The sequence below is a fragment of the Mus musculus genome, chromosome X (assembly GCF_000001635.26).
Source record: "Mus musculus strain C57BL/6J chromosome X, GRCm38.p6 C57BL/6J".
In the NCBI taxonomy this organism is placed as follows: Eukaryota; Metazoa; Chordata; class Mammalia; order Rodentia; family Muridae; genus Mus; species Mus musculus.
The window spans coordinates 48,153,754-48,225,400 of record NC_000086.7 but is presented as its reverse complement, the minus strand read 5'-3'; the positions used below and the strand labels follow the sequence as shown (position 1 = coordinate 48,225,400).

General features: G+C 43.3%; 2 protein-coding genes across 4 annotated transcripts in view; one reads left to right on the top strand and one right to left on the bottom strand.

The window, feature by feature from the left end:
- Positions 1-16,698: 16,698 nt before the first annotated feature.
- Positions 16,699-53,434, top strand: Zdhhc9 (zinc finger, DHHC domain containing 9). Of its 2 annotated transcripts, none has more exons than NM_172465.4 (10): positions 16,699-16,921; positions 18,444-18,733; positions 30,681-30,841; positions 34,022-34,180; positions 42,243-42,380; positions 43,254-43,302; positions 44,052-44,154; positions 46,789-46,892; positions 47,265-47,361; positions 51,760-53,430. In NM_172465.4, exons 2-10 carry the CDS (start codon positions 18,567-18,569, stop codon positions 51,874-51,876), a joined length of 1,095 nt encoding a protein of 364 aa, NP_766053.1. In that variant the 5' UTR covers positions 16,699-16,921; positions 18,444-18,566; the 3' UTR covers positions 51,877-53,430. The 2 variants fall into 2 exon arrangements, with proteins under 2 accessions (NP_766053.1, XP_006541517.1); XM_006541454.4 differs by lacking the exon at positions 16,699-16,921 and adding an exon at positions 16,945-17,278 and having other exon boundaries at positions 51,760-53,434.
- Positions 53,435-63,835: 10,401 nt separating this feature from the next.
- Sash3 (SAM and SH3 domain containing 3) overlaps positions 63,836-71,647 on the bottom strand; it is a 15,130-nt gene continuing 7,318 nt past the window's right edge. Inside the window, exons 2-8 of one of the 2 annotated variants that reach the window (NM_001313749.1) lie at positions 70,780-70,875; positions 70,279-70,425; positions 67,841-67,982; positions 66,520-66,668; positions 66,150-66,359; positions 65,847-65,997; positions 63,836-65,338 (exon numbers count right to left, since the gene is read on the bottom strand). In NM_001313749.1, the coding sequence (NP_001300678.1) occupies positions 65,145-65,338; positions 65,847-65,997; positions 66,150-66,359; positions 66,520-66,668; positions 67,841-67,982; positions 70,279-70,425; positions 70,780-70,875 (1,089 nt within the window). In that variant the 3' untranslated portion in view covers positions 63,836-65,144. The remainder of the gene's footprint in view (positions 65,339-65,846; positions 65,998-66,149; positions 66,360-66,519; positions 66,669-67,840; positions 67,983-70,278; positions 70,426-70,779; positions 70,876-71,647) is intronic. The other variant, NM_028773.4, reaches the window with a different exon arrangement.

Genomic DNA, 71,647 nt, shown 5'->3' with positions numbered 1-71,647 from the left:
AATTCAGTTGTTGTCAGATAGGAATACTTTGTATAGGTAAAAAGATAGCTTTTGGATTTTAAAATCCTAGTGATTAAATTTCTATAAGTAATTGTAATCCTGTAAAGACCATAATCTCATTACCAATAATAATTACTCTTCAGCTTGGGTTCTGTTCAAATGGATTCAAGGTTAGAAGTAAGATGTGATGGGAGGAGCTTGTTAGAGTGCTCAGTAGGCAAAGGAGCTTGCTGCACAGGCCTGACGACCTGAGTTTGATTCCTGGAACCCTCCTGAATGTGGAGGAAGAAATGACTGTACAAATTGCCCTCTGACATCTGTACCTTGGTATGTACATGCGTGCGTGCTTGCGCGCACACGCACACACACACACACACACACACACACGCACACACACACACACACACACACACACACACACACACTAATTGAAAAAGAAAAAGATTTGATAGGAAATGACAGCAGGGCGAGCTTATCATTGGAAGGTCAATGAAAGTCAACATCCTAAATTTGCTTAGAGAAAGTACATCAAAATGAGTATCATTTCCTTCAAATGGCCAGAGGTTTGCCCTGGAGGTCAGATGAAATGTGGTGTCGTATTACATGCTCCAGTTGGAAAGGGGACAGACAGTTCCATTTTTAAAAAAATGATATTCAATATTATAGTTACTAGAGAGAGTAACTGTAGCAGAAAAAAATAAAATTTTAAAGATTACATTATTCATTTGTGTGTGTGTGTGTGTACATGTTTGTGTGTGTGTGTGTGTGTGTGTGTGTGTGTGAGAGAGAGAGAGAGAGAGAGAGAGAGAGAGAGAGAGAGAGAGGAGAGTTGGTTCTGCCTTTCTGCCATGTGGATCCCAAGGATGGAGCTCAAACCATTAGGCTTGATGGCAGGTGCTTTTACCTGCTAAGTTATCTCATCAACTCAAAGCTATTTTCTTTAAAAACTAAATCTCTAGAGATGGCCAGATGGCCCAATGAGTGAGGGTGCTTCCCATCAAACCAGATGAGCTGAGTTCAATACCTGGTACCAGGAAAGAACGTACTCCTGTACATTGTACTTTGACTTCCATACATGTGCTGTGTCATGTATGTGCATAAATAAATAAATAAATAAATAAATAAATGCACTTTTTGTTTGTTTTTCAAGATAGGGTTTCTCTGTATACCCTTGGCTGTTCTAGAAGCCACTCTGTAGACCAGGCTAGCCTTGAACTCAGAGATCCACCTGCCTTTGCCACTGGAGTGCTGGGATTAAAGGTGTGTACCTCCACACCTCAATAATGAATATGATTTTAAAGATTTAATATTTCTATGCTACCATGTAATGGCTCCCAATATACATTATGTTTAAAAAAATAAGTATAGAGCTTCCCACTGGAGCATGTGGATACAAGTGGTCACATCCCCAAAGAAAAATGTCACTCCTTTCCTGAATAACCATCTACTGTTAATAGCTCCTTAGCTATTGGGGACTTGAATACTCTTTCTTTATTCACGTTGGAATTTGATCAGCTTGGCCTTGTTTAGGTTTTGTGCAGGTAAGCACAGGAGAGAATTAACTACAGAAAGTTGTCCTCTGGCCTCCACCTATGTGCTGTGTGATGAGCGTATCCACATTGAAGCACACGTATCATACGTATATGCATGCATGCACACAAATAATAACAGTAATAATAATAACACTTGAAATACATTTAAAATTAGAAACAAACAAAATGAAAAAAGCTGAAAGGTAACTGAGGCAAGGCCTCAGAGGAGGTTGTGTTACTGGAACTGCAAAGAAATCATGGCACAGTCTCTGGCTTTATACTGAGAAATATTTACACAATCAAAATAAACTAAGTGCTATTCTATTGGTTTTCAATCATTTGAAATCCAAGCTAAAGAAAAGAAATCACAGAAAACTTAGCTTTTGTTGCGAACAAATTTTGTAATTGGAGTTTAATAAACTCTATTAGTTACTAATTAATATGACTTGGCCAGCTTTCCAATAGTCAAGGCAGAGTTCTTTGTATTTTTAAAATAAGCTCTAGCACAATTACTGGGGAATTAGCCCTAAGTCTATTTTTCTAATCACTAGCCTGTCTACTTCCCAGCTATATGACCCAAGTACTTGCTCTTTGAATCTTGCCTGGGTTATTTCTGCTCCAGCAGTCTGTCCTGGGTTGGGTGCATTTAACTCAGGCATGTGTTCCTGGTCCATCATGTCTAAGAGACCTCCTCCTCTCCCTTCTTCTTCTACGCTTCTTCTCTCTCCCTCTCCTTTCTCCTTCTTCTCCTGGTTGGTGCCTACCTGCATCTCCCAGTCAAGCAAGTGAAACCCCGCTTACCTCTATTCCAGTATGGGCTGTAGCCACCTTTATTTAACTAATAGTTTTAAATTAGGGAATAAGGTTTGCATAACAAAAGCTGGAGTACATGGGAATTTGCTCATCTCCGAGCAACCAGATCTTAGGGTACAGAATTTAGCATTTGAATACATAGCAACAGCAGAATAACAACCAACATTAAATGTAAAAGCCTCTAGAAAGTAGAATTACAGGTGAAAGAAAAAGTATAAAGACACCAACATTCTAATTTTAAGAAGTGTGAAAGCTGGGCGTGGTGGCGCACGCCTTTAATCCCAACACTTGGGAGGCAGAGGCAGGCGCTTTCTGAGTTCGAGGCCAACCTGCTCTACAAAGTGAGTTCCAGGACAGCCAGGCCGATACAGAGAAACCCTGACTTGAAAAACCAAAAAAAGTGTGAAATCTCGAGATATTACCTATAGGTTTATAAAGGCGCAAAACAACAACAACAAAACAAAAGACAAAAAGATGCACATTATTATCTGTTTTCTGTTGTGGAGGGAACTAAAGAGAAGAATTTTAGAAATAATAATATATTAGGGAAAGAGAAAGTGGTGCTGTGATGTAAGTGAGCTTTTAGCCCCCCCATCTATCACAGTGGGAAGAAATAGATGCTGAAAACAGTTGGCAAACTAAGAAATGATTAAGAGAAAATGGATTCTTGTAATATTCTGGTCACTGGTTTCTCTGCTTCTACCTTTGCCCCCTTTTAGTCTATTGTTAACACAGCAGCTGCAAAGATTCTATTAAGACTTAAAACTTAAACTCTGTCATCACGGCTCATCAGAACAAAAGACCGTGTCTTTACAATGGCTACCTAAGCTTCACACAATAGTCTGCCTCACCGGTCCCACCCCTGCCACTCTTGCTGGTCCTCTTGCTAGTTTCTCAACAGTCCAATGGCCCTTTTGCTGTTTCTTGATGAGCTATGCTTTTCCTCTTTAGGACATTGTCATCAGCTATGCTTTCTGCAAGAATTCTCTTTCTCCGGATATCCTTGTACTCACTCTATCACCTCCTCAGGTGCTTATTAAAATGCCTGCTTCTCAGGGTTTTTCCTGACCACTGTATTTGAAATTGCAGCCCGTTGCCTGTATACTCTATCTCCTCCCTCTGATTTTTTTCTCCATAGCATAACATTTACTGTTTTTGAAAAATATTTTAAATTTTCTCTCTCTCTCTGTCTCTCCCTCTCTCCCTCCCTCTCTTCCTTTCTCTCTCTCTCTCTCTCTCTCTCTCTGTGAGAGAGAGAGTGTGTGTGTGTGTCTGTGTCCACAGACGCCAGAAGAGGTGCTTGCATCCTCTAGAGCTGGAGTTACACTCAGTTGTGAATTGCTGGTGATGAGATTCGAACTTGGAACCTCTAGAAGAGCAGCACGCTGAGCCCTCGTCTCATTTACTCTACTTTGATGCGTCGCATATGTTTTTTGTATTACATATTTGTGGTGGTTTGAATACGAATAGCCCCCATTGGATGATATAGTTGACCACTTAACGATCAGAGTTTGGAGCTCTTTAATAGGCTTAGAAAGATTAGGAGGAGCAGCTTGCTGTGGGAACTGTGTCACTGGAGGCAGGCTTTGAGTTCTCTCCAAAACACAAAGCTCAGGTTCTCTCTCTACCTGTGCATCAGGATGTAAGGGTCTCAGGCACTGGTCCACTGCCTGTCCACATACTGCCATGCTCCTTGCCATGATAGAAGTGAGCTAAGTCTCTGACACTGTAAACAAGTCTCCAGTTAAAAGCTTCCTTTTATAAGAGTTGCCTTGGCCCTGGTACCTCTTCACAGCAATTGAACAGTGCCTGAGACACTACACAGCTATCTACTTTTCTTACTGCTTTGTTTTCTCACTAGATCTGTATTGGGCCAAGATTTTCATGTTTTGTTCAGTAGTCCATTCACAGTGCATAGAACTATGACTATTACTCAGTAGGTGCTTGTTTTGAGCGAACTTGTATCTCCCCAAATGCATAAGTTGAACCTCTAGTACCTTAAGATGTAAGTAAAGATTCCTTTTCTGAAGTGAGTGAATGAAGATGGAGCCATTGATATACATTTAGTTTAATGTAGCTGCTGTCCTCAAAAGAAGAGAAAGATACCTAGGAGTGGTGGCACTTGAGAACGTCAAGCAGAAGGATTTCCATGAGTTTGAGGCCAGCCTGAGTTAGGTTACATAGTGAGGCCTTATCTGAGAATGAACATACTTACATACATACATACATACATACATACATACATACATACATAGAGGTGGATAAATACCAAAGAAGTCCAAACTTCCTAGGACAAACATGTGAATAGATGGGAAGAGAACAGCCATGTACAAGCCAAGGACAGACGTCAGGACAGTTTTGATCCTTTGAACTGAGAAAAGCCAACCCTGCTAACCCTTCAATTTTGGACTGCAGCTTCTTACACTGAAAAAACAAAATTGTGATATTTAAATCTGTGGTATTTTGTTATGGTAGCCTTAGCAAAGAAACCCAGTGCTTAAAACTGCTTAGTTAGTTAAATTAATGAAAAATGGGATGTATTAGTCCCCATTGCTATAACTCAACACCAGAGGCTGTGTGTGTTCTTTATACAGAAATGAATTGGATTTGGCTCCGGAGAATCAGGATCATGGTGTCAGTATCTGCCGGGTTCTGTTGAGCACCTTCTAGCTGTATCATAATGTACCACGTGGAGCACAGTGGGAGTGTTAAGTGAGAGGCAAAAAATGGAAAGATAGGAAGCCAGAGAGATTCAGGGACCAGCCTCACTCTTCATAACCGACTGCTCTCATAGGAACTAACTAGAGTCCTCTGAGAACTACATTAATCTCTCCCAAGGGGTATGGCGCAAATGACTTAATCACCTCTTAAAGGCTCTACAACATCAGCTCCAACACCAGCACACCGAGGACAAAGCTTCCAATACATGAAAGTTAAGGTGGGGTGGGGGGAAGCCATATTCATATTATAGCACAACGTAATGGCTATGGCAGGAACCATTAGAAAAACCCAAGTAGAAACACTTAAGAATGGTGACGCAGGGCTGAGGGTAAAACTCAGTTGCTAGAGAGCCTGTCTTCTGAGCAAAAGTCCCTGGACTCAATCTCCTGTACTGCAGAAATCCTGCTGAGATGGCCGAGGCCTAGTCACCACTCCAGAGGTAGAGGGAGGAGGATCAGGAATTCAGGGTTCTCCTCAAGTACATGGCCACCCTGGGCTACATTAAGCCCTGTATTAAAAACAGTTGTGGTGACCCTTAAAGAGACTACATTTATGGAGGAACAGAGCGGGAGATAGTGCTTTTTTTTTTTTTTTTTTCTATCCTGATTTCTACATAACAGAAGTGACTTACAGAGGTGAGGGCTGGGGTGTCACCCTGAAGCTGGCAGCAGGAGGTGCTAAAACAGCCTCTTGATTCTTTTTTTTTTTTTTTTTTTCTTTTCCAGTTTTTCGAGACAGGGTTTCTCTGTATAGCCCTGGCTGTCCTGGAACTCACTTTGTAGACCACGGTTGGCCTCAAACTCAGAAATCTGCCTGCCTCTGCCTCACAAGTGCTGGGATTAAAGGCGTGGGCCACCACACCTGGCGAGATAGTGCTTTTTATTCAAAATCTTTTGGCACTATTTCATCTTTCTGTATACTAATGCAGTGTTTTGATAATTTTTTTGTTTTTTTTCTTTTTTTTTGGTTTTTTTATTTCTTTTTTTTTCATTTGATAATTTTTAAATTTTTTCACAGAAGGATATTTATTGTATTATCTACATTTTCTGTAATCTAGAAATATTTTCTTGTCTGCAATTTTTAAAATATAGAATTATGTCATCTCTCCCTTAGTCTTCCTACATGTTCCCATATCATCCCGACTTGGGCATCCCCTTTCAAATTTATGACTACTTTTTCTTTAATCATTGTTTCCTATGGGCATAAATCTGTAAATACAACCTGCTGAGTCCAGTTAGTGTTGTTTGTATGTGTGGGATTTCGGGGCTGACCACTTGATGTTGGATAGCCAATTAGAGGCTTCATCCCTGGGGAAGACTAATCCTTCCTCTCTTGCCAGTCCTTAGCTGCTTACAGTTTGCCTTTTGTTTGTTTGTTTGTTTGTTTGTTTGTTTTTGTTTCTTAGTTAGTTAGTTAGTCAGTTTGTTTTTTGTCTAGGAATGAGCCGCTGTGAGATTCCCCCCTTTACTGTTAATGTATCTGTTATGCTGTTGTTCATGTCTTGTTTAGGCAGCCATATTGTTAAGGTATCGTACCATGGGTGAAACTTCCCAGTCATTTTTAGGAGATAGAATGTCACAGGAGATTTCCCGGCTCTCTGGCTCTTACAATGTTCCTTGAGCCTTAGGTATGGGAACTGTGTTATGGACAGAAACTCCAGAGTCAGTTGTTCTCTGCATTTTGACCAGTTGTGGTTTCCTGTAAAGCTTTCTCTGTGCTTCAGTGAGATGCTTCCTTGATGGGAAGCGAGAGCTACACTTATCTCTGGGTATCAGAATAAGTATCTGGGATGCAGTTAGAACTGCAGCTGTTTAGTTAAGTGGCACTAGCAGATTGTCCTCTAAAACCCAGGACCTCACTAGTGCTGGGCAGTTGGCTAAATTTTCTGTAGTAGGCATGGTATTCCTCTTGTTGATTGGGCTTTAAGTCCAATTACACAGCTGGTTTGGTTAGTACATTGTATGAATGCCATGATTGCACCTTTAGGGGTATATTTTGATAAACATTTAAAATACCAATTTAAAAAGCTTCTATGGAAGGATACGCCTGTAATCCCAGTACTGAGGAAACTGAGGGAGGATTGTAAATTGGAGGGAGGTCTTGATAGAGCAAGACCCTGTCTCAGAAGACCAGGGAAAACAACAAGAAGGGCTTATAAATAGGGTCAACCCGTGAGATGGATATAATGTAGAAAACTTGCTATTGTTCCCCATAATTCATCCTTTAGTGCCTCTGTTTGAGAGGAACTCAGACGTGAATGATAGTTCCCATGACAGGGCTAGGAATGTAGGAGGCATAGTAAATGTAGGGAGGTTGACCTCTCTCCACAGAGGTTTACATACGGCCTCATTATCCACAAATGCAACGGGTGGTTCAGCCCATATTGACACACACTCCCAGCACGGCTGAGCACTGCCACTCTAATTTTATCCTTCTGCTCTTCATAAATAAACATTGGATAATACTGCCTTCTTTCTTTTATCCCAGATCTCCAGTCCAGGATTTCCCCTGGTCCACGAATCTTGTTGGAATGCCTTCGGAGCATCACTGATCCAGGAGCTGACCTTCTGTCATTTACATGGCGTCTCCTTGATGAAATATTCTCCAGCTGCTTAAGAACATAGTGAACAGTTTCTCACGGATTCCAACTTGAACAAAAATCACACCTCCATCCTTGTTCAACAGACCCCCAAAGCATCTACTTTTCCAAGTACACAGTAAGTACATACTCAACTCTGGATCTGTGAGGTGTACTGGCCACTATATATTCATGATAAGTCTGTCCATTAATTAGTGTTTTGTCCAGCTAGAAGTGGTTAAGACAAATATCTTGGGACCTATTCTGAGAATATGTTTTCTGGAGATGAAGCTAGAAAAATCAAAGGCAGACACTATTCTATTCCAATACCTAGAACATAAGATTTGCCTTGAAAAGCTACTTTTTTTTTTTTTTTGCATTGCCAGGTACTAAGAGCTTGCTAGGGAATAGGCAATAACCTTGTTGCCTAACAAAAGCGATATGGAATTACCCATCCCAAACAAACAAACAACCATGAGACTGCCAACAGTAGTTTCTTTCAGAGGGAGAAAGTGGAGACTTTGACAATGAGGTAAAAAAAAAAAAAAAGGAGGCCTGATTTTCAGTGTATATCCTTATATAACTTTAAGATTTTGTTCTATGTGCATATATTAGATATGCAAAAATATTATTTTTATATCAGTATGCTATACAGAACCGCAGGATTTGGATTTTAAACCAAATTTGTACCCAGCTACAATTGGAAATAATATAATCATGTTTCTGATGCAGTGAGGTGTTCACATCTGTAGTTCTAGCTTTCAGGAGGCTAAGGCAGGAGAGCTGCAAGTTTGAGTTTAGGTTCACCAGTATAGAAAGACTGTGATTGCTTAAAAAGTTGATTTTTTAAAAAAGATGTATGTGTTTATTATATATGAGTACACCATAGCTGTCTCCAGACACACCAGAAGAGGGCATCCAATCTCATTACAGATGGTTATGAGCCACCATGTGGTTGCTGGGATTTGAATTCAGAACCTTCGGAAGAGCAGTCAGTGCTCTTAACCTCTAAGCCATCTCTCCAGCCCTTAAAAAGTTAAAGAGTATAATTATCATACTTCTTATGAGATAATAGACATATATTTTGTCAATTTGTCAGACTCTGAATCCCACACTGACAAAAACAGAAAAGAAATTATTGTCTGCAATAATGTCCCTTGTTGATGACTTCTCATAAATTACAAGAAAATATGCAGAAGACAATTGATCTACACAGAAATTTTCACATCTATCACCAAAGCAGCAACTGTAAGTTTAATTGGAGGTCTGAAAAATGCAGTGACAAATTTTTAATTATATTTTAATACATGACATAATTAATTGACCAGGAGTTTTAAGTACTGTGTGTTATAGCAGACAAGAAAAAAACAATCTATCCATGAGTAAATAATCTCATGCTTTGTTTTAATTTGGATAAATAACAATAAGGTTCAAATATGTTCATGTAAAACTATGCTTTATTAAGGAGTAATGGTGTCTTTAATCCAAGCACTCAGGAGGCAGAGCCAAGTGGACCTTTTGAGTTCAAGCCCAACGTGGTCTACAAAGCAAGTTTCAGGACAGCCAGGGCTTCATAAATAGATCTTGTCTCAAATAAAAAAGAAGAAGAAGAAGAGGAAGAGGAAGAGGAAGAGGAAGAGGAAGAGGAAGAGGAAGAGGAAGAAGAAGAAGAAGAAGAAGAAGAAGAAGAAGAAGAAGAAGAAGAAGAAGAAGAAAAGAAAAAGAGGAGGATGAGGATGAAGAGAATAGAAGGGATAATGATGGTCCACAAGGTAGCTCAGGTGGCTGAAGTGTCTCTCACCAAGTTTGAGGAACTGACTGCAAGTCTTGGACCCACACTTTGGAAGCAGAGAATCAACTTTTGAAACTTGTCCTTTTACCTCCACACATGTGCTACAATTCACAGATATGCCTCTCAATAAAAAATGTAATTAATAAGTAGAAATAAACAAATAAGCCAAGCAAGATGCTCAGCAGATTCAGACCACACAGACCTGATAACCTACAAGGAGAAAACCACCTCATGTGACCTTCCATGTCCTCATGTGACCTTCCATGTGCAGTGGCAGTCCATGGACAAAAGAAGAAACAAGGAACTGTGTATTTCTAAAGGTGGAAGAAAATATTTTGAAAAAAAATACCATATGTTTGAGGAAAATTTTAATTTTTTTTATATCATGTATATATGTATTGTGATACTGCATGTTACTTCATTAAAATCTATAACTATTTTGTTTTAATGTCATCTTAGTTAGGATTTTACTGCTGTGAACAGACACCATGACCAAGGCAACTCTTATAAAGGACAACATTTAATTGGGGCTGGCTTACAGGTTCAGAGGTTCAGCCCATCATCATCAAGGTGGGAGCATGACAGCATCCAGGCAGGCATGATGCAGGAGGAGATGAGAGTTCTACATCTTCGTCAGAAGGCTGCTAACAGAATACTGGCTCCTAGGCAGCTCGGACAAGCCACACCCACTCCAGCCAGGCCACACCTTCCAACAGTGCCACTTCCTGGGCCAAGCATATAAAAACCATCACAAATGTATCACTTAAAAAATCAGTTTAAGGGGGCTGGTGAGATGGCTCATGGGGAAGGAGTACTTGCCATCAAAGCTGGAATCCTATGTTTCATACTTGGGACTCACTTGATTAAAGGAGAGAGCTGATGCCTGCAAATTATCCTCTAACCTTGATGTGTGCCAACTCTGACCTACGTGCATGTGTATGCATGTGCACATACACGGATACACATACAATATTATAACACAATTATAATAAAAATTAAGTGTAATTTTCTTTCTGCTGTAGAATTTCAACTCTATTCAATAACTTTAACACTGATTATCTTTTTTTTTTTCAAAAGAAAGGGGAAAAATGCTATTGACTGTCCTGTACATGGGATATGTTCTTTTAGCTGGACTGCCTTTTCTGACTTCAGTGGGAGAGGATGTGCCTAGTCTTGCAGAGACTTGATGTGTGTGGGAGGGGGGTAGATACCCTCTCAGAGTAGAAGGGGAGGGGGAGAAGGTTTGTGGGTGGGTGTGACCTGGAAGCAGGGGCAGGGGGAGCAATGAGCTGGATGTAAACTGCATAAAGGAAGAAAGAAAGACAGAAAGAAAGAGAAGAAAAGAAGCAAAAAGAAAAAAAGAAAGAAAGAAAGAAAGAAAGAAAGAAAGAAAGAAAGAAAGAAAGAAAGAGGAAAGGAAAGGAAAGGAAAGGAAAGGAAAGGAAAGGAAAGAAAGAAGGAAGAGGCTCACCATGTAAACCAATCTGGCCTTCAACTTACAGAGTATGTGTAAACTCATGCATAAGTCTAGGTGTGGGAATGTAGTGGCCCAGGATTATGGAGGAAGGGTCAAGAAGAGCTTCTAGCATAGATACTTCAGATGAGGACGGCAGGAACTGGCTGCTCCACTGTCAACCACAGTAAGAATTCATTAGACTGACAATTATCAGGCTTCACACCTTGTTTGACCTTATAAGGTTCCCCCCTTCCCAACCTACAGCCCCTGAGTATGCAGATGGAGCAACTGCCAACACTCTTGTCCTGGCCAATTGTAACCTTGCCCCAAGACCCTGGCCACATCCCCATGACTATAAGTACCCAGTCCTTCCCTCCATTAAGCTGAAACTGTTCTCTTTGCCCACGTACTCACTAAGATCTTGAACTGCACCTACTAGCTACCAGCTAAGCTTCTCTCCCTCCAGTCCAGTTGATGCTCAACTTGATGAGTCTGGCTACTCTGAGTGGGAGAAGCAGACACGGCCTGGTATGTAGGTGCCTGTGGAGGTTAAGGGCATTGGACCCCCCACCCCCCCAAGATGACGTTATAGACAGTTGTGAACTTGGGTGCTGAAATCCAAACTTGGGTTCTCTACAAAAACAATATGCATTCTTAACTGCTAAGCCATCTCTCCAACCCCCAAACTTTCTTTTTTAGTGCTGTGGATGGAACCCAGGCCCACATGACTGGTAGGCAAGTGCTCTATTCCTCGAGCTATACTCCAATGCTCAGAGTAGCGTCTTTTGAATCCAGCTTTCATTAATTGGAGGCTCAGCAATGGGTAGTTGAGAACTTGACTCTGCACTCTTTAGTATTTATCTTTAATGACTGCTCAGATGCTAGTCTTTTCTCCCTTAGAATATTTTAAGTTTCCTGGAGGCTGGGATCATGCCATACACTTCTTTGGCATTTTCCATAGAGCTCAATACAAGCCGGGCAAACTGTTGGTGATCAATACATACCCAGTGAATGACTAGTAAACCAGTTTATATTTGTGGGCTACATAATGTTTTGAGGTCAGCTCCAGGAATGAGAGGGCTGGACAGAGTCAGAGACCAGGGATGTGCCAAGTCAGTATCAATTGCTCTCACTTGGACAAGTTTAGAGCCTAATCTGGGAACCTTATCTGTATCAAAGGCCTAGAACAATTCCTGGCTCAGAGAAGCTCCGAAACAAACGACCTCTATTTTGCTGTTGTGATTCCTGTTTAATGCTACTAGGGGGAGTTGAAAGTTCCAGGATGGTACCTAAAACTGTCCCAGGGAAAGTCAGGAAGCCACCGTCCAGAGATGGAAACAAATTGGGAACCAGCATGAGCAACCAGGGACAGAGGTGAAACACGGGTTTGAAGGATGGGCATGGTAGGGTAGTCCTATAATCCTGGTATTTGAGGGGCTAAGGCAGCAAGAGAATCCAAAGTTCAAGTATAGCCTGGATCACACAGAAAGAGCCTGTGACAAAAAGAAAAAATACCAACAGAAGCAAAGGAGAAACACAGGGTGAGGTTCAGTTTCTGAAATGGGCGTTCAATTGCATTATGATGAACACTTTCTTGCACACCCTAGGCAGTTTTTATTGGCTGTTTTGTATGTTTGGCTTTCATGTGTGGACATCTTTAATGGTGCTGCTTACACTCAGAGAAGAGCCAACAAGCTAAGTATAGTGCTGTGAATCTGCAGGATGCTTAATGAAAGCAGTTTCCATTTCTCTTTCACCTGCTAAAATAGAGACTATGACAGCAGTGCTCAGGAGTCATGGAGAAGATGGTGCTAAAGAACAATGTTTGACTAGACTAAGGTTATTGGGCAAACTTAACCCAGTTAGAGTGAAGTGAGGGACTTGGAAACCAAGCAGCCTGTCAGATAAGAATTAAATTCAGTGGTGAATGTAGAGAGTAAGAGAACATGGTAGCACATGGATGTCATGGAGACTAACAAGTAAAGAGTGAATCTCATTCTTTTATTTTCAATAGTATTTTTAGAGATTTTTTTATTTGTTGTTGTTCCATAATGCTTTGTCTGAACCTTTTTAAATTTTTAATTAATTAATTAATTAATTATTTTTTACTTATTCACTTTACATCTCGCTCATTAACCCCCTCCCAGTCACCCGCTCCTACAACCCTTCCCTCATCCCCCCTCCTTTTCTCCTTTGAGCAGATGAGGGGAGGGGTCCCCTGGGCATCCTCTGAGCCTGGCATTTCAAGTCTTTTCGAGGCTAGGTGCTTCCTCTCCAATTGAGGCCAGACAAGGCAGCCCAGCTAGAAGACCATGTTCCACGTACAGGTCTCATTCTTCAATCTCAATTTAGTCATTTTGCTTCTATTCAGCAAAATGACTAAAAGAAGAGGGTGAGGAGATGGCAGGTTGCATATACATGACCGTGACACTTGGAGATGGATTGTGTTTCTCCTATACGTTGAATATTTAGAACACATAACCTCTAATACCCTTTATAATTCTATGAAGTAGACACAGTTGTTCCTCATTATCCAAAGGTGATTTGGTCCTTAGGATGCCCATGAATCTGAAAGTGCAGGGATGCTCAAATATCTCGTGGAGAATGGAGTAGTGCTTGCATATAGCCTTTGCAGTACTCCCATGTATTTAAAATCCAGGTTACTTATGATACTGACTGCACTGTAGATGCATATAAATGATGTTATTCTGAACTGTCTGAGACTAGGACAAGAAAAAGTGTCCACATGTTCAGTAGAGGTATTATTTTTTTTCTGAAACTTTAAAAGTCTATTGTTGTGTGATATGGAGGGCTATCTGTAGTAGCTCTGTTTTACATATGAGAAAATAAGCACAGAATACATAAATTGCTTGCCAACAGTTACCTCAGATATTAAGTAGCCCAAATTTGAACCTGGTTCTGCCTGGTCATAAATAAGACTTATGTATTTTCTCTACAGAACCTCATCCTTCTTATCATTCCAGGTCCCACAGACTCAGATCTTGCTTAGGAGCTGTAGTTCATCTTGTGTGGGCAGGACATTCATGCTTTGTTTACTCTTATTTATTTATAGCCAGAGAGTAGGGAGGGGAATGTAAGTCAGGCAAGTGGGGTGAGAAGAGGCACGTGTGCATTGGGTTGGGTGTGAGTGTTAAGGGTAGAGAGAAAAATGGAGCCACCATGAGGTCAAATGTGACCTAGGGTCTAATTTGACATGTCTGTTCTTGGCTGTGATTCTGGAATGACATTGACAGGCAGTGTCCGATCCAGTAGTGGCATTTGGGATCTTAACCCATTCAATATTACCTTACACTTATACATGCATGCACAAACGCACACACATGCCATAAACATGAAGACAAATCCTTTAAAAAATAGCATGCCAGAACATACATCACTAAGCCATGAGCTGTCTTATAAAATGGAAGGCTGCCCCTAGATTCTAGTGGTGTTTCTAGTGCTCCTTGGATGCTAGTGGTGTTTCTAGTGCACCTTCCCTTCAAAAGACCTAACAAGGATTTGGATGCATAAAGTAGGGAAGTTTGTGGAAAATAGCAAAGGGAAGAAAAAGAAAAGAGGAAAGGAAAACCAACTCGCAGTCTATAGTTTTTTATTAAGAATTAAAGGATTTTTGTAAAATGATTTAATTGTGTAGGAAGATGTGCTATGAAATGCTTATCCATATAGAATTTCTTGAATTTTCTTTCAGTAGTGAGCAAGACTAGCAACAAATTGTAATAAAACAAGCCTGATTTACAAAACTACTTAATCCCAGAGGGAATGTGACCCAGGCCAGGGAAGGGCAGAGCTCAGGAATGCATTGCCCTGTTATGCTCATTCCAGAACTTCCTAGGCTTCACCTGCATCTGAGCGGTGATCAAAGCATGTTTTGCTTTGGTCACTTCATTTTGATTGCTCTACACTCACAAGAATGGCAGCCAGGCTGAGCATGCGATTCCTAAGGGCATCTCATGTGCACAGGCTTTGGAATTCAGAGAGCTGATAGGGCCATGAGAAATTCCTGTCCTTTCCATGCCAAGTGTGTACTAATACTGGTAGCCTCCAGGAATTGGAGGCAATAATGCTGGTCATAGGCTTCATAAGAAATAACCCGATGATTATAGTCAGCATGAGCACTCAGGAACAATGGGAGCTTTATGAAGACACACTTTCAACTACAAATTAGTTATAACACATTTCTCTTGTAAGACAATTGGGTCACGGTTTTTAATTCCTTTAAATTTTTTGGTGGAAAGATATCATAAATGTTTTAAGAATAATCATTATAAAGAATTTTGTTTTAATATTATATGGGAGCAAAATACTATAAAAGAATAATAATTCTTTTTTTTTTTTAAAGATTTATTTATTTATTATATGTAAGTACACTGTAGCTGTCTTCAGACACTCCAGAAGAGGGCGTCAGATCTCATTACGGATGGTTGTGAGCCACCATGTGGTTGCTGGGATTTGAACTTTGGACCTTCGGAAGAACAATCGGGTGCTCTTACCCACTGAGCCATCTCACCAGCCCAAGAATAATAATTCTTGACCATGTATGTGGTCTCTCATTAAAACTACCACAAAGCTGCCTTTGGGAGAGCATTGGCAGTCACTTCTGAACTAATTCCAACTATTATTGGAAACCCTAGGAAAACTTTGGTCAAGCTCTAGGAAACCTGGGTTGATAACATAGTGTGGTAGGTAAGGAGAGGTCACTTTTAAACATCCCTCATATTATTTGGAAGGTAAGAACCAGTCATACTGGTGGAAACAGATCTGGTGCCTTGTAACATCCACCCTATAATATAATATAATATAATATAATATAATATAATATAATAGTGTGATTCTCAACTGTTTTCCCCACTCCAGTCTCAATTTTCTAAATGGTGTTACTAGCCGTTGATAGCAGAGGCTCAGTAACAGTAACTAACTGCCAGGAGGCACCAGAAGGAAAGAATCAATCTGGTTGATGTATGAAAATTCTGCCTTGGATGCCCCTCCCTTTGTTATCATAATATCTCCAGTTCTTTTGTTTTGTGCATTTGAACCAGGATCTTTCTATGTAGCCCTGGCTGGCATGGAACTCAAATGTCAGACCAGGGTGGCTTCAAATCTTCTTGCCTTAGCTTCACCACACCCAACAAGATCTCAAATTCTAATAGAAAATAGAAATTAACTACCTTTTGGCAATCTTTGCATCATTATCTACCTGGAAATATTTATGTTGTCTCAGTGGAGTTCCTCCAACTTCCTTAATGTCAATGACTTGTTTTCAATATCACAAAATGACATTCTCAGATATGGTTATCTCTTTTCATATTCTTTTTCTGTTCTGAAAGCCCTCGAGATTGCGTGGGAGTCCGAGGCTTCTGAATGGGACTTAGGCGGCAGAGAATGTAACGTTAAGATGCCCACGAACAGACCTTGGTCAATTTAAAGGCAAACGGCAGTGGAGAGGCCCAGGGTAAGACGGAATTCAGGGTTAGAGTCCGGATTTGTGAGCTAGTGTTGCTTCAGTGTGTTTGTGGGGAGGCTGCTCTTGGCTCCTCCCTTGTCCGGTCCACACCACCTTACGCCTCCGCTTTTGCGTAACTATATTAATAGACGAGAACACTTCGCGTCCTGGTGCTCAGACCCCAGAGAGAAGCTGGCTGGAGCTTGGCAGGTGGGCTTGTAGCAAGGAGATGGGTGGGGGGAGTGGGCGGAGGGATTCTGGAGTGACGTTCGAAGTAGCCAATGGTAGTACGCGTTGGGGGCGGGATGGAGACATTGTGATCGTTTAGCCAATGGAGGACGAGCAACTACTGGAGCGACCTGGTGACGTGAGGAGCGTTCCATTCCGCCAGCGGTGGGCGGTTGCCACAGCTGGTTTAGGGCCCCGACTATTGGGGCCCCTTGTCAGGAGGAGGCACCCTCCCTGTCAGGGAGAAGTCGCTACCACCTCTGGCTGCTGACGAGATCCCCCGGGACAGTGTGCACTTTCTGCCCCCAGTTGCCGGCCGAGTTCAGTGTCCCTTGTTCAGGTAACAAGGGGTGGGGGTGGGGGTCTCCGGGGCTCGGCTCTCTGGAGGGCTGCATCCCCCTTCAGCTCCGCCGGGACCCAGGGACGTTGGCACCGCCCTGCTCAGCTCGCCAGCCACGGAGCCCCTGGCCGGGGGTGACTACACGTGGCGGGGCGTGTGTGAGTGTGTACGAGCGTGTGGACGCGTGTGCGTGTGGATGTGGCGCGCGTCCCAGCCAGCCTGGGGCGGTGGTCGGCTGCGTGGCGGAGGCAGGGCGGGCCTCCTGAGGACGAGCCCGCTGCACAGCCCTGGCTTCTGGCGCTAAGCTGCTGAACCAGGTCGCTGCTTTCTGACGGATTTTAATTTTCCTTCTCCCAGGTTGGGTCCCCCTTCCTAGTCTGTGTTCTTCTGCTGGGTCAGTTTATGGAGGCGGGGGGAGGGGGGAGATTGTTTTCCAGGTTAGTTTTACACAAAGGAAGTGATCTTTGCACCTCTGGGGCCCCCTCCCCTTTCCCAAGCCTTACACCTTTCCATCTTGTTGCTAGGCTCTTAGTCCCCTTTTGGACCTTTGCCCTCTCTAGCTCGGGAATGCTCTCTGGCTGGTTGTTTCTTGCTCATCGGGCTGCAGGCTTCCGCCTCATTCTTGCCAGCATGGGGCATGTGGTGCCAGTAAGTAGAGGACACAGCCCAGCACCTGAGAGAAGAGGAGGATGACAGTGGCTGGGAAAGGCGAGGCCCGGAAATCCAGGATGCTGAATGGAGCTATGATACTGGTGAAATGTCCTAGAAAGCCCCCAAGGGACTTTTCTTAGCTGCTGCCACCGCCCTCAGCCACCCCCAACCCCAGCATCAGTTGCCAACCATCCCAGGATCTCTCCTGTTTAAGGAAGCCTTTTTATCTACAATATGATGTGGGCTCACAAATGTTAAACTAGACCAGCCAGAAGATTTCATTTCGGACTCCAGAAGTTACAGAAGGTTTGATTAGGGGAAATCTGTTTTGTGGAAATACAATGTGTGTATGCTTCCAGAATGCCCTGAACAGCTTACCCCAGCCAGAGGGTTACTTGTTCCTTCCTGTGAGTAATATTTGAATATTGAAGAAAGAAGGAGAGGTAGAGGAGGTATGGGAAGGGCTACTTAGGGACAAAGGACAACAACAACAACAACAAACATTATTTTTATAGATATCTTTCTTTAGGTGACTAAAGAACATGGTGGTACAGTAGAAAGTACAAAGGGTGGCTACTTCCAGAATTCCTACTTATTTCCAAGACTCATATCATCATAGCTCATCAAAATCACCAGCATGGGTTTAGAAACAGGATTGATTAAGAAATATCAGTCCCCTCCCCCTCTGGAGAACTGGTTTGTTTGTTTGTTTGTTTGTTTTCCTCCTTAGAGACCAAACAGAGATCAGAAATAAAATTTTCAAACTTTCCTGCTCTTTCAAGCAGTGCTCATCTTTCTGTCTTTGGGAAATGAGGGTTCAGTTGTATTTTGTCACTCTTGTCTCAACACCTTACCCCTTTCTTTTTCTTAGGGCTCTTGATAATGTTTGACCCAGTGGCAACACTAGTAGACGACCTGATTTTAAAGCTGACCTCAGCCTCTGCATCTTCTCTCGAGTAGTCCCAAAGCCCATCTTGGACCAGGAACTGTAATCATGTCTGTGATGGTGGTAAGAAAGAAGGTGACACGGAAATGGGAGAAACTCCCAGGCAGGAACACCTTCTGCTGTGATGGCCGCGTCATGATGGCCCGGCAAAAGGGCATCTTCTACCTGACCCTCTTCCTCATCCTGGGGACATGTACACTCTTCTTTGCCTTCGAGTGAGTTTTCATTGAACACAATTGTCTCCTTATGGTTAATTTGGGTCCAAGGAATGACAGTACCTCCTGGGCATTTGTGGTGGTTCTTGCATGATTTTACTCTTCTGTTGAACGATATCTATAGGTTGTGTTTAATTGAATTCACTACTTTGTGGTTATAGTAGAATATGCACTTCCTAAAAAGGCCAAGAATTTTAATATCAATTTCATAGTCCTGATGTGGGGATATTCCTGACAAAGTTTGTCATAAAAATTCACGTCCTTTCACTGACAGTAACTTAATGATAAATGACTTCTTTTCAACCCTTCCCAACTCTGGGAGTAACCCTTGTTGTTATAACACCCCTCACCAATATCCACTTCATCTGCTATTCAGGGTACCATTTCTGTAAGCCCTAGTTCTTACCTAGCTGTTCATTTGAAAACCAAACTGAGTTGAGAACCTGAAGATTGGTCCCAGCATCAGCTGTACCACAAGGGAGCTGTGGGAACGCCATATAGGTGCTTTTGAAATGTGGGTTGTTCTTTCTTTCCAAAATCACTCAGCATCCCAAGGCTACATAGAGAAACTCTGTCTCAAAAAAAAAAAAACAAAACAAAACAAAAAACCACTGAGTATAAAAAAAATTATAAATGTTCTGTGTAAGCCTGATGCTAGCTTTGGGGTTACTTTTTTATGCAATGTTGTACCTAGTACTAGAGATACTGTTTGAAGCCTGTGTAGGTCACTGCTCCAGGGAGGTGGCCAGTTGGAGTCTAGTGTACTGTGTACTGTGGCATGATTACTGCATACGCAGAGAATGATTCCAGGCTCCAGGGATGGGAGCAGTGCTAATTGTTTTGGGATTACTGTATTAAGGAGGACCTTGAGGAAACAAGAGGTGTATGTGTGTCTACTGAGGCCACACCTGATGTGAGCCTGCCATGGGTGACCTGGAAACAGATTTCTCATCCTGGGGTGTGGTTGGCAGATGCCAGGGGGTGCTCCTCAACCAAATGGAGCTGCAGCCCCCTGGGACTCACTTTTGCCTTTCTCTAAGGGCTCCAGGCTTTCGCTGTGCATCTCAGTGTGATTTGGAGGCTACTTTGCCAGCCTTTCTATGGTTGCGGCTGGCTTGAGGAACAGCAGTGGGAACAGTGTTATAATGCTCTATAACAGCGCTGGTAAAATAAGATCAAATGAACTCTTAGCTAAAGGTCCTTTTGTTGTTATTGCCTCTGACTTTGTGGACGTTTTCTGTGAAGTTAGGCAGGTTGCTGAAGGCTTCTTACCTCTTTTCATTCTGAGTTTTATAGCTCAGTGTGTGTGTGTGTGTGTGTGTGTGTGTGCATGCACCATGTGCTTCCGTGTGGTACAAGTGAGCATGTGCAGCCAGCCAGGCAGGGTTATGCATAACACAAAACAGTTTGCTTTCCTTCAGCTCCCACTTTCCATGTTTCTCCTGCTTCGTTTCTGCTTTTCTTCTTGATGAGAGCACACATTGAATTCTGATGTCAGTTTCTGTCTTTTTTGTTCCTTTGGTTCCATCTATCTCTGCCATTAGATGCTTATGATTGGAATTTCTCATGACAGAGATGAGACTTGTTTCCAGGCTATGGCTGAGTTGGTAGTTCTGGGTCCAGAAAATCTCTGCTTTGGTCAGAGAAACATGGGGTATAGAGCTGTGGCTTTTTTGGCCTTTTTTTTTTTTTCCTGTACCTGGAAGGCTTAAAGAGACTGTGACTTGGATCTGTTCCACTTAGGCCCCTGAAGGCCTCTGAAGAAAACTGCCCATGGGATGAAGCGTCTAATTAGCTAAATTACTGTTCAACAGGGGCGTGATAAGTTTTCTTCTGAGATGATTCCCGTTTCGAAATTACTCCTTGGGTTGTTGTTGGTTTTTGTTTTGGGTTTTTTTTTTTTTTTGCCATGAAGAGTGAAGTTGTTTGTAAAACTGCCCCGAGTTCCAGCTGTCTGTCTGAAAGAGTAAATATTTCAAAAGTAAAGGCTGGGGGAAGGGAGGGAAGAAGGAAGTAAATGTGTTAGCTTAGGAGTGGAATGGGGAAGTGTAAATCTGACCAAAGAGGAGAGGACTCTAGCAATGAATGCTTTCATGTGATGAATGCTTTTAATAAGTAAGGCGGAGTCTGGTGTGTGTGTGTGTGTATACGTGTATACCTGGTCTATCTGTATCACATATGCAGGCAAATAGATAATCAAAGTGGTGGTTGCCTTGTGCCTATCCAATGGTAGGCTGTACAAGGCACAGCAACATAACTGTGAAGAATAGAGTTTTTTTTTTCTTGTTGACTAGTCAATAATTTATTCTGAGTCAAATAGCAGAGGGTAGGATTTGGAGGACACAGTTAAGACTCTAATGTTAGTATTAAGATGCAATGAGACCTAAGGAAACCAGATCAATGATTTAGTCCCTATTTTCAGGCAAGTGATGATAGTAGCATTTGACACTACACTTGATCTTAGCCAAATGACCAAGAAGCCCTAGTGAGCATATTTGGATACACAGATTGCTGTCTGTTTTCATTCTCAAATTATCGGTAAGCCTAGGTTCCATATCATCTGGCTGACATTTTTGCCTCCCAGGAAGATAGTTCAAATCTCGCTACACATCTGGATGTGCTTTTTATCAACCCGGTCCTGTTGGCAGCAGGTGCTTAGGAAAAAAATTGCGAGCAGATTTAGGGCTGTGTTTGGCATAACCACGGGTCAGCCAGATGGCTTGAGCAGCCTGGTCAGTCCTGTGGGTGCCCCCTTCATGAAAATTGTGCAAGTGCAAGTGCCAGCCTTGCGTTTTGAGATTTTTGCCTTTCCAAATCTCGAGTCTTCAAAGTGATCTGCAATTTTCAGTGGACAGGTTGGATGCTGGATCCATAAAATGACCTAAAAGACCTTTTGCTTGGGAGCAGTTAGCACCAAATCGTTAGAAGTTAGGTGGTTGTCCCTCAAGATTGCTGTCGCAGAGTGGACAGTCTGTGCGAAGTTGTTAATCCTCTGGTAGCTCTGTCTGAGATTCTACCTAACTGTCTGTCTGAAAGGGCCCTGAAGGCACCAAAGGGGAGTGCAGATTACCAATAGGTGCTTGTCTTTGTAGTAAATCTATATAAAGTTAAAAGTGGAGTGAAAATTGCGAAACACTTAAAGGCAAAGTATTTTCTGATTAATTCTGGGGCTGGGGTAATTAGAAAGTGTGTGTGTGTGGGTGCCAGTTTCAGCTTTCAACCCAACGAATGAGATATATGCCTTTCTGCTCGAATCCTTATGTTGGAACATTATAGCACAATAACTGTGACAATCTGTGAACTGTCCAGCTACTCAAAAGCTTTTGTGATATTTGGTTTAACTCAGTGTCCCGAGGAAGTGTAGACTTTAGGAAAGGACCAAACACATTGTCTTCTGGAGTGAACTTGTTAGGGTTCTCTTTTAACTCTGCGACCAGATTTCTAGTGGATCAAAGTCCCCAAACATTTTATGTGGCAAGCAGGGCTGTATGACCCTTGACCCCTCCACAGAAGTGTGTGCTGCTATGCTTGGTGTTTGTGCTCTCTGCGTGCTGTATATGGAGGAAATTGTATCAAGGCGCTGTCAGACCAATTTTTGTCAGATTGGTCCCCATGGGTGCTCTTTGATGTGCATATTAGAAGAGAAGTCACTGAATTGAATAAACTATAAAAAGGATTTATAATATTGCATAGTAATTATCTTAGTTCTAGCGCACCCAATATTTCCTCCTTTTTCAAATTCCTTTAACTGTATCTCTTCTCATTGTACCTAATAATCACGTGACATGCCTTACACTTCTGAATTCTTATTTTGATTTTTTTTTTTTTTGAGCTAGGGTCTCACGTAGCTCGGGGTGGCTTTGACTTTTCTGTGTAGCTAAGGATAACCTGGAGCTCCTGTTCCTTGCTTCCTTCCGCCCCACTGAGGATTGGCAACCCTGATCTGTGTTACCACACCCAGTTTGGGTGTTCTCTGCTTCTACTGGGTTTACACTCCTCTTTTGTTCCATAGAGCTTCAAGCACTTTCAGGCTCAGGTGTTATCTCCTGTGTCTGTAGCCCCCTGTGGTGATCCGCACTGGAGTAGGTAGTCAATAAATGTTGCCAGGATGCATTTAAAATTCCAGTCTCTGACTCACAGAATCCTAGCCCGGTAGCGCGCTATAAAGGGCTCTGGAAGATCTGTTGAATGCTCATCTCTTAGCTATGGAATTAGGAAGACATTCAAATGATTATATTCAGGCTGTGTGTAATGGCAAGCTCATGCTATTAGTAGGAAACCAAAGATGATTTTGTGGAGAACTGACAGCATTCTGGTGTGGTATTCTTGCAGGAGCACCGTGCCTTCTCTCTCTCTGAGTGAAGATTTCAAATGTAAGATGCTTCAAATGTAAGAGTTCTTGAAGCATCATTGCCTCTGTTGCCACTCCTATGCCTGGAACCCAGGATGAGAAGTGCTGAGAGAACGATTGAGCAAGATCTGCTCCTTCCCTAGACACTCGGGGTGCTCATGACTCAGTGGAAAGCCGATCTGACAACAGTTAAACAGGTTTAAGGAAATACAGAACTGCAGAGACGAAAGCCACACTTTGACTTTATGTGGGCGAGAACTGTTGTGTATGTGGCCATCCAAATGGCTGTTTTAGAATACTACCAGGGCCTTTTGATTATCAGTCGGCTACAGTTCTTCTTGAGACTAGGTCTCATGTAGCCTTGGCTAGCCTCAGATGTACCATGTAGCCGACAATGACTTGGAACTCTTGATCCTCTTTTCTCTCTCTCTTCAGTGCTGAGATTGCAGGCGTGTGTCACCATGTCTGCTTTTATGTAGTGCCGAGGTTGGAACCTCAGGCATCCTGCATGCTAGACAAGTACAATAGTAACCGAGCCACATCCCTAAGCTGTCAACTTTATTCTTGATAAAGTATGTTCTTTGAAGACGTGGCTCCCAAACACTTTTATTTCCTTTAATAATTTTCTATGGTTCATTCGGAGTTCCTCTCTGTGTTTTTTTTATCTTGCTCTCAGTTTTTATAGTGATGGCTTACTTACTGTCACTCTGCATTTAAAATGTTCGTTAAAGTTTCATCTAGATGAATACTGTCCTTTCTCTCCAACCCAAAGCCTCACAAGTGTCCTTCCTATTGAGCTGCACCCCCCTACACACACACACACACACACACACACACACACACACACACACAGGGCTACATTCTTTCTTTTCTTGAGATGGGGATTTCTTTATGTTGTTCAAGTGCCTTTGAACCCACGTGGTCCTTCTACTTCAGCTTCACAATTATATGGGACTGTAGGCAAGAAGGAGAGTGAGTCAGTTGTCTGTACCATTTGGTTGCTTTAGAAAGGGTCCACTTAGGCAAGCCTGGCCTGCAACTTTCTAAGTAACTCACACGGGCCTTTAATCTGCCATCTTTCTTATCCCCGTCTCCCGAGTGCTACGATTATAGGCATGCGCCTCCATGCCAGTTGAGAATGGAATTTAATAAGTATTCAGCTCTCTGTTTTGGAAAAGGTGAGCGCAGAGGACAAAGCTGACATTCGTTGAGAAGCTTACTGAGGGAGAGAAGAGACTTCAGAAGTCTTCCTCCTCAGAGAGGCCAGAGCTAGTATTGTTTAAGAGTGAACAAAGGACGCACCTTGTGTCTCTTGCCAAATCAGGAAGCTAGGTAATTTAGTGTAATTAGTGGGATGTCTCTGAATTGGAGCAATGAGAAGAGAGGAGCCTTCTGGTGATGATTAGATAAGGCTAGTTAATGGAAGACCTTGGCATACTGGTCTGTGGACTTTGGAGCCATGCACGCACACACACACACACACACACACACACACACACACACACACACATCGTTGGCAGCAGGGAATTGTTCCAAGTTCTTTGTTTTGTTTTTGTTTTTGTTTTTTTGTTTTTTGTTTTTTGTTTGTTTTTTGAGACAGGGTTTCTCTGTATAGCCCTGGCTGTCCTGGAACTCACTTTGTAGACCAGGCTGGCCTCGAACTCAGAAATCCACCTGCCTCTGCCTCCCAAGTGCTGGGATCAAAGGCGTGCGCCACCACGCCCGGCTGAATTGTTCCAAGTTCTTAAGCAAGGGTATACTATGATTGAAGTTTAAAAATTGTCATTACAGCTAACATTTGGCAATTACTGAGGAGATATGCCTGGGTACATACTATGTATCTTCTCTGGAAAAAAGAATTTTTACCACCACAGAATAGAAAATGCTTGTTTGGTTCACTTTTCTCCATTTCTATTGAAGCACAAAGGTTGTGTATTTTACTTTGACCATTATGTAGCAGAATGTCTGGGAGGATAATTTTCAGTTAAGTTTTTAGTGTTAAAGGAGACTTCCTCCCTTTCAGCAGACTCTGAGTGTAGCTATAATAACCTTGAAACTGTGTTCTGGGTGGTGGTTCTACATGATTATTTTGGTCTAGAGATAAAGCCCTGTTAGTCTGCTTGGCTTGTCATCACAGACTACTATAGACTCTACTTTCTCAACAGAATTTTATGTTTTCCAATTCTAGAGGCCAGAGAGCCTTACGTCAAAGTACTGGCAAAGTCAGGGTCTGGTAAGGACCTATATCATGGCTTAGAGGTAGCTGTCTTCTTGCAACCTTCTCATACCATAGAAAGGCAAGGAGACTCTTGTTCGTATGAATCATTAATCTTATTCATGAAGATGGAGACTTGGCTTGACATAATCATTTCTCGAGGGCTTCTTCGGAACTGCAGATACTATTGAATTGGGGTTGGGATTGCAGAGTGAATTTGGTGGAAACAGAGGCATTCAATGCATGCCTGGGAACTAGTGAATAAGAAGACAACTCCCCACCCATATCTGGGAGGGATGGAAATGAAGTGTTATTTCCATCGTGTTAGGTCAAAGGGTATCATTAGTCTGGGATCCTTAGGCCCGTCTCGCTGTTAAAAGCACAGTTCTTCCTTAAAGCCACCCTTAACAGCTGCTATTGGAACCGTTTCATCAGCCACCAGCTCCCCAAGAGAGTTCCTTCCTGACCACTTACAGACCAGAGTCAGAGTCACCATTCTAACACTTGATTATGGCTCTCATCTTCTGCTTTTGCTGTTTCATATGGTAGCTATGTTTTCCCCCAGAAAATTAGCTCCTATTTTTCTTGTTCTTCAGTTGTTAGGCCAATAAATACTTGTTGGCCTATTGATTGTGCTGATAAAAGAACAAACAAAACATTAAAAATGTAGGAAGAAAGCTATTAGGGACTTAGAGACAGAGTGTTATGTAGAACAACCCAGGCTTGCAGGCTGCGAGGCAGAGCCCTAACATGGAATCTGGTCTCTTACCAGCTTCACTCATGAATCTATTTTGAGAATTTTTTTTTCAAGTGAATTGAAGTCTGTGCCATTACTATCATTCCTCCAACAAACTAGCATGCTGGGGGTGGGGCATGGGACATGACGCATTACCCTAGCCTGGCACTGCTGGATACTGCTAGTCAGTACCAGTGTGTGGCTCATGGGAACATATGGGAATCCAGTATTCTAGCCCAGCTATGGAAGTCTGAGGGTCAGTCAAGGAGTCAGGAAAGGATATTTTAAAATGATAATGCTCCTTCAGGTATCAGAAATGAATGCTTAGTGGGCATCTGGTTTATTTATAAAGCAAGAATGGGGACATCTAAGCCCTAGAAGGAGGAAAGCCTCCTGGCACTTGGAAGACAAAGGAGACTTCTGTTTCCATGAGCATATGAAATCAGGATTCTAAGAAATGATATAGCTGGAAAGTAGAAGGGAGTTTAAAAAATATTTAGCTTCTGCTTGTAGCTGAAAGATCAAGTCTTCCTGGAAGACAAAGTGGTGAAGTTTGGGGTTACCTTGACATTAGGTAATTTCTACTAAATTTTCAAGGAGCTTATTCCTATCAAAGATAGACTTCCAGCTTTCTGCAGTTATGAAACTATAAAAAAAGGTTAAAATGTTTGAAAAGTGGCAAATACAAACTATATTTATAATGGATAACATATTTTGATGCATGCATATTTTGTAGAATGGTTAAAATGTAGCTTTTTAACATATGAAACAAGCATTTCATATACTTACTTTTTTCTGGAGAGAACATTTAAAATCTATTTTGAATCATTTTCATTTTGGCTATGAACTACAGTCACTATTATTGGTGGTAGATCTCTCGAATCTACTCTCCCTTTTTGAAGTTATGTGTTCTTTGACCAATTGTCTCCCCAACCTCCCCACATTGAGGAAGACCTTTTATTGACACGTGTTTCTCCGTTTTGCTTAGGATGGTCTTGAACTCATGAACACAAATAGTCCTCTTGACTCAGGCTCTTGAGTAGCTGGGACTATAGACATACACCCCCATTCCTTGGTTACGAGGCTGTTTTTATTTAAATGTGTTTATTTAGAAGAGAGAGACCATCATAGGCTGTAGTTCACAGTAGTCTTAGTTGCTAGCTCCAATGTTTCCTCTTATTTGGAGTAGAAAGGCCTGTTGGTCCCCCATCTGCCTTTCTAACCACGCCCACACACTACGGACAACTGGCTGCCTGTAGCCTCTCTCTGGAGGAGAGTAACACAATGAGCCTGTTGTGTGCTTGTTGACATACAGAGTGGATTGTTTTAGCAGGTGCAGGAGATAGTCTGTATGGAGATTACAGAGACCTTTATCCTTGATGGCGGAGAATAATTCAAATGGAAGTTGTCTTTTGTCTAGTCTACAGCAGGTGTTGGGATGGGATTTAGTCAAGTTTTGGTTCTTCTTTGCAGGGACCAGCAGTGCTTTGAAGTTCTCCTTTGGTGATGGTTTTGTTAGCCCCTTAAATAAAAAGAAATGGGGTTGCCTGGTGATTAAAAGCTCTTACTACTGCTCTTGAGGAGGATCTGGGCTTGGTTCCCAGCACCCATATGGTGGCTCACAACCAGCTCTAACTCCAGTCCTAGGAGATCCAACACTCTCTGCTGACCTCCGGGGGTGCCAATCATGCGCAAGGTCCACATACCTACATGTATACAAGTCATTCATACAAATAAAACAAAAGAAAAATCTCAAAAGAGCAACAACCTCCCTTCCGTGGATAAGCAGATAGCTCTGCTGTTTTAAAGCAGACAAGACATTCATACAAATAAAACAAAGAGAAATAATCTCAAAAGAGCAACGCCCTCCCTTCCGTGGATAATCAGATAGCTCGCTGTTTTAATGCCTTGAAAAATATAATTACATGATTTTCCCCTTCCCTTTCCTCCTACCAATCCCTCCCACGAACCTCCCACTCCCTGTAGAAATATGGCCCCTTTTTCTTTAGTTTTTATTGTTAGAAACATACCCACACACCTTGTTCAGTCCTTTTAGTGTTAAGATAACCAATTAGAGGGCTCTTCCTTGGGCAATTAGAGGACTCTTCCCTGGGGCCAGGACGATTTCTCCTGCTCTTAGCATTCCTTAGTTGCCTGCAGTTCTTTGTTTATGGGTGGGGCCCCATGAGATTTCCCTCTTTCCTGTGGATTGGAGACTATTCAAGGCAGTTAGTCCTGGAGACATTGCTTCTTTGTTTTGAAGATTGATCTTATAGATGATCAATGACTAGGGAGATAGCCATTTTCTCTTACTGTAGTAATTACACTTGACTTGCTCATGAAGCATGACTTTATAATTCTCCTGTGTCCTTTGGCTCTCTGGCAAGTGGTGGTGACTTTTGTTTCTGAATTTACTTTTTGATTATGTGTTCCTGTGACGGGAGGAATGGAAAGGAGTCTACAAACTAGTAATATGCATGACCCTTAGTTACCCGGACCCCACTTGCCAGATCCTTTTGTTCTGACACGCTCCCTCCATGTCCTTTTGACTTTTAGAAGAAAACACGTTGTTAAAAAAGAAAACTTAAGACCACGAATTATATTTTAAAACGAATAGGCCATTGAAAGCATTTTTGCAGGGTTCAATACATATGCTCCCTTTCATTGTAAATACTGATTAGCCTAATATAACAGTGAGTTCCCAACCCCCTCCCTGTGCAGTTATGTTGTGGAAGGGAGGCAGGGGAGTATCTCCTGGGGCTTGTTCTACAACTGGAGCAAACATGCAGCCTGGGGTTAACCATTTGCCCTGAATAGACTGCAGCTCACTCATTTGCTGTGCTGATGAAGTAAGCTTTTTCCCTAGCTTCCTTTCTTTGCTCTCCCTCCACTCCTTGCTCATCCACTTATAGTCTGCGTCCAGTGATGATCTCTGTTTTCAAGGAGAAATGTGCCTCGGGAGGAGATAGATAAAAATAGGTCAGTGATACTGTTCAACACGTACTCTCATTCATTCCGTTTGATAGTCCGGATCAACAAGTATTTATTGATAGCTTCTTTGTTCCCTTACTTGAATGGAGAGCTAGCAGATCTAAAATCAGATGCTAATGGTAATAAAGGACATTTACTTAGTGTGTATTATGATGTATCAAGTATCCTTTTAAGTACTTTTTATACTGGTGCATCTGGTCCACACAATGACCTCATGGACTACTATTATTATCCCCATTTTACAGGTCAGCTGTCACCCAACTGGGAGTTGGTAGAACCAGAATTTGAACCTAAGGTTCCAGGAGACCAGTTTCTTGTTCTTATGAAGTCAAGTTGAGGGCGGTAAACTCAACGTACTGATAGAGAGCTGGGAAATGCTGCAGGGCCTTCATAGTGAAGCTACAGACGGGCAAGAGGACAGGGAGAATGGAATGCCACTTCTCATAGGCCTTTTGTAGGAGACAAGACTTCTTTAAGTCCCAAATTCTTCATCTATCAATAAATATAAGAGGTCCTACCTTGTAGCTTTGGTGTGAGTCTTGGATGAAATAAGGTGTTTAAAGTAGTTAACATGGTGCCTGGTAGATGGTAACTTGTAGTTGCCACAATGACAGTGATGTTTCTAGGACCTGAAAGATAAGTCCATTTGGGATATGGAGAGGAAAAGATGCATCATGAGGAAAGACAGAAATAGACATGGTGTTGGGAAGTGGTGCTAAGGAGGTTTCTTATCCCATCGTTGATGGTCATTCATCACCCACTAGCTGAGCTATTTGAGGAGACCGAATGAATGGATATTACAGACTCAATCAGCAGCCTGGAAGCTTTCCGCTGCTCTTAAAGCGTGCTGATATCCCCTCTGTGTGCCACTGTGAGCCTGTTTCCTGATTGTCCCTATTTTTTTCTCCTCGTCATCAAGCTCAGCCCTAATGCCAGATGAGTGGATGAACAGCTCTGCGTGGTCTCAGAGCAAAAGTTCCCTATAGTGCTTACAAGTCCAGGCTCTGGTACTTCTCTGTCCCCAGCCAGTGTGAACCTTTCCCGAGGCAGACACACTGTTCCTAGGGGCCTGATAAGAGGCATGAGTTATATGAGGTATGAGTTAGCTTACGTGTAAGGGAGTTCCCTAGAGATTGTTTTTGTATGCCATAGGTGACCTCAATCAATGAAGTGTGTACTGAAAATACAATGTGTTCAGAATCACATTTTTATTAACATTTTCTTCATTGATTTATTTTTTCCCTTTTTTTCCTTTTTATTAGATATTTTCTTTATTTACATTTCAAATGTTATCCCCTTTCCTAGTTTCCCCTCAGAAAATCCCCTATCCCCTCCTACCTCCCCCTGCTCCCCAACCCACCCACTTCCACTACCTGGCCCAGGCATTCCCCTATACTGGGGCATAAAACCTTCACAAGACCAAGGGCCTCTCCTCCCATTGATGACCTACTATCAGAATCACATTTTAAGTGTTTGGAATATTTAGGGGGAAGTAAATAATGTAGTATTTGCCCTGGAGATCTTCTGTTCTTGTTGTAGAGACCAGATCGATACAGTTGCAGTAGCTGGACACACACACACACACACACACACACACACACACACACACACACGCACAAACTTGACAAAATGTTGACTTGCTTCCTTTCTTCAGGTGTCGCTACCTGGCTGTTCAGCTGTCTCCTGCCATTCCTGTGTTTGCCGCTATGCTCTTTCTTTTCTCCATGGCCACGCTGTTGAGGACAAGTTTCAGTGACCCTGGAGTGATTCCTCGAGCACTACCAGATGAAGCAGCTTTCATAGAAATGGAAATAGGTGAGTCTGGGAGGCTGTTGGCAAGCTGTAACATAGAGGGTGGCCACGTTGGCTAGGGGGTAATGATAGCAGTTGTGGATTCAGTCTGCTATTCCAGTTGTTTTCTCTGAGATCCTGTGACTACCTGTGACTTCAGAAAGACGGGTACCACACGCCTGTGAAGCCACATGTGCTTTCTTGTCCCATGTGCTGGAGTTTGTTACTGAGGTATGGCTGGATTGTTGCCAAGACAATGTCTTTTCCATTTTTGAGGAGGCCATCACACATCAGTTTGCTGAGGGAAGCTGTAAACCATCTCCCCCTAAAAAGGCTCTTTTTTTTTTTTTGCATATACCTACAACTTTGGATATAGTTTCAGAATTTCATAGATCTTCTGAAGTGCATTCATGGGTCCCTGACCAAGAATTCCTGCTTTGGGGGTGGGGGCGGGTTGCACAAAGTGAGAGAGTGCCATCATGGCACCAGGAAGCACTCAGAGGAGTAAAGGGACAGATTTCAGGCTCAGAACTATACAGTCCGCAGCTCTGAGATTGGCATGTAGCACCACCAGGAGCCATATGGGCTTCACGAATTTAAACAGAACATCCAAGGTTGGAAAGGAGATATCCTGGGAGTTCCCACTGCGAAGAAGTCATTGATGCGAGCACTAGAGGCAAGCGGGGGAGGGGAGCTACTAGCTCAGCAGCAGTGGCTACATTGTTAATTAAGTGTTTCACAATTTTGTTTTGACAGTAGCTTGAGTCCATATCCAAACAAGATAAGAGTAGAAAAAAGTGACCCAGGACTTGGTCTGTCACTTCTTTGTCCCCTGGTACTGGGGATTGAGCCCAGCCCCCCACCCCACCCCCGGGCATGCTAAGCACGTGCTCTACTACTGAGCTGTATGACAAGCTCTGTGACCCAGAACTTGTCATGCTAAGCATCCATGCTAGTAGAGTGCCAGTCTGTGACTGGCTGCTAGTTCTTTGATGTTGCCCTGGAGGCTGCTACTCCTTTGTGTTTGTTTCTTTGAACTGTTTCCCCTCCATCTCACGCTTATATTTCTTTGTGGAAAAACTCAGTTTTAGTTGAGCCAAGAAGAAATCGGTTTGCACATACATGTCTTGGCTCCAACTGCATGGGGTGAGGTCAGTGTAACGATAGTGAGTATAATGTAGAGGCGAGGCTTGGTGTCATAAGATGAACCCATACACGGATGAGAAAGTAGTCTATGAAACAGTAATACAGCTAGAGAAAAAAGAAAACAGAACAAAAGAACAATTCCCCCTCTATCTTGCTCTTAAGTACTCCTTGTTCTACTCCCAGGTCTCCCCTGGTTTCTGCCGTGAACCCTGTGTTCCGTGCATGCTCCTGTACAGCACACATAAGGAAATATTAAAGTGGCATGTCAACACTTACATCATCTATGAACAGCTAGCCTGGTCTTCTCAGGCCTTGTTGCACACTGTCACTGTTTCTTCTCACAACACCTACCCCACTCTGCACGAAAAGGAAAAATGTTCCATATGGCAGATGGTTTTAAAATCAAAACCAATGCTTTTCGAATGATACTTTGTGGCAAAGGTGCAGGGAGCCCCCGCACCTCTCATATGCTGTGGATGGAGAGTCATGCCAATCCATACAGTCTGCCTGGGAAGCAGTTTGGCAATAAGCAAAATGGCATTAAGGGTTTGTACCCTTTGTCCGACTAATTAAGGACTCCTTAAGAGTGAAGTCAAGGGAATTATCAGATATTTAAAATAACCTACCATAGAAATGTTTTAGTGTGGTTTTCTTTTATGTCTTTAATACAAATACAGCCATTTTGATACAAACAAGTTACCCCCTTTAAAAAGGAATTTATCATAAAATAATTCTTATTCAGTGTATGGATGTGTGCATGCATTTGTTTTGCAGTGGTAATTGCCGGTACCACTGTGTGTATGTGTGTCTGTGTGGGTCAGAAGACATCATTCAGGAGTCGGTCCTTCCATCCAGTAGGGACCAAACAGGTCATTAGACTTGGCAGCAAATGCCTTACTCAGCCTGCTGAGCTGTCTTCGCTAGCCTTTCCTCCTTGTTGGTTTGGAAACATTTTTTTTAGAGATGCAGTTCTTTTTTATTCTCTGTGTATGGGTGTTCTGCCTGCATGTATGTAAGTGCACCATGTAAATGGAGTACCCACGGAGGCAGCAGAGGACATTGGATCCCTAGAACTGGAGTTTCAGACAGTTGTGAACTGCCCTCTGCAAGGGAAACAATTGTTCTTAACTGAGGAGCCGTCTGTCCAGGCCCTTGAAATATTCATTTAATTGGCATATATTGATTGTATATGGCACTAGGCTTCACAGGAACACTTTCCTATTAGTATATAATGTACTTTGAGCGTGTTCCTTCCCTCTCGACTTGTTTGTTTGAGGCAGAGTTTCATGTAGCCAAGGCTGGTCTCTAATGTGTATTGTACCTGAGTCTTTCCTCAAAATCCTAATCCTACTGCTTATAGCTCCCAGGAGCTCTGATCGCACACGTGCGCTGCTATTAAGAAGGACACTTTTAATTGTACTTCTCTTTGACTTTTGCTAGTAGAATTACTAGGCTATAGAGCATATACATTTAAAGTTATTGTACTTGCTAATGCGTTGTTCACTGGTAAGATAAATTTGACCTTGCTGGGTACAATGTATTAATCTTCTTTTTGATATTTGTTAATTATAGTAGGTAGAAATAGTGATTGTGTGTGTGTGTGTGTGTGTGTGTGTGTGTATTTGAGATGGGGTCTTACTATGTAGCCCTTGCTGGCCTGGAACTTGTTTTATAGACTGGGTTGGTCTGGGACTCACAGAGATCTACTTGCTTCTGCCTCCTGAGTGCTGGGATTAAAGGCATATGACCAACATGTCAAACTATGTTTTAATTTTATTAATGTGATTATTAGTCAAATAGACACTTCGATTTCACATTCTTGCCATTTTTCTTTTTAAAATTTTCAAACCAACACCCTTGAAGACACATGTACATCACAGAGTTGTATAGCATTCAGTAGATGTGTGGCAGATACCGGGTGTGGTGTGATGTTGAAATCCTAGTCTAGAAGTGTTTGCCTGGAAAAGAAGAGCCCTTACCTCTCATGGCCTGCATGTTTGGAGACTTTGGACTCAAACAAAGAATAGCAGTGAATTAAAGCTGTTTTACTGATTACAGAAGCCACCAATGGTGCCGTGCCACAGGGCCAGCGACCACCTCCTCGTATTAAGAATTTCCAGATAAACAACCAGATTGTGAAACTGAAATACTGTTATACATGCAAGATCTTCCGGCCTCCCAGGGCCTCCCATTGTAGCATCTGTGACAACTGTGTGGGTGAGTAAAACCAAGGGGACATTGCCTGTGGGATAGGCTCAGCTGAACAAAGGGTCTCACAGTGGACATTGGCTCTTGGGAAAATTCAGTGGGAATGAGAAGGGAGATTCAGATAGGAAACAAGGTATATTTAGATAGGAAGGAATCTCCTACGCAGCAGCAGATCAGCTATACTCATGGAGATATGGTCTCAACCAAAAAGTCTTTGATAAATGGAGAACAATACCTGTTTGGGAAATCTCAGTTTTCCTGTACTGGATCCAAGTTGGGTGTGGCCCACTTTACAAAGGAGGAGAACGGCATCATCCACTGGAAGGCACTTCTGAGCAATGCCTATGGCAGAAGTGGCCCTCTTTGTGTTCCCACTATGTACTAGGCATTGTGCTGAGTACTTTTCCTTTCTCTCATTCAAGGCTCATAGCAACCCCCAGAAATCAGTATCACCCCCATTTTACAGATGATGTCACTGAAGTGCCTTTGTGTAAGTTTGTGTAATTGGCATAAGATGATACTTGATTCGGTCTGATGCCCAAGCCTTTATTTATTTTTTTAATGTCTTTGCTCTTGCTACATGTGTGTAGGTGTGCATGCAGAATACAAGGTCTGTGCTTCCATCTGCACATATGGGCTTAGTTATACATACTTCCTACTTTGTGCTGAACTCCGGAGAAGATCATACACACATAATAAAGCTGCTCATTGATAGGTATATATATATGTGACACTGCTGTTATCACTGATGTAATTCTAACATTTTATATGCTGTATATCATGTCTGAGAGAGCCTTGCTTTCTTCCAACTAGCCAATTCTTCAGGCAGTAGTTGGGGGAGATGTATATTTCTTTATGTGGTCCGAATTGATACGTGGATTGGATTTTATGAATCACAACTAATTTTAAATGGACTAGGAAATGCTATTTAAATAAGATCTGATGTGAAGGTTTCATGAAGAATCCCCTCTCCTTATTAATATTCTTAAATAGGAAGAACTCACACAAGAGATAGCTCAGTGGTTAGTAATCCTGGTTGCTCTATCCAGAGGACCCGAGTTTGATTCCCAGCACCCACATGATAGCATCTGTAACTTTAGTTTCAGGGTATCTGACACCCTTTTCCAGCCTCTGTGGGTACTAGGCATGCATCGGTGCAGACATGGATGCAGCCAAACCCATACACATAAGAAAAATAATAAAATAATTATACAAGTTGATTTTTTTTGTGACAGGATCTCTCTATGTATCTCTAGGTGCCCTGAAACTTTCTGTGTAGACCAGGCTGCCCTAGAACTCACAAAGATCTGCATGTGTCTGCCTCCCAGGTGCTGGGATTAAAGGCATATGCCACCATACCCAACTTATAAATTGACTTTCTAAAAAGCACAGATGCTCTATGAAAAACACAGGCAGTGCATAAAACAGGAAATTTACTTACCAAATGACATGGAAATATGTCCACACCTACAAATAATCAGAGAAATACATATTAAAACTGGATGTTTTTTCAAAACATATTTAATTTTTTCCTGACAATTCCCATGATATATACAATATGTCTTGGTCCTATCCACCTTCAATACCCCCCCATTCCCTAGAACCTCCAACACATGCCTTTCCCACCTTCATGGCCTCTTCTTTTGATTCTTTATAACACAAAGGTCCAGTTAATGCTGTCTGTGTGTGCATGGGTGGGTGGGGGTCACTTATTATCTGGCAGCCGCACTCCTAACGAAAAATATAGCTCCCCACCCTCCAGCAGCCAGTGATTGCCAGGAGCGCCCCCACTACAGATAGAGGGAGCACCATTGGTCCCTTCTCCATCCATGCTGGAAGAATTGTTGTTGTTGTTGTTGTTGGTGGTGGTGGTGGTAGTTGTTGGTGGTGGTAGTAGTACTACTAGTAGTTGTTGATGTTGTTTTTGAGACAGGGTTTCTCTGTGTAGCCATGGCTGTCCTAGAACTCACTCTGTACATCAGGCTGGCCTTGAACTCAGAGAACTGCCTGCCTCTGCCTTTGCCTTCTGCGTGCTGGGATTAAAAGGTGTGCATCACCACTGCCCAGCCATTCTGGATTTATTAAATGACTTGATATTGTACAGATAACCATAGAAGCTGGGAGTTCCTGAGTATAATGGTCCTGTTATGCTCAGAAAGCAGCCTTCAAATCCTCTGGCTCTTACGCCCTTCCTTTTCCCTCTGCCATGAGGCTCTCTGAGCCTTAGTGGGGTCATATCTATGGCCCACTTAGGCCTGAGCACCCAGCAGTCACCTGGTCTCAGCACTTTGGCCAGTTATAGGGAAAAAACCTCTAACAAAGTTGAGAACAGGACTAAAAATATGGTAAGAACATGGATATGTATAAATTTACATTTGTCCCAATGTTTTTATATGACAAGTTTGCTTAAAATGAGGCTATTATCCATAATTCTGAATTTAGGCATGATGCTAACCACTTGAGCACTTGACACACACACACACACACACACACACACACACACACACACACACACACATATGTATATATATCATGCAGCCTTTTTTTTTTTTTTTTTGGTTTTTTGAGACAGGGTTTCTCTGTATAACCCTGGCTATCCTGGAATTCACTCTGTAGACCAGGCTGGTGTCGAACTCAGAAATCCACCTGCCTCTGCCTCCCAAGTGCTGGGATTAAAGGCGTGTGCTACCACGCCCGGTTCATGCAGCCTTTTGTCCAGGAGATATACCACTCTTTTTGTCCCCAACATACTATTTCTCTTAATTATTTGGGAATTTTATAGAGTGCCCCCTGATCATGCTCCCACCCTTGCACACCCCTCCAAACAAAACAAAACAAAAACCACGAGTCCAATTTTTATGACCTATATCCTCATTAGTGACCAGTTCCTTAACGAAAATGGAATCTCCTCCCCCCTGCACCCCCCCCCCCCCAGAAGCCATCAACTGTGAAGAGCTACACTTCAGTGTCTTTATTCTTAAAGTTTTGGTTTTGATTAATATACAGCTCACTGTTGTTCAAAAAGTACCCCCTACTTTTGGAGGTGTTTGTGTGTATATTCATGTGTATATGGTTGCACATTCATGTATGGAAGCCAGAGGATAACTGAAGTCTTTGACTTACCAAATTAGGCTATCTATCCTGGCTGGCCAGTGAGCCCCAGGGATACCCTTGTCTCTCTACCTTTCTACTGCTGGCATTATAAACATATGCCACCATGCCTTATATTTTTTATATCAGCCTGGTGTGTGTGTGTGTGTTCGCACGTGCATGCGTGTGTCCTTATGCTGGCACAGCAAACACTTTAATGAGTGAGCTATCCCTCCAGCCCCTTTTAATTTATTTTTATTTTATCTTGCTTGTATGGGTGTTCTGCCTGTATGTATTTCTGTGCATCTCATGTGTGCCCGGTGCTCAGAGGCTAGAAGAGGGTGCTGGAGCCCCTAGAACTGGAGTTCCAGATCGTTGTGAGCTGCTGTGGAGGTGCTGGGAATGGAAGTCAGGTTCTTTGGAAAGAGCGGCAGGTACTCTTAACCACCGAGTCATCTCTCCAACCCTCAACCCCTACTTTTTAAAAAGCCAATTAAAATAATAAATGCTTATGCTAGAATATATGGGTGGTATAAAAATGTAAATTAAACCCACTTTGTTTATAAAAAGGGAGATTACATAATCTAAGAGATTTTTAATTTCTGAATTAAGTTTTGATGGGGGTGATGGGGGTGGGGTTGAGCCAAGTCTGCACACATATCAGGCAAGCACTCCACACAGGTTCCATCTCCTGCCTTTAATCTTTTTTTTAGTTACAGTACAAAATACTAGGTTCCATCACGACTTTCTCACTCATATGTCTCACTCCACTCTGCTCAGATTTGCCCCACAAGTGCTGGCCATCTCCTTTATTTCTCCATCAGTCCCATTTGCTTTTATGTCTCTCTCCAACACACACACACATGAATCTTGCATTTACCTGAGTCTGACTTATTTGATTTAGCATAATCATCTCGAGTTCTATCCATTTTCCTGAAAATGATGGAATGGTATTCTCCTTCACAGCCGAGAACAATTCGATTGTTATATGTATAGCATATTGACTCATCTGTTGATGGCCTTCTAGACTGGTTCCATTATCTTGGCTATCATGAGTACTCCAGCAGTAAAAACTCATGTGCAAATATATCTATGGAGGATATATTCCATTCCTTTGGGTAATATACCCAGTGGTATAGCTGAATATTGCAGTAGTTTTATTTTTAGTTTTCTGAGGAATCTCTACACTGATTTCTGGCTGTTACATATAGAAGAGGCTTATTTAATTTTTTGAGTGTGTATGTGTGTAGATGTGTGTGTGTATCTGTGTGTGTGTGTGATATGTGTAGTGTGCTTATGTTCCACAGACTGTACATGCAATCAGAGAACAGTTTACATATGTGATTTTTCTCCTTCAACCTATAAGTCTGTTTCATGGATTCAGCTCTGGTCACCTGGTTTGTACAGTAAATGCTTTTATCCTCTGAACCGTCTTGGTTTTTTGTTTTTGTTTGTTTGTTTGTTTTTCGAGACAGGGTTTCTCTGTGTAGTCCTGGCTGTCCTGGAACTCACTCTGTAGACTAGGCTGGCCCCGAACTCAGAAATCCGCCTGCCTCTGCCTCCCAAGTGCTGGGATTAAAGGCGTGCACCACCACCCTGGCCCTCTGAACCGTCTTAATGATCCCTCCCCACATTATTATTTTTTTTGAGACAGGGTCTCTCATTAAACTTGGACCTCGTAGATTCTGCAAGACTCACTTTCCAAGAATTCTCCCATCTCTGCTTCTAGGATTGCAAGCATGTGCCCCCATGCCTAATGATTTGTTTTTGAGATTTGTTTATTGTATTTTACATGTATGAGGTTTTTCCTGAAGGTATGTGCATCATATGCATGGTTGGTGCTCACAGAAGTCAGAAGAAGGCATTGGGTCCACTTAGAACTGGAGTTAAAGGTGGTTGTGCGCCACCATATGGATAATAGGAACTGAACCAGGTCCTCTGTAAGAACAAATGCTATTAATCACAGAGCCTTCTCTCCAGCCTGTGTCTAGTGTGTCACGTCAGTGCCAGAGATCCAAGACTAGGTTCCCATGCTTGCATGGCAAGCACTTTACAGACTAAGTCACCCTCCCGGGCTGATAAGAGGTTTTCTTTTTTAAGATTTTATTTTATTTTATTGTGTATTTGCCTACATGCATGTGTGCATGCTTGTATATGCAGCATGAGCATGCCTTGTGCTTGCAAAGTTGAGATCTCCTAGAACTGATGGTTATGAGCCACCGTGTGGGTGCTAAACATTGAACCCCGGTCCTCTGTAAGAGCAAGTGCTCTTAGTCACTGACCTACCAAACTGTAGCTCCTGCTTAGAATTTATCTTATTTTGTCTGTTTTTGTTAGTTAGATCTGGTTTTGTCTTGACAGTCTCGCTGTATAGCTCTGTCTGGCCTGGACTTCACTGTGTAGACCAGGCTGTCCTAAACTCACAGAGATTCACATGTCTGGGATGAAAGGTGACGATGCCCTGCTTTGCTTTTGCTTCTTAAAATTATATCCCGAGCTCTTATTCTACATCTCTGTGATTACTTTAACAGCTATTATCTATTATAAAGCTATATTCTAGTTTATTTAGTCAGTCTCCTGTCATTAGATGCTATTCTCTATTATTATAATACTGAAATAAAAATGATTGAGCTCCGTCAGGTGTGGTTTTATATATACTTGTAATACTAGCCCTTGGGAGGTTAAAGTAGGAAAGGTGTGTGTCCAGGGCCACAACAGAGGATACATATTCCACAGTTCTGGAGACTGGAAAATCCAAGATCTAGGTGACAACAGGGTTTCTGGGAAGGCTTCTTTCTGTGGCTTGCAGATGGCTTCTTCCTTGCTGGGCTCTCGGTGTTTGGGGTTTCGTTTTTGTGTGCTCACATATTTTTAATGTCTCACCCTCTTCTTAAATCCTAGTGAATTAAGGCCCCACCCTATGACTAATTACTGAGACAGTCTAAAAAAAAAAAAAAGGAAAGGAAAGGAAAACTTCCTTAATAAATTTCTGGTAGCCTTTGGTACCTTTCTTGAGGAAGTATCTTTTTTATTGATTTAGAAAGATTTGTCATAAAATCAGGCATATATGTGTATACATATGGTTGTTTTTTTTCTCTTTAATTGTTTTCTTTTATCGTGTAGAGAGTGAGAGAGAGAATGCGTTGTTTGTGTGTTTGTTTGATGTGGGTGGGGCTTGTGTGCTAAGCCTTGTGTGTAGAGGTCAAAGGACAACTTTGTGGATTGATTCATTCCTGCCTTGATGTGAGCTTTGGGGAGCTAACTCAGGTTGTGTGCCTTGCAAAATCAGTGCCTTTGGCCACTGAGCCATCGCACTGGCTCTCTAGAATTTTTAATGGATAAAAAGTCATTTTGTTTGTTTGTCTGTTTTATGAGACAGGGTTTCTCTATTTAGTCCTGCCTGTCCTAGACTTTGCTATGTAGACCAGACTGGCCTTAAACTTGCAGAACTGCTCCTGCCTCTGCCTCGTGAGTAAAACCTGGCTTTCTCCGTCCGGTTTCATCGCATTACTATATCTGTTCTTTGTCATTATTGGGAGATTGAAATTTGTTTTTATGTACAACAATTAATTCATCTGGAATTTATTTTGGCAAATAGTATGAAGGGAAAAATGTAACCTTATTTTCTACCAATTAGCCTATTGTTGCATAATTACTCATGAAATCATACTTCTGTTTTATAATAGTGTTTATTAGATGGCAAATTCTTGTATATTCTAGAGATTGTTTCTGTGTTCTTTCTGTTTCACTGAGCTATGCCATGCAGCTTTAAGAATAGTGTATTGTAGATTTATGTATTTAATAAATACAGGTCAAACAACTCACAGTACTGACTTTTCACATTTATTTTCTGAATTTAGTAGGTCCATCTACTAAGGTTTTTTTGTTTGTGTGTGTGTGTGTGTGTGTGTGTTTTTAAAGCTGGGAAAAGCAATGCCCCTGCCCTTAACTGACAGACTAACCCAGATCACTGGATTCTTTAAAGTCTTTGTCTCTTGATCAGTCAAGTGAGAGGATATTTTTTTAACTGGCATTCAGTATAGTTATGAAGATCTGTTTAGTCAGGACTAAATGACATAGATGATAGAATAGCTATATATGTGTATCCATATTGGAATGGCTTACATGGCTGTCTCCTGATGAAAAGGCCAAGAACCCAGTGAATAGCAGCTCAGTCCCTGAGACTGGATGTGCCAGCTGTCTCGGTTTGGTGCTAGAATCCTGCAGGGTTCCTAGAGAACCTCTGCTCTTCAGTCTACCTACTTAGTTTATGCTTCCCTGTCCTTTTATGTGGACAGCCATCAGAAGATGTGACCCAGATTTAGGGTGAGTCTTCCTGGCTCAAATAATCTGATTAAGAAAATCCCCATGGCCTTGAGTTTTCTTGATTCCCGAGATTATCAAATTGATATGATTAGCCATCCCAAGATTGAAGGAGTTAGTGGTGAGAACATTTTAATAAAGAATGTCATCTCTCAGCCGGGCGTGGTGGCGCACGCCTTTGATCCCAGCACTCGGGAGGCAGAGGCAGGCGGATTTCTGAGTTCGAGGCCAGCCTGGTCTACAAAGTGAGTTCCAGGACAGCCAGGGCTACACAGAGAAACCCTGTCTCAAAAAACAACAACAACAACAACAACAACAACAAAAGAATGTCAACTGTACTTTGTTCCTCTCTTTCTCTCTCCCTCCCACCCTCCCTCTCTCCCTCCCTCCCATCCTCTCTCTCTCCTTTCCTCCCACCTTCCCTTTCTTCCTTCCTTTCTTTCAGATAAGTCTCAATATGAAGTTCTGGCTGGCCCCGAACACACTATATAGACCAGGCTGGCCTCAACCTCAGAGATCTGCCTGCCTCTATCTCCCAGGTGCTAGGATTAAAGGTGTGCCCAGCTCCTTGAGTTTTTTGGGTTAGTTGCTGTGCGTACTGTAGGTAGGCTTGCTCCTGTTCCAGGGGGTTTAGCATTGAGCTCTCTTTCTCTCACAGAGCGCTTCGACCATCACTGCCCCTGGGTGGGAAACTGTGTTGGAAAGAGGAACTACCGCTACTTCTACCTCTTCATCCTCTCTCTCTCCCTCCTCACAATTTATGTCTTCGCCTTTAACATCGTCTATGTGGCCCTCAGTGAGTATACACAGCAGAGACTGTGCTGACAATGGGTGGGAGTTGGGGGAGGGTGGGTAGAGCAGCTTAAGGGAGGTTGGATTTATGGTGGTGCAGTTGCTCAAGTACTATTGTCTGCTCTTGAGCTAAACTACAAGTCTCAGCTCACATTGGTAGATATTTACTGATTATTATGACCCCTCTGGCCATCTGCTGCTAAAAATGGGCCCATAATTTCTGAGCCACATCCAGGGTACCTGGTGGTTCAGAAGTGCTCAAAAAGGTTGGGCATGTATTTGTCTCTATACACCCTCTCATTCTGTCTTGTAAGATATACCTTTGTGTTGGATAGTAGAAGGGCCTCTACCTGCGAGTGGATTGTGGTATAGTCAAGAGATGGAACACCCCCCCCCCCAACATGCTTGCATGTGCACACACAAAGCAGCTAAGGACAGGTAGAGTGTGGAGCTAAGCAAGTGGTCTCGAAAAGGGGGGAGCTCGAAGCTGGATATCACACAAGGGAGGGGCATAGATGAGAAGGTCTTTCTAGACTACTTCTGATTTCTTTCATCTGTTACTGTCCCACCTACATGTCTATATTTGGGGACTGGGAAGAGGAAAGGGTACCTAGTGCTTGGTTTCTCCCAGCTCTGGTCCAGTTCCTAAGCATGGGAATATGAACTCAGTCACCAGCTTGCAGGTCAAGGGGAAACAATTTACCCTTGCCCCAGTGGGACCTTCTCTCTTGCCAGGGTATATAGCACAGGACAGGGAGATGAAGAAGTGGGGAGTTGATAGGGATAAATATATATATATATATATATATATATATATATATATATATATTACTAAAGTCACTAATTTTTCTTTCTGCTTCTCTTCCCAATTTCACAGAATCCTTGAAAATTGGCTTCCTGGAGACACTGAAAGAAACGCCTGGAACATATCCTCCCCTGGCAGTTCGTCCGTGTGAAGCCGTCTGAAATTGCTTGCCAGCATGTTTTCTCCCTGCAGTTCTCCCACTATCTAGTTTTCCAGACGTCAGTGAATGCCAAAGCCTAAAATTACCAAGTGTAGTCCTAGCGTTAGCAACTAGAATGGAAACTTGTCAGGACTCTAAGGGAGGCTTACCCCTCACCTCTCTCTTGGCCCCTCCTGTCCTTGAAGGGTCCTTCCAGGCTCAGCCTTGACTTCTCTAGATGGCTGCCCTCTCTGCCAACGCACACTTGTGCTATGTGCTGGAAGTCCTGCCCTCCTGTTTCAGTGAAGGCTTATTTTGTGCAGTGGCTACGTTTCTGAAGAGGGGATTTAGAAGGGATTTGGATAAACCACATCTTGTTTCCATCCCACTGATGTTTTTCATTTATAATGTTTATTCTTGGTGGGATTTCCATTAACAGTGGTGGGTAACATTGTTTGGCTTTGGCATCTTCCGAAATGTCCTCTTAAAGAGCCAATGACAAACAGGCAAATGATACACACTACAGATGCTAGAGATTTATTCATAGTGAATAAACAGAAATGCATTATCTTTCATGAGGGATCTATCTCATGAAGTTTAGAATTCATGTATAGTTATATGCACATAATTTGGCTTTCTGTGGTATGTGTTGCGAGAGATAAAGAGGGTATGACTGCTCTCACAAGCCCCTGCCTAGCCCAAGGTCTCCGACATTCCTTAACCTAACTCACTGTTCTGGAAGTACTCATTTGCTTCTTCACTCTCTGGTCTGTTGTGGGGCTGACTGGATTTCACACATTCCTTGTGGCTCTCAATCAGACCACCAATGAAGACGTGAGTCAACCTTATCTCCCTGCTCTGTGTCCTCCTCTCCACACCCATTCCCTTGTTACCTGCTAGGAAAGCAAATGTGCCTCCAGGGCCTGGAGGGATGAGACAAATGGGGAAAAAAAACCTGCATTGGGACATTGTTTTATTTATTTTATTTATTTTTTAATTAGGTATTTTCCTCATTTACATTTCCCAATGCTATCCCAAAAGTCCCCCATACCCTCCCCCCTACTCCTCTACCTACCCACTCCCCCTTTTTGGCCCTGGCGTTCCCCTGTACTGGGGCATATAAAGTTTGCAAGTCCAAAGGGCCTCTCTTTCCAGTGATGGCCGACTAGGCCATCTTTTGATACATATGCAGCTAGAGACAAGAGCTCCGGGGTACTGGTTAGTTCATAATGTTGATCCACCTATAGGGTTGCAGTTCCCTTTAGCTCCTTGGTTACTTTCTCTAGCTCCTCCATTGGGGGCCCTGTGATCCATCCAATAGCTGACTGTGATCCTCCACTTCTGTGATTGCTAGGCCCCGGCATAGTCTCACAAGAGACAGCTACATCTCGGTCCTTTCAGCAAAATCTTGCTAGTGTATGCAATGGTGTCAGCGTTTGGAGGCTGATTATGGGATGGATCCCTGGATATGGCAGTCTCTAGATGGTCCATCCTTTTGTCTCAGCTCCAGACTTTGTCTGTGTAACTCCTTCCATGGGTGTTTTGTTCCCAATTCTAAGAAGGGGCAAAGTGTCCACACTTTGGTCTTCGTTCTTCTTGAGGGACATTGTTAACTAAAAGGCAGACAGCTTTGTTCGGAGCTCTAGAACATTAGGAAGAGGTCGAAAAGTTGGCTAGACACGTCTTTTAACTAGTTATGGGTACTTAAAGACTAGTCAAAGTCCCAGTGTGAGGGAACACTCCTATAATCGCAGTGCTTGCTAGAAAGACTGAGACGGGAAGATGTCAAGTGGAAGGCTATTCGGGGCTGCATAGTGACAAAGAAGCTAGCTTGAGTGACATAGCTAAACCTTGTCTTAAAACAGGCAAACAACGAAAAGGCTAGTTGGTTCTTCTAAGTTTGGAATGGAGAAGGATAGTTTCACCAAATGAATATTTACTTTTAAGGAATTATCAACTCATATTCATTATGGATAATGAGAAAATATAGTGAAGAAATAAATAAATCCCTGTAACTTTACCTTCTACCTATCACTTTTTTTTTGTTTTTGTTTTTTTGGGCTTTTTGTTTTTTTGTTTGTTTGTTTGTTTTTTGTTTTTCGAGACAGAGTTTCTCTGTGTAGCCCTGGCTGTCCTGGAACTCACTTTGTAGACCAGGCTGGCCTTGAACTCAGAAATCTGCCTGCCTCTGCCTCCCAAGTGCTGGGATTAAAGGTGTGCGCCACCACTGCCCGGCAACCTATCACTTTTGTTAATGGCAGGATTTATAGTCTTCTATACTTGAGTAGATTTGATCTTATGTATGTACATATACACTATAGTTTAAATTTAAGTTTTTAAAGATTTATTTATTTATTCATACATACATACACTGTAGCTGTCTTCAGACACACCAGAAGCTCTCCAGACCTAAATTTAATGTTTATTTAACTTTTTTTGTACAGTATATTTTGGTCATATTTTTCTCCTTTCTCAACTCATCCCAGATCTTTCCCACCTCCATACCCACTTGACTTCATGTTCTTTTTCTCTTAAAAGAAAGAAAGAAAGAAACAACAAAATTCTAGACAAACTAAAAGAGAGAGAGAACTCCAATATGACAAAAACAAAACAAATCAAAGTCAAACAAAACAAAAGTACACCCCTGTACCCTGCAAGACAAAACATAGAGTCTGTTTGTGTAGTCCAACTCGGCCTGCATGGGTGGGACCTGCCCTGGAGTGTGGTGGTTATATCCAGTGACACTCCCCAGCAGGTATCCATGGCAAATAGCTTCTTGGTTAGTGCTAGAATTGAGTTCTACCCCTTCTCTGTGCTGGGATTCTGTGCAGGTTGTGTGTATGCTCTCACAGTCTCTGTGAGTTCATATGTACACTGTATTTTAAAATATAAATAGACTATGTACATTTGTCTATTTTAAAAACTCTTATAAATGTTTTTCATGGTCAACTATTTCTTTCCTTTGCAAACTAAATGTATTCATTTGTGCACCTGTGCATGCACAGGTGCACTGTGGACAGCAGAGTACAGATTGATTCTCTTCCTTCTACCATGTGGGTCTTGATGACTCGGCCCGTCAGGCTTGGTGGCAAGAGTGTTTCTTTATCCACTGAATTCTCTCCCTGGTCCCTATTTTTTTTCATTAATTTTGTTAAAAAATATACATCATAAGGCATCCATACCATCTTAGCCATTTACAATTTTTTAAAAATTTATTTTTGTGGGATTTTGAGACTACTCTATGGACTAGGTTGGCCTAGCACCCAGAATCCCTTCCTTGGTCTCCCAAGTTCTAGGCTTCCAGGGTGTGTGACCTCTTTAACTGTTTTAAAGGAACAGGTCAGTGACAGGTAGTGCATTCAGTTTATTGTGTAATTGTTGCCTCTCGCCCTTCTTCATTAGCCCACACTGCCTGTATTTCTTCGACGTATTTCTTTTTCAGTGTAAGCCCTGGCTTTTATCTTGCAGATCAAAGGATCATGGACAGGGAAGAATCGTGTGCAGAATCCGTACAGCCACGGCAACATTGTGAAGAACTGCTGTGAAGTGCTTTGTGGCCCCTTGCCCCCCAGGTACTCAAGCAACAAAACCACCCTGGACTCTTAAGCTGCACTATTCAAACCTCTCCCCATGCCTGCCCTGCTGCATTCTTCTGCATGGAACTTTCTGATATCAAATAGGTCTTCCTGGGAGTTGTCACAGGGCACCACATCTCCATGAGCCTGAGCCGTAAAACCATGGGCTGGCTGTTTCGTTTGTTCCCTGGTTAATGTGACATCCTCCAGTGTGTGGAAGAGTAAATGGAAGACAGATGTGTGCTGGGGTCAGGACAGATTGCTGAAGGCATGTTGGTGCTTTCTGATGTACAGACCAAGGTTTAGTGGGGACTGAGCTGATAGAAGAGTGACTGTCAAGTCCTTGATTCATTCTTCTGTTTCTTTCAGTGTCCTGGATCGAAGGGGTATTTTGCCACTGGAGGAAAGTGGAAGTCGACCTCCAAGTACTCAAGAGACCAGCAGTAGCCTGTTGCCACAGAGCCCAGTAAGTGTCACGGATTTATGCTGTGTAGGTGATAGGGACCGTATAGGCTCACTCGACAGCTTCCAAATATAACTGTGATCTCTCCAGCTTCCCCGTCTCTGATTGTGCCTTGATGCTGCCTTCAGATCAGTGTATTCTTGACACAGATTAAGATTTACGCATTTCTTAGATACATATTGATCAGTTATTTGGTGCCAACTCCTTTCATAGGTGCTAGGGATCCATCAGTGAGCAAGTGGAATGATGTCCTGCCCGGAGAGCATTGCCTGTCTGCTGAAGATGAGGGATAATAATGCAGAGCATTGCTGTGTGCCTGGACAGTAGCTTGATTACAGAAACAGAAAATGGTATAGAGGCCAAACTACGGACAGAGAGAGGAACGTGTTAGATCTAGGTCGTGATTTGCTTACGTTGGTAGACTATACACGTGTTGTAAGCATCCTCCCAGGCACCTTGGTCAACATATATTTCATAAAATATGTTCCTAAAATATGCTCCTTCTAAGATCTTTATTGAGATACAATGAACATACCATACGATGTCTATTTAAAATATACAATTCCTTATTATATGCTTGTATGATCAATATTAAATAAAAAATTCCTCTGCATTAAGAAACCTTCTCTATCCCTCCAAGAAACCATATATATCCTTAGCAGTATGGTCTGGGGATGAAACCCAGGGCCTCACACATACCAATGAGCTTCCCAGGCCTAGGCGTAATACTTTTAATGCCAATCTGTGTTATATGTGGCAGTACTTCACTCCTTTATATGGCACACTCATATCCTATCACAGGGATACACATATTGTATCTGTCCACTCACTGTTGCCACATTTTGTGTTTTTATTTCTAAAATTTTATTTGTCATTACTAAGGTGTGTGTTTATGTGGTATGTGTGTGAGCATAGCACATGTGTGGAGGTCCGGTGACAACTTTTAAAGGGTCAGTTCTCTTGTCTCGAGGTGAGTTACAGAGATCAAACCTAAGTTATCATGTTTGCTTCGCCAGTGACTTTCCCACGTTTTTGGATATTATAAGTAATGCTACTGTGAGCATCTCTGTGCAAGTTTTTTTTGCATGGACATAGGCTTTCATTTTTCTTGGCTGTATTCCAAAGAGTGAAAGTGCTGAGAGAGTTGGTAACTATTATAGAAATTAAACATTAACATCTTTTGGGATGCTGCTGAGATGCTTTCTAAAGTTGTTGGACCATTTTTCATTCCCACTAGCAGTCTCTGAAAGATTATCAGACCATTTCTATTTTAGCTTCTGTAGATGTGAAGTGTTATCTCATTGCGGCTTTGATTTGCATTTCCCTGATGACTAATGATGCATATATCTTTCCATATGAATATTAGTCATTTGTATATCTTCACAAGGGAAATATTTATTCAAATCTTTTGTTCTCTCTCTCTCTGAATGTGTGTGTGTGTGGTAGGTAGGTGGGGGGGTCAGAGAATAACTTTTAGTGTTCCTTAAGTGCCTTCCAGCTTCCTTGTTTTGTTAGTTTGTCTGTTTGTTTGGCTTGTGTGCTTGTTTGTTTGTTTGTTTGTTTGTTTAGCGATCCTCTCTGACTGGTCTGGAGCTCACCAAATAGAGTATGCTGGCTGTGTATCAAACCCCAGTGATCCTGCCTTGTCAGCCTCCCCAGTGCTGGGGTTAGAGAAGCATGCCACCACTCTTGGCTCGCCCCAACCCTGGGTTCTAAGAATTAAACTCAGGTCCTCATATTTAACCCAGCAAGCACTTTACCCACGGAGTCATCTCTGTAGCCCATATGTGCGGTCTTAATGTATATCAATTGCTCTTTTATTGCTTCTGTTTTGGTGCCGTGTCTAAGAAACTGTTACCTAATCCAAGGTTGTGAAAATGTATTCCTCTGTTTCTTCTAAGAGTTTGGTAATTTCAGCTTTTACATTTATATTTTTGATCTGTTTTGGGTTGATTCTATCTATGCATGCTAAGAAGTAAAGAACATGCATTTATTTAGTTATTTTTGTCTGTGGATATCTGCTTATTTTTCTATCATTTATTGAAAAATCTGTGCTATTATCTTGACATTCTTGTTGAAAATCAATTAACTTAAATGTATGTTTATTTCTGGACTTTCAGTTACAGTATGTTGATTTATATGTCTGTTCTTATGCCTGTAGTACACTGTGTCTGTTGCTTTAGCACGGAACAAGTTTGAAAACAGGAAGTACTATTTCTTCAGCTTTACTCTTCGTTTTCATGTTTGTTTTTGGCTATTCTTGGTTCCTTGAAATTCTAAATGGACGTCAGGATTATCGTAAAGCTTTGTAGTTTCTGTGAAGCAGCCAACTGGAATTTTGACAGAGATTACACTGACTATAGATGAATTTGAGGACTGTTGTTGCCACCGCATGCTTTCTGAGCCATTAACATGGCAATCTTTTGCTAAAGGTGGAGCTCAGTGCTATGGTACTTGCAACACATCCACATGCTCATGCACACCTACACACCCACATGCACACCTACACACCCACATGCACACCTACACACCCACATGCACACCCACACACCCACGTGTACACCTACACACCCACATGCACACCTACACACCCACGTGTACACCTACACACCCACATGTACACCTACACACCCACATGTACACCTACACACCCACACACCCACATGCACACCTACAGACCCACATGCACACCTACACACCCACATGTACACCTACACACCCACATGCACACCCACACACCCACATGCACACCTACACACCCACGTGTACACCTACACACCCACATGTACACCTACACACCCACGTGCACACCTACACACCCACATGTACACCTATACACCCATGTGCACGCCTACACACCCACATGTACACCTACACACCCACGTGCACACCTACACACCCACATGCACACCTACACACCCACATGCACACCCACACACCCACATGCACACCCACACACCCACATGCACACCCACACACCCACATGTACACCTACACACCCATGTGCACGCCTACACACCCACATGTACACCTACACACCCACATGCACACCCACACACCCACATGTACACCTACACACCCATGTGCACGCCTACACACCCACATGTACACCTACACACCCATGTGCACACCTACACACCCACATGCACACCTACACTCACAGGAGGGAGACAGACAGATGGGGGGTGTGGTGGGGAGAAAGAACATATCTGTTCCCCCGACTGTCCTTCCTGCTTCTGTGTCATGATATAATGGGACACTTGCTCTCTGCCAGGTAGGAAGGGAACCCTTACCAAAAAGCTTGGGCTGCCTTTGTTTGTTTGTTTGTTTTTATCTTTGCTTTCTTTGATGCTGTAGCTTTAAATGTATCTTCTGTTGCGTAACTATTTTGTTCTTTCTGACATTTATGTAAATGAAGTTGATTTCCTAATTTCATTATTTTTTGCATCACTCATTAGGGCGTAGAGAAACATAATTAATCTTTGTAAAGCAGTCATATTCTGAAACCTAGCCAGACATGTTTTCATTCTAATAGATTGTTAAATTTGGACTTTATTTCAAAATAGAATCTTATTTTATGTGCATAATTTTTGTAAGGTTATTGTCCTCTTTCCCCCTAAGTGTTCTCTTTGCTTTTGAAGGGACAGCAAGTGTGTTTATGTGTTATTGTTGTCATCTTCAGTATCATTTTTCTGATGAGACTGGTCCCAAATAAGAACAGTATAGGTTAGTGCTTCTCGGTTGCATATCGGAGAAGATGTATTTTAGAATTACTTAGCAGGGGCCTGGAGAGATGACTCAGTGGTTAAGGACACTGGCTACTCTTCCAGAGGGCCTGGGTTCAATTCCCACCACATACATACATGATAGGTCACAAGTGTCTGTAACTCCAGTTCCAGGGGAATCAGTCTAACACCTTCACACAGACATACATACTGGCAGAATACCAATGCAATAAAATGAAAATAAACATTGAAAAAATCACTTAGGAGACATTTTAAACCATATGCATCATTTGGTTTGGACTAATCAATTCTCTGTTAGGACAGAAACAGGATTGAAAACCATTGGGTCAGACCTTGTTAAGTAAGCACAGTATAAAATTCTGTTGTGGTGGGTGTGCTTGCATATAATTATTTATGGTTTATGTTATTATCATTATTTATAATAGTAGAAACATCTGTCCATAACAGTTAAGAATAGGCCTCAAATAAGCTGCAGGTGCATTCTGGTTCAGATGGTGAGAACCTGGTCTAGAGTCCAAGTTTGGTGACCTTGGCTGAATATCTTTAATGTCACTGTGGTTGAAAGTTTTCAAGGAAGAATTCAATGCCTTTGAATATCTGCATTTAGACTTCAAGAGAGAGCTCTGTGTTGACTCTGGTATCTTTTACTTCTCAGGCCTCCACAGAGCATATGAACTCTAATGAGATGGCAGAGGACACCAGCATTCCTGAAGAGATGCCACCTCCAGAACCCCCAGAGCCACCACAGGAGGCATCCGAAGCTGAGAAGTAGCCTCTCTATGGAAGAGACTTTTGTTTGTGTTTCATTAGGGCTATGAGAGATTTCAGGGGAGACAACCACCTGAGACAGAGAACAAATGAGCTGTCCCTTATTACTATTTTTCTTTGGTCTTTAGTCACCCAATTACCGGCATCTTCTTGCTGCAAACTTTTTTTTTTTAATGTTTGAACTTAAGACAGTGGCAGAAGATGCCAGTCACATCTGGCAACTGGACAAATGGGTCTCTTGGGACATGGCACTGGTTGGTTTCCCATTGTCTCAGCCACAAGGTATCCTTGGACTCCCCTCCTCTTCCCTCCAGATCCTAGCTCCCCTGCTGGGGGTCATTGGTCTCTTTCTGGGGCTAAAGAGTCTCAAGACTGACTCCAGTCCTTTCCAGCTGCTGCATGTCCCGAGTCCAGAGGCAGTCACAGAGACCTCTGGCCAGGGAATTCTAACTGGGCTCTTGACTCCTTCAGAACTAAGGATTGGAGAGGGACGCTGGAGGATTCTCCTGGCTCCAAAGTGCCAGCATTGCCAGCCAATCCTTTTAGGAATAGGGCAGGTACCTTCCACTTGTATTTATTTCTGTAGCTTCTCTTTTCTCCCCCCCCATCTACTCTCTAACATCCAAATCCCACTCTTTCCCCCATTAGATGCTATACGTAAGTAGTCATGGTAGAGATAATACATTTCTCCTACGTTCTCCAGAAACTTCAATGCCTGTGCTATTCTCAATAAGCATTGATGAGATGCCAACAACACAGCCCCTCACACTCTCTGTCTCATCTCCCCTCTTTGCTCATGAGTCCACTTTCATTTTCTCCTTTTGACTCCTGCTTCAGCCGGGAGCAGGACTAGCAGTAATAAAAGTCTGCACTTTGCTGGTTTCTTTTCCTCAGGGGAAGCCTGAGTGCTCACTTAAACACTACCCCTCAGACTTCTTGTGTAAGGCCTACAGAGGCCGTGAATGCACAAATGGGGAAGCCAAGGCACAGAGAGGCTCTCCTCTCCTCTCCTCTCCTCTCCTCTCCTCTCCTCTCCTCTCCTCTCCTCTCCTCTCCTCTCCTCTCCTCTCCTCTCCTCTCCTCTCCTCTCCTCTCTTCTCCCCACCTCTCCCCTCCCCTCCCTCATCATCCCCTCAAAACAAAAGAGAGAGAAAAAAAAGACTAATCAGTACTTCCATTAAGCCTTGGCTGAGTGAGGGAAAGCCCAGCACTGCTGCCCCACCCTCCGGGTATCCCGCTCCAAGGCCTCAGCCCACCTCTGGCAACGGTAACCACACCAGGGGCTTCATCTAAGCCCCTGCTCTTCCAGCACTTCCACCGGCAGAGTCCCAGAGCCACTTGATCCTGGGGGTGGACTGCAGCCCCCCAGGCAGCTCTGCTCGGGACCTGCACTATTTCAGGGAAGAAGAACTATGTATTATATGTGGCTATATTTCCTAGAGCACCTGTGTTTTTCTCTTTCTAAGCCAGGGTCTTGTCTGGATGACTTACGGGGACAGGGAGGGGTGCAAACCACGACTTTTAATCTATTTGAAGGCGATTAAACTGTGTCTAATGCAAGATGCCTGCCTCCTCCTTCCTCTTCCATTTCAAGAACCACCATGGGGTTGTGAATGTGTTTGTGTGTTGGGTCAGGGGGTGGGCGGGTGGGGTAGGAGGGTTGCTTGTTACTTCCCATACTTCCATTTTCCAGGGTACCCTTGGGTTCAAGAGATTCATACCTCTCAAATTCAACCTCTCCAATGATCTATTTAAATCTGGGCAGAAATTTATCTTATTCTAGACTATGAACACAGGACTTCCAAGCAATATACAGTGTGAAGAAGACTGGGAGAGTAGAGGGTTTCCAACTACTTAGGAGACCATGTTCTTCATTGTTTTAAGTAGATGGACAGTGTTATCTGCTAGTGGGTCTTGGCTTTCAAAGCAGGCTCCCCAGGGCCTCCCCTTGGAAATATTTCATTAGTGATCTTTAACAAGTGATAGCATGCATTTCTTTTCAAATGGTCTATCCTCAAGACTCCTGGTTCACTCTGGTTACTTGTAATTAGTGAAATTTGGCTGCTCCCAGGTTTCTCTGTGTCTTTTTGTTTTGGGTTATTGCAGAATTTGCATTGAATATTCCCGGGGGGTGAGGAGAGTCATTGGGAGAGAGATTGATTCAGATTCGCTCCTTTCTGCTGCTTCTCTCTCTCTCTCTCTCTCTCTCTCTCTTTCTCTCTCTCTCTCTCAGTTTGGTTCTTACAGTTCAATTTCAGTTAGTTCAAAATTAGGGCAATCATAGAGAGTGTGGAAGTTACTCGTGTGTGTGTGTGTGTGTGTGTGTGTGTGTGTGTGTTTGCTTTTTTCCAATCAACCTGTTCCCCATGGGGCTCCCTTTCTAGTCAGTACTCAGCCCATCTCCACTTGTGGGCCAGGATGGATTGCTTTCCTTCCTCGACTTACCTCAGCTACTCTTCTGTTGCCCCTTAGGTTGGCCAGAAGAGCTTTCTCTTTCTGGTGGGAAGGATCAAAATGGAAATCTTTTATCTCTAGTGCAAAAGGTTTTTGGTTTTCTGTTGTTTTGTTTTTTAAATCTTCTCTCTCTCTCTCTCTCTCTCTCTCTCTTCTTTTTTTTTTTTAAATAAACCTTCTGTATTTAAGACCTTGGCCTCAAGATCTGTCCCATTCATACCATATACCAGCTGGGACTGTCCCTTAATCTGAGTTCTGATCGGAGGAGAGATTGAAGAATTGATCTTTCTCTGGGGAAAGAGGCCTTATATTGTTTGATGTTTTCAATGGCTGACACTCTCTCCAACTCTCCCCTTCCTCTCCGTTCCTCACACTTCCTATGCACCCACCCCACTTCCCCAGGCCAGGATGGTTGGCAATGATCCAAACCCTCAGAGGGAAGGGGAAATGCTTGCCCTTTTGGCTCTGGGGCCCTCCTGGCCCTAGCTGAGATCATTATTGCATCTTCTGTGCCCCCCCCCAGGAGTGGGGTTGGATTAGAGGTGGATTCTAATTCTATAGAAGCTCAATTCCATTCTTCTCATCCTGACCATCCTGCCCTTACCCCTAAGGCCCCCCCCCCTTTCCTACTGACCAAATCTCTTTACCTTGTTTGGGAGAAAAGTATTTTGTTTTTAAATCTATTTTCTAACTTAAAAGCAATTTAATATGTAAATCTCTGCACTTTTGTGTGAGCCTACAAATGTGTATGTGTTGGGGTTTTTCACTCTCTGGTATTTCTTAATAAAGAAATCTTTCTTTTGGGGGGAAGCCAATTAATGAAGGAGACTTGAATGGTTTTAGAAATACAGGGCCGTCTGTTTCTTTGTGCTTCTGTCTCATTTCTTTACTTGTGTCTAGTATGAGTGATTGGGCCCCTCCCTCACTTTTGGAAACCACCCCCTTCCTTTGAGATTTGAGAGGCCTTCAACTTAGTGGGCTAGAGAGAGACCTGTTTCTGGTACCCCTCTGGGACCACTTAGATTGGTTCAAGTGGTAACCTAGCAACTTAGCCTCCTCCTTCCTCCCTGTAGCCTGTCCCTGTTAGTCCTTTCTTCCAACTCAGTTCATTTTATACTCTTGAGGCTGGAGCCAGGCTAGAGAAAAACAGTTAATAGGTTTTTTTTTCCCTAAGAATATTTTTTTATTCTTATGGTGCTGCTAAAGAATCATGTTCCCAGTAATTCAAACGGCGTCTGTAATACTTTTGAGAATACGTTCTAGGAATCTCTTGCTGTTCTCTAAGGCTCAAACCCTGAATATCATTACTTTTAAAGGTTGCAGCCCAACACACAAGAAAGAGTACTGGTGAATTGTATGTTTTGGGTAAATATAAAAGGGAAATCATTATGCACATACAGCTCAAGAACTTTTAGATACCCTGTTGAACATGAAAGCAGGTGGGAAAATGCTATAATCATCATTCTTAATCATTTCATAAATGAATACAAAATGATTTTGTAAGACTATACACGGAGTTCCTGGGAATGCTGCCAGTATGGAGACTGTGGAAAGGTGGTGGTTTATTTTGTTTGGAAACTGGCTGGGAGCGATCCTTGTCATTCTCTCAAGTGCCATTCATGGGTATTGAAGTTGTAGCCAACCCAACCTTACCTGTGTGAGGCTGTTTCTAGTGCATTCAACAGTGATGCTACAGAGAGTAAGATATACCTGGGACTTTATTATATGTCTTGGGATAATTCTTCCCAAGTGTTTATATGGAGGTGTGCTATCTTGTAAATTATTTTCTTTACATTTTTCCCTTTCTAGTACAGCTAGGACAGTAGGATCTTCCTTTCCTTGAGTTCCATATTTACAGATTCAGGAAACTTCATTTGTGCCTAGCAGTGGTGGCGCACTCCTTTATTCTTAGCACTCAGGAGGCAGAGGCAGGTAAATCCCTGTGAGTTTGAGGCCAGCCTGGTCCACAGAGTGAGTTCTAGGCCAACCAGGGCTACACACAGCAGTGAGACCCTGTCTCAAAACAAAACAAAAACAGCCTGCATCTGTGCTAAGCATGTACAGACTTTTGTGTGTCAGTATTACACAATACAGTATAACAACACTTCACCTGAGATTTACATCGCATTAGTCATTATAAGTAATCTACAAATGACCTGAAGTACACAAGGCAGTGGTGCCTAAGGTCCTATGTAAGTACTATAATATTTATGACAGGACCAATGTATATATGGATACAGAGGAATAACTATACATAATATTGATGGTTTTGAAGCTTTAGATAGATGATGTTAAACTTTGCAGTTCATTTCAGGGTGGTAAAGGGTGCCTTGCAACATATTGCATATAGCAAGAGAGCACCGGCACTGGGAACCAGTGAACCAGATTATCTTAGATTCCTTTCTAACTCAAATATTTAGGAAGCTTAGAGAGAAAAAAGGCTTTCCTTCTCTCCTACCCTTAATGTGCTTTTAAAAATTCCTGTTCACTGCTGAAAATATGAGAACTTTCAAAAATCTCCCATAAACATCACCAAGATACAATAATCAATGTTGATGTTTTGGCATATTCTTTTCTAGGTTCCCCACCTCTGTAAATGATACAACTAGAAATGTAGTTTTAATTTACTATTATTATTATTAGTAGTAATAGTAGTAGTACTATTATTAATTTTTAACAGAGCTTGGAATTAAACATAGGGACCCAGGTGTGCGAAGCAAGCACTCTATCGCTGAGTTCTACTTCAAGTCCTTAATAACATTTTAAAATCGGATTTCTTAACTTACCATTTTCTAGATCATTAGGAGTTATTAGAAAATACTTCTCTATGGCTCTACAATATGTCTAAGACCCTCCCTCTAGAGTCACATGTTTTGGAATTTGCAATTTTTTATTATAACTAATGCTGCAAACAATTTCTTTAGATATGGGCATATCTGTGATTACACTTTTATACATTTCTAGAAGCAGAACTGTTACATCACAAGCTTCTGGCCAAATTGCACAGGAAGACTGTCACAGTTTGTTCTGTCAGCAGTGTATCAAAAAGCTTGCTTCAACCCATGACATTCAGACATTTTGTGCAGTAGTTTGATAGTCTAACGCTGAGTATCTTGCACTTTCTATTTGGCTGGTTGTGGGGAGCGGGTGTGGCGGCAGTCCCAAAGGCGCCAGGGACTGCAGCTAAGTCATATGACTTGCACCTGACTTCCTCATATAAGACACAAACATCTTGAGTGCTGCGCAGGTGTACCAGGATACAGGTGAATCCAATTTGGTGGAGATTTGCCCCTGCTGCCCTGATTAGCTGAAGCCTCGTGACTGGCGTGCGTGGATGAGAGAGAGTATAAAAGGAGTGAGAGGCCCAGGGTTCGGGGGAGATATAAACAAGAAGAATCAGGACTGAATAAACTGCTGTTAGAAGGACTGGTGGTCGCGTCGTTCTTGCTGGTCGAGAGCGGGCGCGACAGTTGGTTACTAGTGAGAGTAAGCAGTTTTTGCACTTTTCATCTATCTATATTTATTGACATTTGTATTTCTTTTGTAAATTATCTGTCCAAGTCCTTGGTCCATTTTCTTTTGGTAACAAGTAATTTTTTTGATAAGTCAATCAGTTAGAGCTTAGGGCTTACATTCTCTCATGGGTCTGGAAATGACAGAACCCAATTTAGAAGTGGTTTTACAATTTCAGAAGATGAGATAGCGTTACTTCCTTGGCATTCCATGTTTCTTTGCTTTCTTTTTTAAATACTTATTTTTATTATTTTAATTATATAAACATATGTGTGTGTGTGTGTGTGATTGCACCATATATGTGCAATGCCTGCAGGAGCCAGAAGAGAATGTCATATCTGTTGGATTTGGAGTTATAAAGAGTTGTGGGCCACCCAACCTGAGTATGGGAACTGAACTCAGGTCCTCTATAAAAGCAGTATGTGTTTTTAATTGCTGATCCATCTCCCTAGTCCCCACAGTTTGCTTTTTTGAAGCCCATCTTCCCACCGTCTTTTCTTTTTTTTTTAATATTTATTTTATCTATATGAGTACACTGTAGCTGTCTTTAGACACACCAGAAGAGTGTATCAGATCCCATTACAGATGGTTGTAAGCCACCATGTGGTTGCTGGGAATTGAACTCAGGACCTCTGGAAGAGCAGTCAGTGCTCTTAATTGTGGGGCCATCTCTCCAGCCCCCCCCCACACACACTGTCTTTTCTATGAGCTACTACCCATCTATTTGTCTGTTGGTAGCTATTTGTCTATTCCAACATAGAGTTTTGTGTTCAATAAGATACATGATGATCGTTTGTCATGAAATACAGGCTCTGTTGACCAACGGAGCTGAAAGGAATGTACTGATGGCATGGCCATGCTGCTTGTTTGTGCTTTCACATTCATGATCTTTCTCTCTCCAAAGTAAGTACAAAGACTTACCCGAAGTCACGTAAAGAGTTACCAGTAGAGCCAAGACCGAAAGGAAGATGCGCTAGATTCAAAATCCCGAGGGTTTTCTAGTATAACCCAGTCCCTTTGTGTTAAGTGGGCATAAACAGAAGGAATTTGGATGACTACAAATGGCATTTGCATGAAATAAGTCTTTGATTTGTTTCACATTGAGTAAATAATTTCTGAGTATTGAACATGTGCTATGGCAGTGGTTCTCAACCTGTCAGACTACCGAACTCATTCACAGGGAGCCACGTATCAGATATCCTGAATAACAGAAATTTACATTATGATTCATAATGGTAGCAAAATTGCCTTTATGAAGGAGCAGTGATTTTATGGTTGCGAGACACCACAATGTTAAGAATTGTATTAAAAGGTTGCAGCATTGGGAAGGTTGAGAATCTCAGTTAACTTACGGTTGACTTAGGAGAAACTGCATTGTTAACCTCATTCTCTCTGAAGCGTGTTGGCACACAGCAATGGCTTTTAGGATTATGTGCCATTTGGAGTTTATAGGATTGATGCTTTCTCCATCTTAGGGGCCTGGCTATATATAGTCAGGTTGCCAGGGTGGTTACTGAGTTTTTGTTTCAAACTTAAATCTCTTCGATCTTTCTCCAGACCCCTGCACTTAGCTTGAACTGGTGGTGGGGTTTCTTTAGTATTGAAAGTCAGGAAGTTGCCTTGCCAGTTCCCACAATCAAATTGTCTGTGCCTTTGTGAGGGCCATTGCCTTGGGCTCGTTCTGGCTTTCTGACGCTATCCCTAGCAAGTCCCAGAGGCAATGGTATACAAACACTATATTGGTCACTGTGAAGTTATAGGAAAAGGTGAAGCCTACATATCAAGTACTATAGAATTGCATGTATTTAAGTACTTCCTGGAGGAGGAGTCTTGGCTGAGTCCAGAGGGGAGGTAGTTCCTTCCCAGTTGATTGTGTTGTTGGCTGAATAATACTGTAATGAGGTTACTGTTGTGTGAGAAGCGAAGGTAGGTTCTATTGTGAGAGAGGGAGCTGGGAGAACCACTTTTTTTCCCAGCTTGGAAACCTCATACCTCATTCTGAATTTCCTGAATTAGGAGGAGGGTGGAAGGTGTTGGGCCCTGTTGGGACTATGGTGATCGTGTGCTTTTTTTCTTCCCTTATGAAAAAACTGCTGTTGTCTTATATTTCAATGGCCTTGGGCCTGGTGGTCCAAATGCAGCCCCAACTCCTGTGAAAAGTCAGAAAGTGAGCAAGAAGCTGGAAGGTTACCAGCAGGGTTTGGTGCCTTTACCATATGTTGCCCCACATTGCTATAGGGCTTGGGGGCACATGGGGAGGGACTGGTGAGGGTCTCTGGGAAGCTGGTCAGAACTTGCCTGAGGTAGCCTTAGACAGTGTTCATAAGACATGGAGCTTGTGAGAAGTGAGGCAGTTTAGCTTATATGTGCCAATGCCAGGAGCTGTTCCCTCTGATGGGAGGAAGGAAACTGTCTGTGCCCATCACCCTGAGTTGGACAATAGCTGATTTGGACCCTTTCATCTGGACTCAGACCCCTGGCTTCTCTCTAGCAGCCTATGGGAGTCTGAAGCCTAGGACTGATCATCTACAAATTGGCAAGAACTCAGGGCTGCTCCAAACTCCTTCCCTTATCTCCATTACCAGCTTCCCTGGTAATCAGAGTTGGCACCCTCAATCAACCCTTGAAACCCAACATGTCTTAGGTACTCGAGGATCACTTGATTCTGGGCTATGGCAGGTGAGAATGGCTGTCTACAGACACACACAGACATGGCCTCTGGGCCTATGCTTGAGCTCAGGACTCTGGAAATTAAGACAGGTCAAATAACTGTAACTAATTAACACAGTATGCCAAAAAAATTAATATGTGTAACCATGTTTAATTCTCTAAATGTCCTATTCAACCACTTTTATTAATAGCTCACTATTCCCATGCATTTGTAATTTCCCTGACGTCAAGGAGCTAGTGAGTGTCGGTGACAGACCTTAAAAACTTATTGCCTAGGGTTCTGGGAAAGATGTGCCTTGAAAGAAAGAAGGAAAGAAAGATGGATTGGAGGTGGCAAAGTGGTGCAAAACAGGGACATTCCGATGCAATATTCAGTGTTAAGTACACGCACCAGTATCACAAAGCTAATACTATTATCCCCACTACCTGTTTTTGTTGTTTGAGATGAGGTCTCACTAATATGTAGTTCTGACTGTCCTGGAACTCGATGTGTAGACAAGGCTGGCCTCAAATTCACAACCTCTGCCTCCTGTGTTCTGGGATTAAAGGTGTGTGCCCCCAATCCAGGCCCACTTTCTTGATGTAATGTGGCAGTTGAGGTTTAAGGAAGTTATATGACTTGTTTAAAGTAATCCAGTTAGTAAGAGGCATCTAACATTTGAACTTAGGTTGACCCGAGTTCCAAAAGGCTAGGCCTCACCTTTTCTAGAGGTTGTCCCGGTTTCCTCTGGCTCTGGTTGGGCTCCTGGGCAAAGATCTTCTCTCTTGGACTAGTCTGTCCCCACCCTTTTAAGGGAGACACTGTTTACAGTCCCTTGGGCCTCCAACATCCAGGTTGGGGTGAGAGGGTACAGTCTCCAGCTTGAGATATGGACCACCAAAAGGTCCATATCAGCCTTTTGGACCCCAGATTTGAGTTTGCTGAGCTTAAAGTAAGGGTACTACCATGCATCATCTCCCAACACTTCAGGCAAGAGGGTTTGGCAACCCTGCCTGGAGAAGGATCTTTAGGCTGCCCTGTAGCTTTGCTGGACACTGTTGTTCTTGTCAGTTATATATTTTGGTCTATTGTCTGCATTCTCTGATGCCCCTCTCCTGTTTTTCCTGCGATCACTGGGGCTGTCATGTGCCTACCACCTTTCAGTTTGGAATTGACCTACTGTCCAAAATGAAGCCAGTATTTTTGAACTCTCCTTCTTCTCCTCAGGGCAAGAAAGGGTTTCAAAACATAATTTTCTCATGTGTTTATTTCCCAATATTTACCTTCCTTCATCTTAGCACTAATATAAAAACCATTACCTGGAGTTGTATTGTAAAATCACATGTTTTGACTTTATGGTGTTGGGATAGTGCCCAAGTCCTTGTGCATACTAGGTGAGACAAGCTCTACTGCTGAGCTACATTCCAGCTAGCGTTAATTTTGTTAAACCATATATGTATGTATACGTGCATATTGTTTTGAGACAGGTTCTTGTTCTATAGCACAGGCTGGCCTGGAATTTGCTATGTAGTCTAGGATGACCTCAAAACTCAAGACCCTCTTGCTTAGCCTTCCAAGCATTGTGCATCACCATGTCCAGAAATGTAACTTTTTTTTTTCAAAATGTGACATACTATCCCTTTTTTAGTATACAGAAAGCTATTTAAAAACTTTCACCATTCAAAAAGACCACGTATGTGGAAAGTGAAGCTCTCCCTGGCTCAGTCCAGACTCTCTGCTTTTCACCCTTAGGACTGACCTTGCCAGTTTTTATTCTGTATGTTTTCCTTTTCCTAGATAAACATATAGTACTTTGTCTTTCTTCTTGATATAGCCAACTTTTACAAGAAAGCTGAACATATATAATTTAAAATTTTGAGAGTACAGAAAAATCATGAAGATTTCCTTGGGTCATTAGTTTGCTACAACATGCTGCTACTGGAGGCTAACATAGCCTTGCATGAACACATGGTAACGTAATTGGCCATTTGTGTTATTTCTGATTTCTTAGACTTGTTGTGAATATCTTTATCGCGATATCTTTGTACACTCGTGTGACTTCTATGATAAATCATGGAAGAGGAAATGAAAGGCTGTGTCAAAGGGTCAGATTTCTTTTGAAGGGCTCACAGATGTTGCAAAGCTTGTTGGATAGGGGTAAATGTGGGTCTAAGGACATGGAGTTGGTGACTGGAGAGATGGCTCAGTAGTTAAAAGCACTTGTTCTTGAAGAGGACCTGGATTCAGGTCTCAGCACCAGCAGGGTGACTCCCAAACATGTGTAATTTCTGTTCCAGATGATCCAACACCCTCTTCTGACCTCTCTGGGCACCAGGCACATATATGGTTCATATTTATATATTCACCTATGAAGACAAAGCACTAATACATATAAAATAAGTGTAACTTTTTTCTTTTTTTTTCAGAGCTCAGGACCGAACCCAGGACCTTTTGCTTGCTAGGCAAGCGCTCTACCACTGAGATAAATCTCCAGCCCCAATAAGTGTAATTTTTGAGAGAATATGGGCTTGGTTATCATGTAGACATCTTGCTCTGTGGCTTTCTGGTCACCCTCTCTAACCTCTCAGCTGGTTTCTTCCTCTGTAAATTGGATAATGATGATGAGCATGGTGATGATTGCAATCTCAACATATAAGTGTTCAGTAATGGTAGCAAGGACACAATATTTCTCTGGGCACTTATTTCTTGGGCGAAGATAATGCTCATAGCTTTCTGATACCCAGAGTCACTAGGGGCAGTACGCTTGAACAGCCTAGAGTAGCCTCCTATTTACTCTGGTAGCATATCTCACTCTAATTGGCCCTTCCTAGTTCAGGAAATGCACAAAAAAAGCCCAGGGTCTCCATCACCAGGCCACTTCCAAGGAAGCTGTGACACTTCAGTGTGTCCAGAGTGAGGCTCAGGAGGAAGGCTTTAGAAGACAAGCCCTGCAAATCCTAGCTGTTCTACTTTGGTTCCCTGTAAACCCCCTCCCCAGTGTAGACCCTTCTTCACAGGGATGAAGGAGTTTAAAGGGCTTCTATTGAAGTGATTATGGGAAGAGGGAAGTAGCTCTTCTCCTGCCAGCTCTCACATCCCAACAAGACCTGTGGCTATGGTCATATGAGCCCAGTTCTCAGTAGGGATGTGTGGAAGGATGCACAGAGCCAGCTGTAGCTTTAGATGGAGAATTAGGTTAGCAGAGTCAAGGATACTTGCATCCTCAGGGAGGGGAAAGATGGCCCTGAATGGACAATGAGTGGATATTTTGCTGAGATCAGCTTTAAATTGGGAGTTATCCCTGCCCCAACCCTCTCTCCACAGGAAAGAAAACAGGCGACGGTAATTAAGTTCTATTTATATTTATTGCTACTACTTTGGCTCCCCGCTACTCCTTATGTACATTCAACTCCTTTGCCCAAACTCGAAGTTATGAAAGTCCCTGGTAGTAGTGGATCAGAAGCATGCCCACTTACTAAGCAGGTAGTCCTACCTGTGATGGGCACAGTTGACCCCACTTCAGGAAGGACTGCCCTTGCTATTGGAGTCAAGGGTACCCCAGTAATAGTTGTGATAATCTCCTGATCCTGTGGAGTTAGGACACTAAAACCTTTAGCAGAGCAATGTTGGGTGTAGTGGAGCCTCCAATGTCAATCAAAGGCTCCCTTTGCTTCAGAAGATCCACATAAATGACCAAGCCTGGGTCCATACCAGCATCTGGCTTGCAGGAGGCAGGTGCATCATTGGAAGCCAGGTGTCACCATCTTCAACCAGCCTGTAGGAAATCTCATTTGAAGGAGCCAAGGAACAGGTGGAGACACTTATCATATGAGCTATGGGCATTGTTCTAAGTTGGGAAACAGCGGCACTCAGTTTGGGTCACACAGAAAGGTATGAGATGACTGAGAAGGCAGCGCTATTTCACTGGAAACCCTAGGCCCTTACAGCCTCTTCAAGAAGCCTACTCACTGGTGTCCTGGCTAGCAGGCAGCGGGAGAGCAAATAGTTAAAGGTACACAGTGTCAACTGGTGGGACCCTCAATAACTGCCTATTCGAATCCCGACCAGGATGAAGTCAAAAGAAGCACAGACATAGTTCAAGTCTTGTGACTTAGTGGTCAGACCTCGAAAATGTTGAGAAGGATAGTGGAGAACGGGTGTGAAGGTTCTTTCAAACCTCATTTAAGGAATTCCAAACTCACTTATGTCCACCTGAGATCCTTTGAAGGAGCAAGCTTCCCCAGGGCTTAAAGAGTGCTTTGAGACAGTGGCTTGGCGTCCTTCTTAGAAGCAATGGGACAGTGGTGTGAGGGTAAGAAGGTTTTTGGGGCCGTGATCACATGGCATGGCTAGGTCCCTTGATGCCCCACTTGCATGGCCATAGTGGGAGAATAGGAGGTGCCAGAAGGGGCCATATTGTCAGTCACTGGTGGAGGGAGAGAATCCAAAGGGCAGCATATGCCTTTGGGCAGTCCCTTATCCACTCTATCTGAGCCTGTAGCATCCTGGTAGGGGCCTCAACCATAAGCCTCTCTGGGGAAGCAGGGCCAGATTCTGCACCGGTCCTCTGGTCCTATGCCATTATGGGAGGCCACACCCATCCCTGCAGTCTCTGCAGCTAGGGTTCAGCCTCAGCCTTAAAGGACATTTTCGCATCAAGGTGCCCCAGACAGGGAGAGACCCTGCAGTTGCTCTTCTGTGCCTGCCAGCTCTGCCTCATCACGCCCACTCTCTGAGCCCTCAAAGCAGCCGGAGTCACGTGGGATGTCCACCTTGGGTTCTGACACTGTGTGCGCCACGGGTTCCTGGCTGCTCTCAGCACCCTCTTCAGCCTCTTCACTGCCAGCTGCTGGGAATGAAGAGAAAATGACAGGACTGGGTCTTAAATGGGATGGAGGTGAAGCTAGGGGTGGGATAGCAGCGTGTTTGCAGAAGCCCTCGGTGCCCGGGTCATGGCCTGGGAACACTTAAGCAAGTCTCTTGTAGGCGGGTCAGCTTTTCTGACTCCTTCCACCACCTCTGCTTCCCTTCTCCCAACGTCCAGCATACAAGGTGGGTAGGAGCTGTTCCCAGGCCCAAGAGCTCAAACATCTCCAGCACCAAGCTGGTACCCAGCAGCCTGGACTTGGACTCTGGGGCTATTACCCAGCTTCATGCAAATGCCTTACCTTCTCTGGTCTTAATCGCCCCTCTGATCCAAAAGGGAGTTGGGCCTGATTACCTCTATGACGTATTCCATTCCCCACCCCTACATTTTCCTGGAAACACCAATTCAAGTGTGGAAAGTGCCTTCTTACTGCAAAAGGCGCTCTGGGGCAGAGTACAAACCTATGGCCACCCCTAGTAAAGCCACTCACTGTCATAGTCCAGTAGCAGCTCTGCAGCTGTGAGCAGCTTGGCCCGGTGTTGTGGGTCCATGATGTTCAGCTCATTGAGGTGCGTTTCCCGCAGCTCTTTGAAGTCTTCGAGCGTCTGGTAGCCATTGAGCAGTAGGGTGGATGTGTGTTCCTGGGGGGAGAGGCAGGCGGCCATCAGTCTCCTTTGTAAGCCACCCCTGCCTGGAACCTTTCCTCTGTACATAGCAGTTGTCCCCTTGACCCCATCCCAGTGGCAAGTCTGCCTCCTTTGCTCCCAGACATTAATGCAAGTCCGATTCAAACCTCTAGGCCAATGCGCTCCAGCAGTTCATGCAGAGTCTTGGGCTTGGGCCTCTTGCCTTTGCTCTGTCGGCGACTGGGGCGTACAGGTCCCACAGCCTCCTCGGGTAGCACATCCACGTAGATGAATTTGAAAGAACCCAGCTTGCCATTGAGCAGGCCCAGCCATGTGCCCACAGGTGGCTTTTCAACGATCTGGATCACATCTCCTTTCTGGGGGGGGGGGGTGTGGGTAGGGGTAGGAGAGAAGAAAGCGGGGGAGGAAGGGGTCACTAGGTTTCTGCTGATACTTTCATATTTGGGCTTTTGCTTCCTTTCTTTCTTTCTGGCCGAAGCCTGCCAGGCTCTGGCAGGACTCAGATGCCAACTTTACCTGCAGTTTCAATGAGTCGTGGTCATAAGGGCTGGGAGTGAAGTCAGTGTGGACTCGGGCACGCCCACAGAAAGGCCCCGTGTACTGGGGAGCCGGTGACTCCTCTAGGAAGCTTCCCGAGCCTGGGCCAGGGCTACAGAGTTCACTGCCTGCAGGAGATGGACAGAGAGGAAGCATGTCTTTATCTCAAGGCAGCTGGGCTAGGCAGTGTCTAGCAGGGGCACTACAGGGAGCTCTCAAGGTTTCCACTGGGGCCACAAGCTGTACTCTAGCAGGAAGTGCAGAAGTGATTTGGATCCATCCCTGTAGCCACTCTGGTGAATCATAGCTCTTTACCTCTAGGGCTTTAGACAATGAAGAGCTGGAGAGTTGACTCACAGAGACTAAAGAATGGACAAAACCAGGAAGCCTTTGGGGCCCAGCAAGGCCAATGTCCTACCGAATGAGTTAGGAAATCAGAGGCCAGGTAGACTACGTGACCTCCCCAAGGCCTCTCACGTATACGTGATGGGGCTGGCTCTACTCCACTCCAGGTCTTCCTTCTTACTCTCACTAGACTGCTCTTTCCACACAGGAAGACATACCTTGCAAGGTTCTCTTACTTTCTCAATTTTATAAGACAACTTTTAGTAGCAAGGCCTAATGAAGATGCGGGCATACTTGCTCTACCAGAGAAGGGCAGGATGGTGGGCATTTTAAGTGGATTTCAGTGGGACGTAGAGAGATGTGTCTGTAGAGCCAGAGAAAGAGTGACAAAAGTGGGGTGACCTCCAGGGACTTCTTCAGGCAAGGCACCTCAGGCTAGCCCCTGAACTTCTAGATGTTCAGTGGCGCCATAAGCTCTTGGGCCCAGGAGCATGCCTCTTAAGAACTGAAAACTCTTGTCTCTGGACTTCGAGGTGGGATGGTTCAGACACTCTGGAGGCCGTAGCACATACGTTCCCTTGGACAACTGAGGACAGGCTGGTTTAAGGGGACAATGAGGTGCTTCCTCTGCTCGTGGGCCTCTCAGGGCCTGAGATAACAAGAGGAAGCTCCTGTGAGGCAGATCCGAGTTCAATAGTGGGTCACTTGGCAAAGTCACTTAACTTCCTTGAGCCTCAGTTTTCCACATCAACAAAGTGGGGATAACAGTACTAGTCCTATCACGTTGTGATGAGGATTTAATGTGAAGTGGGTTGAGACGGTTCCAGTAAGCAGAAGACAAATCCACGATTCTCTTTCAACCCTTTCCCAGAAAAGCCCCTGGCACTGCCCCAGTCTGGTTTTGGCAGTGACATGCTCCAGATTTGGCAGGTGTCCACTCACTTCCCCTACTCACCTGTTGATGTCTGGCGGCTGAGAGATGGCGGCTCACGCTCCTCCTGCTCAGTAAAGGCCAGGGCCATCTTCTCAGGCCCGGGGCTGTCCAGGCTGCAGTCTGGAGATGTTGGAGAAGCTGAGCCCTCTTCCAGCGTGTCTCCCTGTAGAAAGAGTGTGGGAGGGTCTGAGAAGCCTTGCTGGGGTAACATAGGCCAAGCCCCCAGTGCAGTGGAACTGGGTATGAGCTTGGTGCAGTTCACAGTTTTGTGACAGGCTCAGTGACCACATTCCGAACCTTAGTTTCCTCTTTTGTAAACTGGGTTGGCAGACCTGGTTTTCCTAGGTTACAGAAAGGGGCACTTAGTGACATACTTTGTCAGCTTCCAGTGCTGATGGACATGAAGAAGAGGCCAGAGCAACAAAGATTGGACTTGGGGCTGTGTGCCTGACCCAGTCAGGCAGATAATTATGTCAAAGAGCAAATGTCCAGATTCTTGTGTGCCAGGCTGGCCTGCCATTTCCTTTAATCCTCGAGGTTATGCCTGAAGAGAAGTGGTGTGGGTGGCCTGCGTTTTCAGATAGTTAACTTTGCCAAGGCCTGTGGGAAACAACTAGGCAGCTTGACTCCAGAGCTCCTCACATCTCGAGTCAGTGCATCTGAGTGCTGTTGGGTACCAGCTGGGACCAGAATAAAAAACACGATGATTTGCCACTTCCTATGTTGTGAATCTGCCCCATCAATGGTCAACACCGGGTACAATTGCGTGTCCCTGGATAAATTCTCAAAAGAGATATCTAGGTTATCTCTGTTGCCTAGATACTTAGACACACACATGTCAGTAGCGTCTGTAAGAATAACAGGTTGTGCTGGAATTAGGGGATGATGAATTTTGAAGATTTTTAGCATCGCCTTTGTCCTAGCTACCTTTATGTCAACTTGTCAGAAGCTAAAAGTCATCAGAGAGGAAGGAGCCTCAGTTATGGAAATGCCTTCGTGAGATCCAGCTGTAAAGCACTTTCTCAATTAGTGATTGACTGGGAGGGCTTTGGTCATGTTACATTATAGCAATGGTAACTCTAATTAGGACAACCTTTGTTTTTAGTAGCATGTAGATTTAAAGCTAGCTCTCTGTGTTTCTCTGTTTCTCTGTCAGTCTCTGTCTCTCTGTCGGTCTCTGTCTCTTTGTCTCTTCTCTCTCTCTGTCTGTCTGTCTCTCTCTCTCTGTGTATGATTGGTAGTGTTGGTGATTAAATCCAGATCTTTGTACATGCTAGACAAGTACTTTACTGCTGATTTCTGTCAGTCTACAGAAGTTGATTTAACAACTGCCTTGCAAAATTCTTGACAATTAACCAACTGCTCTCACAAGCCAGTTGAACTGGCTCGAGTATTCAAGACTCCTATAAGAGTCACAAGCACAAGCATTCTGCTGTGTGCTTTAAGCTTCCAGGGCTGTTCCTACCCCATAGCTCTCTGTATCACCTTCCTCCTTGGGCTGAAGTTAGCAACCTCCATTTTCTTTACAGTCTTTGAGTTAATGATGGTTCAACTGATCTACTTGTCTTTCTTTTAAAGATTTTAAAATGATGTGTGTGTATATAAGAGTGGATGGGATGCTGTTGGTGGGTATATGCATATCAGTGCGAGTGCCTTGGGAGTCCTTGAACTGGAATTACAGGTGCTTTTAAGTCACCTACGATGGTTGTTGGGCAGCAATCTCCCGTTTTCTGAAAGAGCAGTATACACTCTTAACTGCTGAGCCATCCCTTCAGTTAGTTCCACAATCTGTTCGACTTTTTGATGGTTACGAAAGTGATAGCATTCAGTGGGAACCACACTTGAAATCCAATCTTGAATTTGGATCTTTGCCCAAGTTGGCACTATGGAGTGTGAACCTCTCTGGTGATGCTGGGTAGCAGCAGCAAGTCATAGCTCTCCATCAGCCATCAAACCATGAGGGGATGCAAGTGATGCTCTGCACGGTGCTATGGTGTTAAGCTTAGTGGTGTCCAGTAGGTTAGGGGGTATGCATTCGCAACTCATGGCATTGTGAACTTATGGCTTATCAGGATGCAGCCACATGGTAAACAGAAGAGCATCTGTATTTTTCTCTCTATTTTCCTGGAATCAGTCTTCCTTAATTAATCCCATGGGCTTCTTCCAAAGTTTCAAATTGGATTCATATGGTTCAAAAAAGCTCATCTTCCTTTTAGCTACCCATCTTTACAGGAAGCTTCTATTGCCCAGACTTTCATCGTTCCTCAAACACAGTCCTTTCCTGGCCAGCCTTCTGCTGGCAGTAGACTCCCTATCCGCCAGAATCACCTCCATCTCTGCATTGAGCAGCATCTCCTCATTTTAGTAGTGACTATTCGGGTGATCATGCTCACTGCCCTGCCAGAATGGCCTCCTTAGCCCTCCTTGGCCTCAGCCCACCCTTGGATTCCAAGCCTTACCATCTCCTCTGACAAGGCCTTCACCATCATCTTGCCCATCTTCCTGTTCATGGTTCGGGAAATGACTGCCCTCCACTTCTTTCCCAACTTTTTGCCACTCTTCCCAGAATCCTCCGGGGTAAGAACACCTGAATCATCTTCTGGAATCTGTGACAACAAAAGAAGAGGTACAGGGCCATGGTAACGCTGGCATGGATCCAGGTTTTGGTATACAAAAAAAGTCTTCAGGATCCTGAATTAGGTGGAGGTGATTGGAGAATCACCTCGTCCCCATTCTCATCAGGCCCGGTCCTCTTCTCAGCCTTATTAACTTGTGATTTAATTTGCTTTCTGATATGTAATTAATACCTGTAGGATTTTTGGGTGCAGGAATTTGGTGCCTAGGAGAAGTGGCACTGTGTTAAGAAAGCTTTGTCCCAGTAATGCTAATAATCCCTCCTATTTCCCCTTTCCCCTGCCACCCCCCCTCTTCCCAGAAGACAAAGAATCTCTGAAACTCACATTATCATCCAGGTTAAATTCTTTCTCGCTCACCACGGGGGAGCTGGGCTTCGATTTGGCAAAATCCTTGAAGCTGCTGGAGCGCTGAAGTGAGAGCTGGAAAAAGCAGATGCTCTCATCAGTAGCGCTAAAATGATGGCCCCAGGGGTGGATCGCTTCTCCCTCTGGGCACACACGCCCACACCAGGGCTGGGCAGAGCCACAGAAACTGAGAGGCAAAGGGACAAGATGTACCTTTCTTCTATCCCTAGCCACAGAACAATTGACTTCTGGCATCAAATGCTTCATACCTCAATGCAGCTCCAGACTAAACCCTAATTTCTACCACTGAAAGTTTGGTCAGAGAGCCCTGGCATGAAAGATTTAGTGGGTCAGAGCCAATGTATGCTTTAGCATATATGAAAATGCCAGAAGGGAACTCGGTTGAGATCCCTTCCAAAAGCATGCCTCTGGCTTCCACGTGGCTTGTACACTGAGCCAGGTTGCTAACACAGAGATGGGGTAAACACATCCAGGCCTATAGACTGATGAACTCATGTCTCAGAAGAGAAAATCCCACCAGATGCTTGCATGACACTTTCTAGAAAAAAAACACAGACTTACTTACTTATAGAAGGTTCCCATAGATTTGGTTCATAAATGATTGGAGCTAATTCAGTTTAAGAAACCCACCATGTTTTTTCTCTTGACTCATCTCAGCTTTTAACCTCAGCCACAGATGTGAGAACCTGGCAAGTGATGACTTCTGCTACTGTTTGGACTTTGAGGCATGGCCTGTTGTTTGTGTGGATGAGACTATCTACAGGAAGTGATCTTTAACTGTATATACATGTACATGCTGAGATATCAGCCAGAAAACAGGACAGGA

Bases quoted from the DNA above. Each gene is read 5' to 3' on its own strand.
- Zdhhc9 (XM_006541454.4), top strand. From the start codon at position 18,567: ATGTCTGTGATGGTGGTAAGAAAGAAGGTGACACGGAAATGGGAGAAA. The intron at 44,155-46,788 runs GTGAGTCAACCT...TTTATCTTGCAG, and splicing joins ATCAGACCACCAATGAAGAC to ATCAAAGGATCATGGACAGG. The intron at 46,893-47,264 runs GTACTCAAGCAA...TGTTTCTTTCAG, and splicing joins TGTGGCCCCTTGCCCCCCAG to TGTCCTGGATCGAAGGGGTA.